We start from the raw sequence: 72,089 nt of genomic DNA on the forward strand, positions 1-72,089 counted from the left end.
CAGCTGGGGATTGCCGAGGAGCCTGTCCCATAGTCACACATTTTGCTTCCACGGCATATATACACACTGTAGATCGTTAATGTCAACTTATTAATTTGAATCTGCTGATGTATTGGTGTGGTATTTACCTTACCTTAACATATTGCTGAATTCTAATTAGATTAGAATTAGTAGAAAAATAAGGCAGTGCACTGCCCAAAGTAACAGAAGGAGGCTCACGGTTTTAAGCAACAAAAAATAGATTTATTACATGAATAGTGGACAAAAGGGTCCCCCCTAGGCCACAGCAGGGGTCCACCAACTAGTTTCAGGCAAACATGCCCTTTATCAAGATTAGAATTAGCCCGACTTCTACAAGTAATTTGCTTCTTTCCCTGTGCACATTCTGACTTTATCAGTGAGGGAAATACTAAAGTCCCTTTCAGATATAGGGTTGGCAACCTGGACACACTGCAGCATGCTCTGAAATTAGCCAGCTTTTTACATTGTGCTAGTTGATACCTTTGTTATTTGGACTAACAATGGATATTATAAGGCAATCTTCCAAGAGTTCTACTCTCTTCCTCAGGTCAAGCACTACTAATTTACAAAAGATTCACATTTACTTTGCACTAACACAACTGGATTAACACAGATATTTATTACATTGTTCTACCAACAGGCAAAATATGTTGCTTTCCCTAATCAAATTAAAATTTGGTATAGGTAGTTAGCTAAGTTAGTTTGTTTGGCCTTGTATGTACTAATCAATGAGGTTTGTAGGGTATGTGTGGGCGTGTGGGTGTGTGGGCGTGTGGGCGTGCATGAGTGTTGCCACCTGCTCAGATCCAAGACCCTAAAATATTGCACTTCCTCTCATCTCATTTTCCTTGTTGTGCTTCACCACCTCAATCAGCCTTTCTCCTAACTTAGGGGTAGATCCTCATAAGGTCACTCATTTTGTAACGTTCCATTAATGTCAATGTAACATATCCATATCTGCAACGCGTGCCCCAAGGGTCCTGGGATTTTCTGCAAAAGCAATGGATCCTTACATTTTAACGAACCTTAGGCTTACTCATATGCAAATCATATGGTAAATGAACAGTTTACCTAACAATGAAGATCCTCAGACCTCCGTTAATTTTAGCACATGATAATAACACTACAATATTTAGCAGCATCCAAAAGCTGTCCTTAATCACACCCAGACTCTGATTATCATTGAGTTATTTTTTGGAATAACTAAAAAGCAATGTAATGAGTACAAGACTTACCCTTTCATTACAAAAAGTTATATGTGTCATACAAAGATATATATATATATATATATATATATATTTATTTATTTATTTATTTATAAAATATTTTACCAGGAAGTAATACGTTGAGAGTTACCTCTCGTTTTCAAGTATGTCCTGGGCACAGAGTAAAACAAAATAATACATGGTTACAAATACAGTTACATAAATGAACAAGGTATACATTATATACAAGACATTGCATGCACAGTTAAAGAAAATATATATTATGAGCGTATGAAACAGTTACAGACCAGATTAAAGTGTGAGACAGCCTTAGATTTGAAAGAACTTAAGCTGGTGGTGGATATGAGAGTCTCTGGTAGGTTGTTCCAGTTTTGGGGTGCACGGAAGGAGAAGGAGGAACGTCCGGATACTTTGTTGAGTCTTGGGACCATGAATAGTCTTTTGGAGTCTGATCTCAGGTGATAGGTACTGCATGTGGTAGGGGTGAGGAGCTTGTTCAGGTAGCTGGGTAGCTTGCCCAGAAAGTATTTGAGGGTGAGACAGGAAAGGTGAACTTTGCGCCTAGACTCTAGTGATGACCAATCTAGTTCTTTGAGCATTTCGCAGTGATGTGTGTTGTAGTTGCATTGGAGAACAAAACGACAAATTGAATTGTGGAGGGTGTCAAGTTTGCTAAGGTGGGTTTGAGGAGCCGAGCCATATATTATGTCTCCATAGTCAATAATTGGCATTAGCATCTGCTGTGCAATACACTTTCTGGCCAGGAGACTTAGGGAGGATTTGTTCCTGTAAAGTACCCCTAGTTTGGCATAGGTCTTGGTTGTCAGGGTATCAATGTGCATCCCGAATGTTAAGTGGGAGTCAAACCATAAGCCCAGGTATTTAAAACTAGTGACAGGTGTTTGGGTGGTGTTAGCGTTGGTTCTAATCAGGAGCTCAGTCGCTGGAAGCTTTACAAATTTAGTCTTGGTCCCAAATACCATTGTTACAGTCTTGTCAGTGTTTAAAAACAGTTTGTTTTGGGAAATCCAGTTTTCGAGTCTCAAAAAGTCAGACTGAAGAATGTGTTGAAGGTCAGAGAGGCTATGGCTGTGTGCATACAGGATTGTGTCATCTGCATACATGTGTATTGAGGCTTCCTTACAAGCTGTGGGAAGATCATTAATGAACACTGAGAAGAGTAGGGGCCCCAGAACAGAGCCTTGCGGTACACCACAGGTGATATCCAGGGGGTTGGAGTTAGAGCCTGAGATGGACACATGTTGGGATCTTCCTGACATATATATATCACAACACACACAAAAAGAATGTTGCTCACACTACATATATATGTGGAAAAACCAGACCCAATAAGTAATATTGACTATCTTGGAATAAAAAATAAACCAAGTAAGCCTAGAGTAAATGGGAAACTGTAGGTGCTAGGGGATAACAATAATATAGAACACACAAAAGACTAAAACAATCCCCAAAAACAGCACTCTAAATATACCACAAAATAACTGATAACATAATACCAAAAGACCAGGAAACTAAAATCAAAGTAGAAAATGAATAGATTTTAATAGCAAGCAAAAAGAACTTCTACCACTCCGGGAAGAAGGCCCCCTTGGCTGAAACGCGTTGAGTGTCCACTCTAGGCAGCTATTCATTATTTTGCTGGCGTGACTCTTGGTGCTTATCCTGTGGACTGTATGACTTATTTCCACACATCCTGGAGTTTAACTCCGTGGGACTGACTCCATCATCACTATATGGCAGTTGAGTATCATTTTCTCTGCTATCTGGAGTCATTATCTCCTATGGAACCCTTACTCTAGGTTGTTTCATATGTGCAAACAGCACTGGCTTTTTGTGATTCTACAGCCATGTGTCTTACTTGCTTTTGTGCAGCCACCACAGGCATTGTGTGCATCTTTTTTAGATTTTGATATTTTGTATTGCTGTTCAGGGTTTGAGTCTTTGTTTCATTTTGTCTCCCCTGTGCCTCCCCCTTGGTTTAAGTTATTATTTTTCTTATGTACATCATTTTTCTATATAGGTTTATTTATGCCATACCTTTCTTTATGCCCTTAGCTTAGTTATCTTCCTTTTTAGCTTAGGTCTTTATCAGGGTTTTTTTTTTAAATATTCAGCTTTCTTTGTGTCGCTTTATATAGTTATCAGGCTCATGATGCAGACACATTTTTTGCTTTTGATTTATTTTTCAGCATTATTGGTTTTTGTAAATTTTAGTCAGTCACAGTCTTTTTGTATTTTTTGCTGCCCTTAGTGTGTATATGTTTTTAAATGTTAGTGTTCTTTTTGCTCGCTATTAAAATCTATTCATTTTGTATTTTGACTTTAGTTTCCTGGTCTTTTGGTATTATGTTATCAGTTATTTTGTGGTATATTTAGAGTGCTGTTTTCGGGGATTGTTTTAGTCTTTTGTGTGTTCTACATATATATATATATAATGGATCATAAAAATGTCTGATAAACATCATAAACTATATTGTGTTTTTAGTGATTAAAGTGATATCCAGTAATGCCCCTTCACTTATTGTTTCCTCAATATTTTAAATCCGGTTTAACATATAAACGTACTTCACCACCTCTTCTGTTTCACCAATCCCTCTGAAAAAGGGACTAACTCTCTAAATTAACTGCCTAGTCATGAGTTTCATCACATCATGTTTCAGTAATGCCTATGATATCCTACTGCTCCCTTGTAGCTCCCCCATTTTATCTGTCCGGCTTCTTGTATTAGTAAGCACTCATTTAAGTTTTTTTTCCTGTGTGTACTTTTGTTATTTTATCTGCTCATACCTTTCTACTCCAACTAGATTTATTTTTTTAGACATTTTCTGGTAATTTCTGTATTAATATGGGTGCCTCCCTGTTTGCCAAACTCCCACTTGTCTCCTCTCTAACTCTATGGCCCCTAGCTATTTCCCCATTCCTATCTATTATGTCTAGTTCATTAACTTTTTCTTGTCCCTTCCCTCTCCTTGACCTTCCCTCTCCTTCCTAATTTAAAATCTACTCCAAGCTTTTTAACATTATCCGCCCTGGATCAGAAGACCCCACTTCGTTGAGGTGCAGTCCATCCCTACCACAAAGGTATTGTAGCACCTCTTAGAAAAGGACTCCTAGTGCTCTAAAAACTACAAACACTCTTTCCTACACCACTTTTTATGCTACACATTAACCTCCCTAAGCTCCAGTGATTGACATCCATTATTTATTTTAATTTCACATTAATATAAATTATTTTTTAATTAATAATGTGGAGGTATGTATGGATATACTGTACATTGTTGTATACCCATTCTTTATACAGTCATTATTACATAATATACCATATACCATATTTCCTTAATTCTAAGATGCCATTGATTGTGAGACGCACCATTGACTTAATAACAATTTTCAGTACCAAACACCACAACGTTAAATGTACAACATAATTTTTTTTTACTTACTTTCAATGCTGCATCACAGTGAAGTCTTTTTTAATGACATTTTAAGTAACAATTAGGCATACGTTCTATGCATATGCGCAGGCAATAACTAAAATGAAGGCACCTTCAGCCTGTCATAGGGAAACAGCAACCTCCTGCTCAACACTACAGGTGGTGTGCTAGGGTTGGCAGCATCCTGTTCTAGGAACGTCATTCCGTAACATACAGTATGAGATCCCGTGATTCTCAGTTGACTCACATTAGCGGTAATATTGGTAGAGGAACCATACCAGTTTATCAATGACATCGATTGTAAGACGCATCCCGATTGCAGAAATGGAAAAAGGTGAGAAAAAAAAGTGCGTCTTAGAATCGAGCAAATACGGCAATTAAGTGAAAAAAGTTAATATGTTAAAAATGATACTTTTCTCAATATTATAAAAAGATTTGCATTAGCTTTTGGTAGTGCACATTCAAATATCTGTCAGTAGCAATGCCTTAATAACGTGCCTTAAAGTTTGACCAATGCACATGTGCAGTGTATTGGAAAACAAGACAGCACTACGATCATCAGTGTTCCTACTGGTAACGTAACGATGGTGGTTTTGCAGCAGATCCTTGTTAAATGAATGAAAAATAACACCTGTTACCTAATAAGGTAAGGTAACATTATTTGACCATTTTTAGCGACCTTCTGAACATCTACCCTACTTTCCACTTCTCCAACCATATCTTATCAATGACTTATTTCCCTTTAAACCTACTTTTTTTTAGCCTGGCTATTCTGTAGGTCATTTGGACCCACAGTCGTGCCACCTTTGCGCTTATGGTGCCTGAGCTTCATTTTCTGATGGAGTTATATTTGATTTTAGGTAAAAAGTTTGGTCGAAGAATCTATTAAAATCTTGTCAAATCAAATGCTAAAAAATCTTGAGAAATTGCCTTTTGACGGGACAGGATACAAAAATATACTGTGGCTTTAAAGGGCTAGGCTTAACTACTGTATATCATTTGTATTTTTATTCATAATCAGACACTGCATTTTTGGACGACATAGAACCAGAGGGGTTCTTGTCCTCCACTTCTTATAATATTTCAACTAATTAATTTCAATACCTCCATGTGTTTGTGTATCTAAAACTTCTGTATGTTTATTTAATTTTTAAATGTTGTTTAAGTGATGTTTTCTGTTGTATTTATTAAGGTTTGATATTGAGATCTAGGAAGAGGTCAAATTAATTGCTAGCAAATGCATATATTATATGTTATATGATGAGCATGTCATTATGCCTTCTTTTTGCCAGAGAAGCATTGCAATGTAATTCAAACTTTTGCCTTAAATTGACAGGCAAAAAAACTAACTAAAATAGAAGGACCGGATAATACTAGGGCTAACATTTTAAACATGTTACCGTATGTATAAGGCTGCGGTCCCAGTCGCAGTGTAGCACACGTGCCTGGCGGGGGGGTCAGCGCGTGCACAGTGTCACGAGAGAACAGACAATATATCTAATAACCGGGCCAGATTTAACAAGGTTAGGATATAGTAAACTGAATGAGTTTATTTCCTATGAGCAGAACAGACAATACATCAAGCAAATAACATTACAGAAATATTTACACTTACTGGGGCTGGGTAAGGAGCTATTCAGCTGAATAGCAGCTCTTTAAGTTGTTACAAGCACGACAAGCAAAGGAATAAGGGGTGAAAGCAACTATATAGACGCAGACCCCCATTCCTAACATGGCAGTTCAGTTATTGGTGAACAATTACCTTGTCCCAATCACAGGTTGACAGGTAACGCGAGAAGCAGGGTTTACCCAGACCCTCATTAATACACCCCTCCCCTGTTCTTACCTGGTCAACCCATTTATAAAAAAATATGACATGAGGACTGGGTGCCATCCTGGCTAGCAAAAATGCTTATTGGGCAGGGGACTTTCATGTAGGGTGTTACTTTTAACAGGTCACAGTGGTTAGTGTCCATCTGTGAGAGCTGGCTACATATGCAATGAGGCGAGTCACCTCCATTGAGGTCCAGATCTTTTCTCACCTCTCTGGCTAACCTCCACAGGGGACCGAGGAGTAAAGTACCTCACAATGCCTTTCAAGTATCCTCCTTTGATTGTACAATTACACATCAAAGCTATCATCTGGCAAGCTTTTTGTCCTATGTCCAAAGTTATAGTAAAAACAGTGATAACTCATAACTATATTTCCCATATGTAGCCAGGTCCCCCGAGGCTGTTGCTGCCCCCCCCCCCCTCGGGACACTCACCGCGGCGGTAGAGAGGATAGAGCCGCTAGTGGGAAGGTGCAGGGCGTGTGCGCGCATAGCGCGACTCTGGTAGAGGCGGCTGGTTGTCGGGGACGCGATCAAACCCATGCATTAAAGAGAGCTGGACTATCTCCACAGAGGCCAAGCAAGCAGTGACTGCGGTCTGCGGGCAGAAGACAGATCCTTGCCACGGTACAGACGGTGTGGAGCTGCGGTGATATTATCCACGCCTGGATTTCACCCCACGCGTAGGAGGATATCCCGGCGATCCAACCTTAGAGGTATAGCAGCACCCGTGGCTGGAGCCAGGGCAGGTACCGTGAATAAAGTGCACCGACAAGGCCTATCATCAGACATAGTGACTGCGCAGTAACACACGTACATGTATATGACTTGGTAGTGTGATACAGTGGGATTACTGGACTTGTGGGTGGGGCAATGGTATGCATCCAGAGTGATGCCCTAATATTAATATATTGTTTTGATGTTATGCAAAGAGGTGTTATTGGAGTCACAGTTCATGCTCAGTAAATAATGTTTATACATACTGTGTGCTGAGTATATATATATGTGTCCTGCGAGGAACAATTCCTGCTCTGCTAGGAACCATCGCAGGTGGAGGCGCTGCACCGAGTACAGGGTTACTCTTAATATAATTGCCCCAGGTTCCCCGTGGCGGAAGCTCAGCCCTCCTGTGAGCCAAGCAGGTAAAGCACCACACCTGGTAACAGTAGGTTCTCCGCACTCACACTATATCTGCGATTGGGTGGGGGAATACCCGTTACACATATATTAAATCAGATTAACAATAGGTAGGCGACACGTGTTCTTGGCAGGGTACACCATATCCAAATTTCCCCTTTCTAGCATATATAAAGCCAAAGTTATATTTTTTTACACTTTACCCATTGTCAGGGATACAATACAATTCTCCCCCTCCCTCCATGTTAATACATAACATAGCAATTAATTCTGCTGAAGCAGGGAAATGCAGATCCACATATACACAATATGGTTAACCCTTTCCCTGCCGACATGATTTATACACATACAGGAATATAACACAGACTGCTGGGGAAATATATCTAAGACCTGGAGCCATTCTGCTGAAGCAGGGGGATGCAGATCAACATATACACAGATCCCATTAACCCCTCATACCCCGATCATGACACACAGCACTTCACCGCGATCTGCAGTCCTGGGAGAGAGGGAGAGATTGCTATGGGAGGGGGCGTGGTGGGGGTTTTGCAGGGGTGTGGTCACGCGCTGGTTCGCCCCCATTGGCTGAACTGCCATCGGGGGTGTAGCCACGCCTCCGTCGCAAACTATAAGCTCAATTTCTCTGTTTCACTGCTGGGGAAATTTGCGCGACAAGGTAATAACTGGGACCGTACTGACTGGGGGGCGGTGCTTGAACGCACAGCGCACGCCGAGAAGGTACTGGGACCGCGGCCTGAATGTAAAACATTAGTTGTAATTTTTTTGTTCACTCAATCCCCCCCTTCACACTCACTCTCCCCCTCCCTCTCACTCAATCACCCCTAAACACACTCAATCACCCACACACACACACAATCACCCCCATACAATCAATCACCCCCCCAACACACACAATCACCCCCCGACAATTACACAAAAACCACACACCCTCTGAGAATTTTACCTTGGGGGCAGATCTCTGCCGCATCGGAAGCTAAAGCTGCAGTGCAGTATGGCCGCGATTATAGTAGTGGCGCGTGTGACCACGTGACGTCATGTGTAAAACATGCACTAGACTAGGAAACATGCACTAGGCGATCGGAAAGCGTGGCGGAGGCGTGGTCATGACTCACGTAAGTGGTTCACCCTCATTGGTGGAACCTCTCACGTGACGCAGCCATGACGCGACCGCCACACTGCAAAAACTATTTGAGTTGTCTCCTCTGTAATCTGTTGCTCCATAGCACTTGGTCATGTGCACAGTCACGCGCACATTGTGCGCCTCAATTGGTCTCCATTAGTTTGTCTCGGCGGCGCACCGCCACTATAATTGCGGCCTTAAGCTTGGCTGGCCACGCATGGGGACGTTATATTCCGCGCCTACCATGTGACAGGCAGGGAGAGGAGGAATTGGCCAAGATGGGTGCGCCCTCTAGGCGAAAAGGTAAAACCTGCTTAGCATTAATATGATCTAAATCACATACTTTTCACACTAAATAAAAACACTCTCCATGTTTCACACAAATGCAGAAAGCATCGTTATTTTCCTGAAAACAAAATAAACTCAGATTCCATTTGTATTACAATCTAGCTCTCTGTCTCCTTAGAGACTAACCAGAGACAATAACTTGTAACTTAATCCCGTTATATTTCAAATGTTGCATACATGAGATAAGCATTATAATATAGAAACATTGACTTATTTCTCTCATGAGAAAAAAAGGCACCATTATTTTTTTTAAGACTTGGAATGACTTGAGCATTTCAGTTTTATTGACAGGAAATGCTATGTTAACAAAATATTCATCCATAAAATTTCAGCAATGGTATATTTCTTTAAGAAAGTTGCTCATTAGTGAAATTGAAATGTGACAGAACGCACTGTAGCTGTTGTGCAGACGCAGTTTCTTGGGTGAGTGCAAATACATGAAATACATTTTGTGGGATTGTGGTTGGAGATGACAAAATTGAAAAAAAAAATTGCAATGATTACCTGATTGACAGTATAATGCTGTCATGATTGGTAACCAAAACATATACCATATTACAGTGCAGTCTAGTTATGTTTATATGGCAGAGTAACAGTGAAACGCTTCAACTGCTTAAAGGAGTTGCAGATGTTGTATTAAGGGAGCTGTGCCAAACAATGGCACAAACACTACTTCTCAAAAAGGAATCCCGGAGGCAAAGTAGAATGTTCTACAGTGCTTGTTCTGTTCTGTTTTATAACAACACACTTGGTGAACATCTGAAGTGTTAAGTTTTTAAATGTTTTGGCCTTTGGTTGGGAAAAGGGGTTTCAACCGAAACGCACCAAACTATTTGCGCCATATTAGTACTGCTATTATTAAATAAATATATGTCGTGAAGCAACGCAGAACAAACAAAACATGTAATAAATCTGTTTATATAGATCAATCATATGTGTATGTGTAGGCTGAGGTGATTAAGATTTGCATAACTAATAACTGTCATTCCCAAGTTCTTAAAGGTGTATTCACCTTTCGTTCACACTGGAGATAAAAGATGTTGTGTTGTGTGACCCACATTTCTACTCTTTTTGTTGATTTTATTGCATAATTATGTTTCGTTTATTAAAGTATGATCCCAATTCAAAGCTTTATGGAGATCCTCAGTTCCATTTCTTGACCTTGTCCCTTTAAATTTGTATTGACAGAAAGAACCAACAGAGAAATATGGCTATTTAAAACAATATACTGGCTATGAAACTGGGAACTAATGATGCAAAGAAATATACAAGCACTAAAAATCTAATTGATGTCGATATATCAAAGGGATACTTATACAGATAATGCATTCTGGCATATTGTTAGTTATGTATTAACGTCTCCAAGCTACACAACTGGAGCAAAAATGGCACTAGATTTAATTGTAAAAAAGATGAATAAAATGGCACTACACTGGTCTCAGTGAAAAACACTAATGGGCTTATTCTAGTAGCACCGAAGTTGTCATTGCCAAACCGCACGATTTGCCATGTTCATAACAAGCGGAATTAAACGGGAGAACAAACGGTATCTCTATTGCAAATCACTTCTTCTAAACCGCTTCTAAAAAAAAGAAAAGAAGTGACAATCTTGCTTTAGAAGCGGAATGACCAGAGGTGGTACTAACTCCATTCCCAGTCTGATTTATGGGTTTTGCTCTCTCAGCAAAACCCATATTTCGGGCTCTGGGTATAACTCTGGATATAACTAATCTCTCCGCCCTTTAGGTCGTGTGAAAAAAAAATGTTTTTAGAAACAGTTTGCATAATGGAGCCGTTGTGGGCAATAAATGTGTTTGAGGCTTTTTTGATAAACCGATCGGATTGTCAGAGCAAGAGTGAAACCGCTTCTAAAAAAAGCTGTTTATACACGGTTTGGACATGCGAGAAGTGCTTACAGAATAGCAAAGCATGCCAATCCGCTACTGAAAGGAATTTTAGAAGCAGATTATCACACTTTGGAGCTACTAGAATAGGCCCCTAAATCTAGTGGTGTGCCACTTTATTCATCTTTTTCGCATGAGATCCTCACCAGTTGTGGAAGACAGTGCCCCCGGGGAAGCTGCACAGTGTAATTGTGAGTGCTCTCATTTAACTTTGATTTCCTAGATTTATTGAAGAAATACTGTATGTATAGTAGGAGTTGGCATATAGTAGAGATGGAGTGTGAAAAGTCAGAACATTGCATTCCAAACAAAATACAAAACCAAAAGGTTTTAGGAATTTTTTAGTGCTTAAACCAGAACACCAGTGAAGTGGAAATGTTAGTTTTTTTCAGTTATAATAGTTTAGTTTCCTAATTGCTTTAATCAGTGTATATTTATTTGAAGCAGTTTGTGATTTTTTATATAACTATTTTAGCATTTTCCTGCTTATTTTAATTATTTTTTACCCTAAAAAATGGCATACCAAACAAACACGAGTTTTGGTAAAATTAGAACTTTAATCAAAACAGGAACGTTTTCAAAACCAAAACCCCGTCCAAAACTAAAACATAATTCTTTTTCCGAACCAAAATCAATACCAAACCATAAGTGAAAGTGCCCACTTCTGCTTTATAGCTTTCAGTTGGATTTTTTTTCTGTGATACATTACGAACTTTATTTTGCAATCCATTTTGCCCCAGTTTCTCAGTTGGTAGACTCTGACACACAAGCCCATATTTACTATGCAATTCTTCTCATGCCAGAATATACCTTAGGTATGGTTGAACATCCTTCATTTATTTTAATTGTGCATTAATATAAATGGCATATTAATTAATATTGTTGAGGTATGCATGGATGTACATTATTGTACACCCATACTTTATACAGTCATTATTACATCATATACCATATAATTAAGTTCATAAGTGTAAAAATGATACATTTCTGATATTATAACAAGATTTGCATTAGCTTTTGGTAACACACATGAAAATTTCTGATAATAACGCTACCTTAATAACACGCCTTCATGTTTGACCAATCTGCATGTGCAGTGTACAGTATTGGAAAAACATGCAACGTAACGATGGTGGTTTTGCTAACAGACTTTATTTATGATAAGTTTAGCTTTACAGATTCCTGTTAAAGAATGTAAAATAATGTCTGTTACCTAATTAGCTAAAATAATGTTATTTGCCCTAATTTAGCACGCTTCTGAAGATCTGTATGTAAAATGTATTTTTTTTATGAAGACACTCAAAGCGAATATTTGTATATGTTGAGTACTTCATGACATTTCTGGCAGGCGATTGTCCCATATTAGCCTGTATCACTCCTGGATATTTTTTAATTTATATTAAACTGTGATGGTTCCAACACGAAGTGATACTGTAGATCTATAAAGCTCTGTTAAGTCAGGGCAAATAACCTCATGTTAACTAAACAGTTAGCAGACCTTAGATTTCCTGACTTTAACAGAGATCCACAAAGCTAATTTCATGCAAAATCAACGTTAATTTGGCCGCTCATTTGCATATGGCTGATCCCGCTTTAGCTAGCTACAGTACCGCTGGGTCATATACTAAGGAAGATGTCAGGTATCTATTGCAATGCAATACATACCTGCTATTTGCCTTCCTGCTAAAAAATATAATGAACCCTTTGGAAGCCATATATATATTATCTACTATATATATGAAGAAAAACAATAGTATCACATGGCAAACCACACAAATGGGCCATGCTTCGGACCCCACAGGTCCTATCTTATATATAATTTTTGACCCTTTTTTTAACTTTTTTTGTTGTTGTTTATTCCTGGGTATATATTGCTACTTTCAGTTGTTTTGTTTCTTGACAAAGGCCCTGTTTGGGCTCAAACATTGATCGGACTACAATAAATCTTCCATTTCTAGTACATGTTTCTGTAGACTTTGCATTACACAGTTTTCTATATTCGCATAGTGGATTACTATACACCCCAATATCAAAAAATGAGTTGTCTGGAGGGTCAATCTTCTATGAACTGTATATGTATGTGTGTGTGATATATATATATATGTAGCCCTGGTCTCCAGCAGCTCCTTGAGACCCCCCTCTCTTGGTGCAGCACGGTCGCGGGTGCCGCCGGAGCCAGTGACGGACCTGACGGCTGCTTCCAAGGATGGGGGCCGGAGCATGGAGTAGTGCTCTGCCTCCGCGAGCGGGCCGGTTGCCGGGGACGCAATCGGGCCGTCGCTAGGGCCACGATCGCGTCTCTAAGGTCCCGGTGGCTCGGAAAGCAGAGCGCCGCAATTACAGGTGCGTTGCGCATGCGCAAGGGCACCGGAGCGCTGGGAAGACCCCAGATATATCGCGCATGCGCAGGAAGGGCACTAGAGTCAGTTAGAGTCGCGCGAGTGCCGGAGCAGAGTAGGGAAACAGTGAGGCAGCCCCAGATAGACTGCGCAGGTGCAGGACAAGGCACAGAAAGGCTACAGCTTCGCGGGCTATTAGGGAAGGCTCCAGGCAGGGACTATGAGTCCCAGGAGCTTCTGCGCGCCCCACGTGACACCAGGGAGCCAATAGGGCTTAGGATCTCCCGGCAGGGAGAAAGATACATTTTCGCGGGTTTGAGCCATGTTAGTCAGTTGGAGCCAGGGAGCTGTGAGGGAAGGAAGGGTGCGGGGAGTGAGTGCAGCTCCTGCACCCAGATAGGTACCCACACCCCAGGTAGGCCCCAACTCCCCACCAGGTTAGTGGGTAACTGAATAGGGACGGCCCAAGATAGGGACGCTGCCCTTAGTGTTAGTGTGCTGTCTGGTCAGGGTCACGGCTGTCAGTGCTGTGAGGTCTGACAGGCAGACACAGTGTTGCGCAGCACGTTGGCTGTCAGCATCCAGTGGGTCACAGCTTGTTGCTGCAGGTGCTGGGAGCAGTTAAGTAATAGTCAGGGCTTGGAAGAGTTAGGGGAGTAGGGCAGGTTATTAACCCCTGTAGGCCCCTAGGAGTTTCCCCATAAGTCATCAAGGTTGCTGTGCTATAGAGATGGCCTATAGTACAGTATTGTCCATATAGTTATAGGAGTCAGTTAGGGACTCAGTGGGCGCTGCCTCTGTGCATTGAGTTGGGCGCAGTTCATCGTTGCGGCTCCAGCAGTCCTCCGGGTGGGATCGTCCTGGAGGTGGTTCCGGTGTTCTTCGGTCGCCGGATCCTTTGCGAAGCCAGTTGGAGATCCGAGCACGGGAGTGCTCGGGCAGGTACTATTAAGTCAACAGGTGCCTTAGTTTAATAGTGACTGCACAGTCACCCACGATCTCTCCAAGAGTACGGGACATTGGGTGGGGATTCTCAGGACACTGGGTGGGATCATCTAGTGTTGGGGAAGCGTCCTGCGCGACGCAGTAAGTGTCTCCTCTAGAGAGGGACACAGGTTATTATGGTATTGCCATGATATGTTGTCTTGCATGTTAGTAAAGTCACTAGTTATTATAAATCACTGTGTATTGGTTATTTGTATGTGTCCTGCGAGGAACCACTCCCCCTATGGTGGCAGACATCGCAGGTGGAGGCGCTGTATTGAGTAAGTGGTTACCCATCGTATTATAATTGTCCCAGGTTCCCCGTGGCGGAAGCTCAGCCCTCCTGTGAGCCTAACAGGTAACGCACCACACACCTGGTAACACTATATGTTTCTCCACACCCACAGTATAATCTGCGATTGGGGGGGGGAAAACCCGTTACATATATATATATATATATATATATATTTATATATCACTAAATTGAAGACGTTATCACGGTAAATGTTCAGAAACTGCCATAGATCTCCGAAACTAATTGTTTACTGCAATGTAGAAAGATGCAGTCGGCACTCACGGGTCTTCATAAAGTATTGTATGTTTAATATGCAAGTATTTAACTTTTTGGTCCACTGATATGCATCACCTTTTGCTTTTTATCAGCTATTTGAGATTTAAAATAAAGGAAATTGGACACAGTAAAAATATTTGCACCTAAGTTGAAAACTAGTTGAGGGATAGATAACAGAGAGTTTTCATAAATGGAACATTTTCAGGTTGGGCTAAAGTTTTAAGAGTACAACTAGGATCGATATTGGGACCGCTGCTTTTTAACTTGTTTATTAATGACCTTTAGTTTGGCATAGAGAGAATAGTCTCCATCTTTGCTGATGACACTAAATTGTGTACGGTAGTAAAATCAGAGCAGAGGGTAACTTTTTTCCAGAAGGACTTGGATAGACTGGAAACTTGGGCTAAGGACCCATTGCGTGCGTTTTGCGCGCGATGGGGTACCTGGTGGCGCTCGATACCTGAGTCAGCATGACCTGGTGGACTCCAGGCAAGTCGCAATGGGGAGCATGGTGGCAGCCCGGCGAGGGCGCGGCCATGACATCACGTGGCGTTCCGTCACCACAAGAAAAGACAAAATCCCTGTCTTTACAAAATGTGATCGCACATTGCGCATTGGGCTGGGGCGCATAGGCAGCTGCTGGGGCTGGCCCCATAGAGGGCGTACCTTGTGTGTGCCATACACGCCGTTGCAGCCGCGGCCACTGGGGACATAGCCATCGGCAGGTAAATGTCAGATGAGGTTTAATACAGATAAATGTAAGGTTATGCATTTGGGTAACAAGAATAAACATGCGACTTACATCTTAAATGGGGCAAAAGTAGGTGAATCCTTAATGGAGAAGGATAGTGCTTGTAGACAGCAGGCTTAGCAATAGTGCCCAATGCCAGGCACAAGCTGAAAAGGCAAATAAATTTATCTTGCATGAAACAGGGTATGGATAGAAGGAAAGTAAGCATAATTACGCCATTGTATGTATAAAATTAATTAGCACCATCCATGTACTGTACGTAGCGCTTCACAGCAGTAATACACGTGACATAATAATTAAAGACATAATGGGAATAAGCGCTATATATATATATAAATAACATTTGGAAAAAGGAGTCCCTGGCCTGAAGAGCTTACATTTGAAGTGGTAATTATGGAGAAAGTGCAAACACAGTAGGAAGGTGTTCTGGTACAGTAAGTGCATCTGCAAGGGGTCATGGTCGATGCACGAGATGTATAGTATCAGTCACAGAGCTACCCATATGCTTCATTAAATAGGTGTATTTTAAAGACCCAATCCAAGCCGCTTTTTTGTTTCCTTTCATTTGATAACACAGGATTGATGCAAGAGGTCTCCGGAGCTGAACCCCTTTCATTTCAGCTCCAGGGACCCCGTGCTTTCAGAGATACTTACCTCCAAATGGAGTGCTGGTATCTCTGCAGTTTAAAGCCCCAGGTCACATGAGCCAATAGAAGGCCGCACCACGTGATGTCACAACTTCCTATTGACCTGCAGGGTCCGGGAGATTTGATGTGACCCATAAAGTGGAGGTAAGTATCTCTGGAAGCAGGGTGTCCCTGGATCTGAAATTAATGAGGTTCAACCCCAGAGACCCCCTGCTTCAATCCTGTATAAATAAATGTAAAAAAATAAAAATGTGTTGATTTCCTCTTTATGATGGGTATTAAAGGAGGATAGAGAGGGTGCTAGTCGTATATTGAGGGGAAGGGCATTCCCGAGGCAGTGTGGCAGTGAGTGAGAAAGGCTTAAGGTGGAAGAGGGCTTTAGATACAAAAGGGGTAAACAGAAGACATCCTTGAGCCGAATGCAAGTCGAGACGATGTATAGCGAGAAATTAGGGTTTAGATGTAAGGAAGGGCAGGAGAATGTATAGCCTTAAGTGAGGAGGATAATTTGGTGAGTAATATGGCAGCAGTGACACTGAGACAGATTTATAAGGGAGTAAAGTGATTCTAGCAGCAACATTTTGAATATATTGTGAGGGAGGGCAGGTACACTGTAGGCCAGACATTTAAAGGTTACAATTGTTGAGAGAATATAGGCCTGCTCTAGAGTTGTAGCAGTATAAAGCATTATTAAGTCCACACCATAGAATACAGTTTTTGGCACCACTCCATAAAAAAACATTATGGAACTCGAAAAAGTTCAAAGAAGAGTCACCAAATTAATAAAGGGGATGGAAAATTTGACTTATGAGATGAGGCAAGCTAAATTAAAATTGTTTATATTAGAAAGAGGCGAATGAGGGGATATGATAACTATATACAAATATATTCAGGGACAGTATAAGGAGCTTTCAAAAGAACTATTCATCCAAAGGCAATACAAATGAGACAGGGTTATCCCTTAAGGTTGAAGAAAAGGAGATTTCACCAGCAACAAAGGAAAGGATTCTTTATAGTAAGGGCAGTTAAAATCTGGAGTTTATTACCCATGGAGACTGTGATGGCAGATACAATCTACTGTACATCTTCAAATAAAGTTGGACATCTTTTTATAAAGGAACGGTATAAAGGGATGTACCAAATAAGTAGAAATGGGAAGGGTGTTGATATATGAAGAAATCAGCATGCCATTATTTGGAGTCAGGAAGGAATTTATTTTTCCCCATATGAGAAATCATTGGATGATGTTTCACTGGTGGATTTGTTGTCAAAATATTGTAAATACAATTATAGAATAAGTATCTTTCGTCTGAATTTAGCATAGCTTGAACTTGATGGACACGTATTTTGTCAACCTTATCTATTATGAAATAAAGAATTAGAAGTCAGATATTGCTTTCCCACTATTGGATATTTTTGTATATCTTTTGTTTGTTTTTTTATCATTATTTATGATTTAGTGAGTAATTTTTAGTCAGCACATTTTTTGCATATGGTTCTTGGTGTGTCTTTTATATAGTATTCACCAATTATGTAGTGCTGTACACAGGAGACATTGGAATACTGGGGATTATAACATAACTCTGGGATGAGTGCACCAAATCTAAATGATCAACATTAGGAATAAGGAAACCCTTAAAATACATTAAGCAATAACAGTATATGTGTTGTAAGTTATGTTGTAATATTACCCAATATGAAAACATTTACAATACTTCTTGCGCTACAACAAGAGGCTGAATTTTATAGAGGGGGACACTACAGGACGTTTTTAATCCTTATCCCTTTAATAGGGTAATTTAGGGAAGTACCACTGTCCATTAGGGTCACGTGGGAACGGGCCTCGAAGAGGCTTCTTAACCCAAAGTGTTAACATTGCCCCACTTTTTCATATCAGTTGCTTCTTGTATTTACATTGTTTTTTAGTGTCTCCTCCCTCTTTGGTAGCCATGTGTTCTTTTCCTTTCTATGCATTTAGTTTGGGTTTGCATATTATTATATACACTTTGCACTTTCTCTCGTGCTCTCTGGGTTTTTTTTTAGGTGGTGGATTAGTATTGTACATCTGCTAATGTGTTTTTGATAGCTTGGTTGCTGATTGTGCTTGTTATACTGTAGCTTGGTTGCTATGTATCATTATCTGATCATGCCTATTGAGCTTGGTTATGATATAACATTCTCAGATTGGCACTTAATGTATTTAACTGGATGTGCTGTACTTTGCCCTTTATTTATTGCATATCTTATGATCTCTGATGCATTATTAATGAAATAATCTTTTTTGTGTGTTTCCCATAGTGTTATTCTGTTTGTGGGCTTACATTGGTACCCCTGTGAGACTGTATTTTATTTAGAGTGCTGAAGACAATTTGGTGGTTTTTATTTACTTATTCCTTTGCAATGTAATTGGGCATATATGTTATTTTATTAGTGATGTGCTGCGGTTATTTTAACATGTATACTTATACTGTATTTAACATGTTTTTTCTGATCAGTTTACTTGCTTCTTTGTGTTAACAGTTGTTTCATTAATTGCCCATAGATCTAGTATTGTAAAACACTGCTCCAAACAGGATGCTACCTTATTTAGACTTTTACTTGATACCAGATTTCAATTTAAATCCTAAAGATACCACAGTTCACTCATTTGTTTCCATCACATAAAATACCACCCCAGTTATTTAAACTAGAAGTAAATTCCCAACGGGCAGATATTCAAATGTTTGACTAATTTGTAATAATCTTCAATCAATTGTAAAACGCCATAAAGTAATTTTTCAAGTATAGATTTAAGTGTATACGTTGGGAGAGAAATTTCAGCTATTACTGTTCCCTTTTACGGACTACAATTATAGTTGCCTGGATATCTTAAGAAACAAATATTACAGTTCTGAAATGACACAAAAAAATCTAAAGGTATAATATTTTAGAAGCATCAAATCAACTGCAAGTGAAATGAGAAGTATGAATTTGTAGTCAAATCTCAAAATAGCAAAGTCAAAAATATACTTAATGCCCTGTATCTTTTAATACTTAAAAACGCTAGTTATATTTTTTCTAGTGCTGTATACAGTATATTTGATTTTCAATCAGGAAAGGAAATTACCCATTTCAATGCATCGGCAGGATGATACCAGTTAGTGAGACAGCTGTCTATGGTAGAACAATGCCCTGTCTGTCCTCCTATCTCTGGAATGATTACTCTGAAAGGTTTGCACTTGAAATGCTGCCTTTATGAAAATCATCTTCAAGCATTTTAATCCATAGAATGTTTGAACAGAGCTCAATAAATTTACATGGATTAGTCCCATTTCCTCTTGTACTTTTTTTTCCTTACAATTTTAATTCATATTGTAACAATCAAATCGAAAAAATATGAAACACCAAAAGCAAACACAAGTCAATTAGAATGCCCAATTGCTACATCCAGTTGAGAACTGTGTTTAAATAGGTGCATTGAAATGGAGATCTAGGTTATACATTACAATATGGCCCCAATTCAACAAAGAGCAGTTAACCGAACAGTGCAATTTTCTAGTATCTAAATCCAGGGCTCTTTTCCAGTGTCAATGTATGATATGGTTGGAAAAATCCATTTCTTTTTATTATGATAAATAGTACAGCTTTTTAATGAGTAAATGTTACAAATAAAGTCTAACACCCCATCTAAGTAATTGTTTTAGCACCACCCCTAGTAGCATTATAAACACTATATGGCGCTTCTTGCTGCTCTATAAGAAGAGCTACTGGAACTCAGTCCCCATGTTACAACCCCCACCAAAAAAAAGCTCCAACATGATGTGAAAACGTATATATACAGTATATACTGTACATATAGCTGTACAGTGTTCTCTAAATCTTTAAAAACTGTGTCTGTTTTATGATAAAGTTTTAATACTATAATAATAATAATAATAATAATAATAATAATAATAATAATAAGGAACTGTGAACCCTTCCTTTTACCTCTGTATGAGGAGAAACAACCACAGTGAGCTCGGTCCATTCAGCAAAATGCTAGAACCTCACAAATTAAAAAGGTGGGGAGAGGTGAGCTCTGGGAGGAGGGGCTACTTACCTCCAAACAACTGTTGCCAGTCAGGAATTAAATTAACACACACATTCCCAGCACACTCTAACTCCAACACCCACCACATTATATAAATATATTTATGTCAAAAAGAGTGCTACTGAGCATGGCCAATGTATACAAACAAAATACAGGGATGCCCAATGCTACATCCAATTGACAAAACATATAAAGTAATAAGTATAAAGTTTTAATATTTCAATAATAATAATAATTTACTTGGTTATTTAGTTAAACCCTTTGGTCAAAACGTCATAAGCCTGCATACCACGTCAAGGTATAACCAAATGAATGCAGGTCCTAACAATAAACTGTGAACACTTCCTTTTAACTCTGTATGTGGTTGTATGTTTTGTCAATTGGATGTAGCATTGGGCACCCCTGTATTTTGTTTGTATACATTGGCCATGCTCATATATATATATATATATATATATATATATATATATATATATATATATATATATATATATATATATATATATATATAATATTTACCAGACGTGGATCCGGAAAACAGAAACAGCACACAGCCAGGTAAGTAGTAAAACTGTATTCAACTCAACAATACATGGCACTGCCTCCAACGTTTGGGTCAATACAACGTGACCTTCCTCAGGGAAGTGCAATAAATGAGTGCCAGTGACCCAACATATATACCCATACCAATTATAAAATACATGCAACTCACCCGTGTGGGACCCGACAAAGCCTGCGAAACCGCATGTGTGAGTAGTCTGTGACACGCAAACGAGCCGATAGGAATGTACTGCTCAGTACTCGTCCTAAGGATACTCAACCCAAAAGGTTTAATGTGGTCAGCATTTTAATTCTTAAACCCTTCCTCCAATTTGGATGTGAATACCCACAAATTAAAGCTGATAGACTGCACTTTAAGCCCATGTTCATTATTTAACTGTAACTTGAATTTATTTTGGTACACAGCCGAAATAACAAAACTTTCGTGTCCAATTGTTTCCAGACCTAACTGTATCTGACCTATTTTGTCGTCAATCGCCAGAACTCACCAGTTGTTACGTACACTTTGTTGGATCACCCTTGATGCCGTGCTATATGTGCTGACCACATTAAACCTTTTGGGTTGAGTATCCTTAGGACGAGTACTGAGCAGTAAATTCCTATTGGCTCGTTTGCGTGTCACAGACTACTCACACATGCGGTTTTGCGGGCTTTGTCAGGTCCCACACGGTGAGTTCCATGTATTTTATAATTGGTATGGGTATATATGTTGGGTCACTGGCACTCATTCATTGCACATCCCTGAGAAAGGTCATGTTGCGTTGACCGAAACGTTGGATGCAGTGCCATGTATTATTGAGTTGAATACAGTTTTTCTACTTACCTGGCTGTGTGCTATTTTTGTTTTTCGGATCCACGTCTGGTAAATATTTTGTCTTTATGTGCATATGGTACAAGCATCAGTTATTTAAAGTTTTCAGTGTGCCTACTGCCCCTCTACATATACATATATACATATATACATATATACATATACATATATACATATATATGTATATGTAGAGGGGCAGTAGGCACACTGAAAACTTTAAATAACTGATGCTTGTCCCATATGCACATAAAGACAAAATATTTACCAGACGTGGATTTACCAGACGTGTATATATACTGAGTTAAGTTATGGTGAGTAAAATAAGTGACAAAAACCCTCCACAGCACAGCAAATATGCAAATGTAAATACATCTGTATGCTCATCTGCATGTCTTAGGCAGGTCTGCAACCCCGCCTTTCACCATTATAACCCAACACACAGCACTTCCACTGCAGCAAGGGATTCTGGGAAATGACATACAAATGAGCACACAGTGCCACTTTTTGCTTCAAAACCATTTTTAACATGGTTCCCTATAGGCTTAAGCTTGCTGCATGGTCACAGCTTTGAGCACAGCCAAGATTAAGGTGCATAGCCAGAAAACCCACCCACCCTATAGGGAACCATGTTAAAAATGTTTTTTGAAGCAAAAAGTGGCACTGTGTGCTCATTTGCATGTCATTTCCCAGAATCCCTTGCTGCAGTGGAAGTGCTGTGTGCTGGGTGATAATGGTGAAAGGCGGGGTTGCAGACCTGCCTAAGACATGCAGATGAGCATACAGATTTATTTACATTTATATATATATATAATGTGGTGTGTGTTGGTGTTAGAGCTAGCTGGGATTGTGTGCGTTAATTTAGTTCCTGACTGGCAACAGTTGTTTGGACGTAAGTGGCCCCTCCTCCCAGAGCTCACCCCTCCCCACCTTTTTAACTTGTGAGGATCTATCATTTTGCTGAATGGACAGGACTCAGTGTGGTTGTTTCCCCTCATACAGAGGTAAAATGAAGGGTTCACAGTTTAGTGTTAGGACCTGCATTAATTTGGTTATACCTTGACGTTGGCATGCAGGTTTATGGCGTTTTGGCCAAAGGGTTTAACTAAATAACCAAGTAAATTATTATTATTGAATTATTAAAATTTTATAATTATTATTTTATGTGTTTTGTCAATTGGATGTAGCATTGGGCATCCCTGTATTTTGTTTTATGATATTTGGATATTTGTATTCAGAATATCTGGGACAACTCAAGCCATAAAATGATAGTAAATTGCATTTGACAAAGACATGCATAAGATAATATGATAATTACTCTGCTTTTGCATCTATGACTACTTTGGTCCCCTAATAAATAGCTCCAAAATTTGAGTTTTGTTGATGTTACCATGGCTATAGCAGAGAAAAAGGATAAGCATGATTAATGGAGGAAAATGTACAAACGTGCTCGAGTTTTACTTGGCATGTGACTGCTTTATTCCATTAGAGACAAAAAGAAAATATATAAATGAAAGTTAATTAGTTATTGTGAAAATATTTCTTAAATGCCACCCATGCAACAAGGATACATTAAACAGCCTGCAAAATCAATGCATGTAATGCATCGTCCTCTCATAAGATGTGTGACAAATGCTGCTTGCATTTAATTGTCTGCTCCATTACAACCTGGAATGACTCTGAAGTGTAACGTGAAATTTTGGCAGCCATGCTAATGGCTAATAAAAAAAGATGAAAGAATGACCAGTGGGCTGCTATACTTCCTAGAATGCGGCATATCAGAATAAAGTACCTTAAAACCCTAGATTTATCTCTATAAGGGATCTTTTTTCTTGACAATGACTGTTTTTAGTATGAGAAATGACAGGAATATATACCTCTTCGTGCATTTAGCACCGAACCCCACCAAAAATGATGTCTATTTTTATACAAACATTACGATATAGAAAGCTGACAGAAGAAAAAGATACGTCTACTGGAAGAAACAGAACAGAAAAGGGAATTTGAATAGCAAGGTTTTTTTTTGTTTTTGGCTGACAAGTTGCAAGACTGCCTAAGCAGATATTTGAGGTTTAAACTTCCTTAAAACACTCATCCTTTCCTCGTTATATAATTAATAATAATAATAATAACATGTTCTTGTATAACGTTGCTCGTTTTATGTAGCGCTTTACAGAGACATTTTGCAGGCACAGGTCCCTGCCCCATGGAGCTTACAATCTATGTTTTTTTTGTGCCTGGGGCACAGGGAGATAAAGTGACTTGCCTAAGGTCACAACGAGCCAACATCGGGAATTGAACCAGTGCCAGTCAGTGTCGTTACTCACTAAGCCGCTCCTTCTCTATTGTTTAATACTAGTATACATTAAATGTAATTGATCTAATCTGTAATTTCCTATCCATTTCCTCAATTGACTTTGCAAATTGGTATGGATACCCCTCATCATCTTATTTGTTAAGTGGGTTTGTATTGGAAGATCCAGTTCTACTCCAAGTAATGAAATTGTTCATTTAGCAGAGCCATTTTATTTTCGTGAACAACTGTTTATTTTATCATATTATACTTTTTAAAATTGAAATATATTTTAATATACTGAACAAAAAGTGTATCACATAAATTGCATATCATATTTTATAATTTGCTTTTCTCATTAAGTATCTGGTCATTCATTACTTCTTTACAGGTACTACAAATGTATACTTCAATTTTATGTAATTTAACATGTTGGTTTTTGCTTATGCCCTTTGTTCACCATTTCCCCCCCTCTTTCCTTCCCCCCCCCTTTCCCTCCTCCCCCCCCCCATACCCTCTCCTCCCCCCTTCCTTCCCTTCTCCCCCTCCCCCCAACCTCTCCTGTCTCTGGTTCTTTGGACCCTATAATAGCGATTCAGTGTTCCATTTCCTGATGCATTTTATTTTTGCATCAGGATTTAGTTATAGTTGACCAATTTAAGATGGTTTAACCTTTCTGATTCTGGGATCGGAATTGCTTTTATTGGATGTCAATCTTGACATGGCTTCTGGATTATGTTGTAACTATTTTTCTTCCTCCATGTCACACACTGCACCTTTAGACAGTTCAGGTAATATAGATACCAGCTTATACTGTAATATCCCACATTCTATATACCATAAGCATGAGGGATCTAAAAGTATCATATCGATTACTTTATGTATTCATATGGACTGTTCTATTTCTTTGGTTAAGCAAATTAATTGAGCTATTTAGGTGCAGGTGAATGACGTTAGGCAATCAGGTCTGCTTTCGCTGGCTTTTTTATTTAAATGTCCAGGTTCAGACATCACCTCCCCACTCCAAGACGAAGCGCTGCTCCATAGCGTGAAACGCGTTGAGGGGGATGCTGTGGTGTAACCTGGGTTCTCTGTGTATGCTGTCGGAATAAAGTTTTTTCAATTGTACACTGGAAGTTGCCTGGATTTCTGCCTTTGCAGTAGCGCTGGATTCTCCTTCACTTCAGCATATCATATTCGTTAACTTGTTTATATAACCAAATCGAAAGTTAATGTCTGATGTATGTTCGATTCCTTCTCACAGGAAAATAACTGAGGATGAGATTGCAGGGCACTACGCCCAGAATAAAATTCTGTATTTAGCAGTAAATATTATTCATAGTCTTCTGAATGTTGTGCGCCTATGTACTATATGCATCAAAAATTGACAGTGCTAGACATGCAGATGTTAATGTTATGCGTAAAAAAATAATTTTTCTGTGCAACAAAAAAAGGAGATTGTTCTTCAAAATTGACCACCACTTTCAACTTGGCCTTAACCCTATAAAAGTCTGTTTATAGTGTTAGCGCAAAATGAAGTGGCAATGTATCAACCAAAAATGTATTTGGCGCAGCTCCGATATTTCATTAAGTTGGTTAACAACATGTATTATTTTCACAGTATGATAATTCTAACTAATATTACAGTAATAATTAATTTTTACTAATACTATATGTAAATAAAAAATACTTATAATTTTGTTTTAATTTAAATTGAATCAATCAGGTATTTAACATTGTGCAATGCGTAAAAGTAGCCCACTTATCGAGGCTTTTGAGAAGTTATTTGCCAAAAAATGCTACAGTTATTCAGAAAGCCTCTAAGTGTGCGGAGAAAGAATTTAATCGCCATTTTTGGCTCTCGCCCAAACACATCACGAGGTGCGCAGTGAAAAGCCCCTTATCACAGGTTTTGGAAAATCGTGCAATTCTAGTAGCCTCGATTGTGTAATCGAGGCTCTAGAATGGTGATTTTAACCCAAATTCATCTCGCCAGAAAAAGTTGGCGTGAAGCTGGTCAGAAGGCTGCGAGAGAGGGACAAAGCAAAAAAATGCCTTTTTCCTGCATCGGATTGATGCCAGGGGTCTCCGGAGCTGATACACATTAATACAAGCACCGGAGACCTTCAGTATCAATCCGTTGCAGGAAAAATGCATTTACAGACAACTTCATCATCTTAGCGGCTAACCTCTAAGGCAATGAAGGGGTTAACTGCCAGTGCCATATTTATTGTGGGTAGCAGGGGTGGGTGAAGGTGGTATTTGGCCCTTGGTGGGTGTTTACGCCTTACTCTAACTTAATCTAACACCAAAACAGCAAAAGAATAAAAATTATGTTATACCAAAATACTATTATTAAATTAAAGAAACACTAATCAAGAAATAAAACTGCTAGTCAATCCAAAAATGAACTAAAAACAAGCCATCCAAATACCAAACAATTTAGTGAAAACAATAAACAGAAATAGGAAAAATGATAATAAAATTATAAACAAATTATAAACAAGCATTTGCCAAAAAATGCATTGCCTGTCACTGTATTTATCTGTACCCTAAAGGGGCACATATTAATACATTGGCAATTAATGGGCAATGAAAACATAAAAATAAATAAATACAATAAAAAAACCTGAAAAAAGATAATTACATACATTAAATATTTATCTTACCTTTAGAAGTGTTCACACTCCGAAACAGGAAGCTCTCGACCTGCGAGGTCATCCACCGCAATCCGCCTTCATCCTCTTCGAAGAGCAGCATCAGGTAAAAAAATCAACTTTCTTCCATCTTCTTCATCTTCTTCTGTAATTGTTTTCTTCTTTTCTTCCATTGTCTGTACTTGTAATCCATTCCCCATGGTAAATCCAGCAACAGAAGTTTCCTTGTTGTCTTCTTGAGCCAAAATGAGACGGAAAAGCCTATCAATGGGTAGAGGTTGTGGGTATATGTGCCGGGTGGGTGTTTAGGCCATCCGGGTGGGTAGTGGTTGAGGGTGGGTTAACCCCTTAATTACTATAGCGGTTATTAATTGCTACGTTGATTAAGGGGTTAGGGGCCATTAGATATGTATTTTTTCTTGTACTCTTGCTGAGGACAAGGACCTGGAGTATGGTGATGAGGACACCCTTAATGTTTGATTTAGAATGGGCAAATGAGGTATTATTCAATCTGGATAATAGTAATTTTGCCCATAACTGTACTGTATATGTCGGGGGGGGGGTTGTTAGGGGATAGAGGAGGTTTTTTGTAGGGTTGATGTGTTTATTTTTCTTTATTGGGGGTAGAGGGATTTGGTGAAGAGGGTAGTAGTCCCAAGGATGGATGTTTAGGCCTACCAGCGGGAGGGGGGGTAGCAGGGCTGGTTAACCCCTTTATTACCATAGCGGCTCCCTCTGCTATGGTAGTGAAGGGATTAACTCCTCCCACAACTTTTTTGGCAGGCCTAACCACCCACCCTGGGGCTATTGCCCTTTTCATCCACCCCGTTTCCCCCAATTAACAGGCTATTGCAGTTGAACCCCTTCATTGCCTTAGCAGCTAGCCGCTAAGGTAATGAAGCTGTTTAAATAAAAATGTTATTACTAGTGTGCGTGAGCAGGGGGTCTCCGGAGCAGAACCGCATTGATTTGAGGTCCGGGGACCCCCTGCTTCCCAAGATACAGGACCCTTCATGGGTTGCCGGTATTTCCTATGCATTTAAATGTCTCGCGTCACCTGACCAGGACATTTAAATGCATAGGAGATATGGGCACCCCATAACGGGGCCTGTATCTCGGGAAGCAAGGGGTCCCCGGACCTGAAATCAATGCGGTTCTGCTCCAGAGACCCCCTGCTCACATACACTTTTATTAGTATTACAATTGTTATTAAAACCCTGCAATTGCTGGCGAGATATGCGCAGGCCAGATCGCAGTACATCGCTGCAGGTAGACGAATGAGGCCTTGTGAGAGAGGCGAACATCACATCGCTGGCTCCTCACCAGTTTTGTCATTTTGTTATTGCAGGTCTTCAGCATCTTTCCGTATACCGTGATAACTACACTGACAAACTGGCTGCATAACAGGCCCAGCGAGACATTTTATGAAGGCTACTAGCATAGGCCATATGTGTCATATTATATGTATGAAGCTTTAATACACATGATGCACATTTTGTGAATGTTTTTTATTACTTTGTACCACAAACATTTTGAGTCACAAAACAAAATTCAATCATTATCTTGGCCCCAAAGTTGATCAAATAATATAATATAAATCCCTTGGAAAGCAATGGGGGGCCATTCATTGCTATAGTTTTGTTCCAGTTATGAAGTTGATACACCCACACATATATCTGATAATTATCCAAATATCTATTATAATGCCTTAATTCACTTATTGGGCAGAAATTACAAGTACATAAAAATATGCATATATTTGTCATGTTAAAATGTTATGCTGTACTGAAAAATTCCCAATTATGTTATTTCTATTTAGCATATGTGAAGGCTGAACAAAAATCGTGAGTTTTGTGCTTTTTCTATTTAGTTAGCAGAAAACTACAACATAATTAATATGTTTGGATTTTAGCATGATTTATGTGCTTCTTACTAATATACTGTATATCAAAAGTATATTCTCGTTTACTTACTTGGCTGCATGTGTTATGTTTGTTTACATACTAATATATCCAATGGCTATGATTTGCTGCCATTATCTTTGCAGTCGCAGCAAATACATTTACAAAAATTGCAGAAAGATCAAAATTTATGATGGTAAGATCTCAGCATTTGGAATTACAGAAATATAACTACACATTTAAAAATATCTTTGTAGCAAACATATTATAAAACAGACGACAGAGAAACCCAATGCTACATCCAACATGACAAAAATACACAGTAAAATACTTATATATTCTCTTGAAAAAGGGTAATTTAGTTTAACCCTTGGGTCAAAGCGTTGTAAGCTTGCGAGCCACGACAAGGCAGACCCTGTTTGCAAGTCCTAACACTACCAGATAAAATACTAATATACCTCTATTAGGATTAAAATTCTCATTTACCTCTATTAGGAGGGAGAAAGACCACATTGGATCTATATCCAGTAGAATGAAAGGACCCACTAATTGGGGAAGTGGGAAGGGGCGGGCTTAAAATTTGGGAAGGAGGTGCCACTAACCTCCAACAGCTGAGACAGCTGAGAATTGGTTAACAAAACACACAAAATCCCAGCATGCTCTTTTTGGGAACCCCTGAGCCCCACAAAATATATGTGTATATGTGTCAAAAAGGAGAGCTATTGAGCATGGCAAATGTATACAGACGACAGAGAAGCCCAATGCTACATCCAACATGACAGAAATACACAGTAAAATACTTATATATTCCCAAAAAGAGCTTGCTGGGGTTTTGTGTGTTTTGTTAGCAAACATATTAAACAGCTCCCAAAGTCAGGAAAATGTGTGCATTTTCGTACCCACCAGTATTCAGTGGAAAAAAGGAAGCTTTACTTTTCTTGATAAATATTGTATTCCATATTCTATTAAAATTAAGCTTCAGAACAGTTCCTTGAAGCCCAACATATTTACACACTCATTTTGACAGATATATATGTTTTAAGGCAAATAGAATTGTACAAATAAGAAGTTACATTTCAACCCTAAATTGGGATAACTGCAAAATGTATCCTGTCAACTGAATAAACATAAAATACATAGAAAAATCCAAAAAGCGCTAAAAATGTACAAAAATTACCAATATTATAAAAAATTACCGATAATAAAAATTACCAATAGTAGTGATTGTTCAAGTTAAAAAAAAGTCTAATCGTCCAAATCAGGGAGTGTGCTTCTTCAAGAGTACTCCCAAACTCTCATGTATTAGAAGAAAAACTGTAGAAATGAGAAGCGCACAAACAAACACCCCTCTATGGTGCAGATTATTTTTTTTATAAGGAAAAAACTTGGGAATGATTCTTACACATTCTTAGGTGCTGCATTCAGCACTTGGACTCAGCGTTTTGTTAGTTATTAGGCGTCTGTTTTCTCTGTAGTGCTTCTCCTGGCAGTTCCTTTATCTCCCCTCACTCCTTTGCTGCTGGTAAGCCGGGTCGCGTTTGCGTGGTCCTGGTTTAAAATACTGAATAAACATGGTTGTTATATAAAAGATTGGATTATGCTGTAAGATTAAAAGAAGATTTTTGGGGGCGTGCTCTTACCGTATGTTTATTAAGCTATTTAAATTGAATAAGCATTAGCTTTAGGGTGTAGTTTGTGGACCAAAAATAGGAGCTACTGCATGTTACCTACACAAACAGTGGTGAGAAAAAGTTTGTGAACCACTTAGGATTTTCACATATTTCTCATATTTCAAACCTAAAAGGTTATTAGATAAAATCTAAGTCCTAATAATAGAAGAAGATAACCTGATCAAATAAGTGACACACAAACATGATACTTTTTCAGTACAATTTGGTTAATTTAAAAAAATGTCATCTCCATCCCACGGATCGCGACTCGTTTTTGTAATGCTCCGTTACAAACTTCTATTTCTACACATTCACCTGTGCAGGAGCACACACATCGGGGAGTTCCACAGACAGTGCACTGCGAGGAGAGCGCATCAGACTCATTGACCATGAGTGCCGTATAAATCTTTGCATATGGGTCGTGCAGGGGCCAGTGGGGTTGCCGTTTAACTTAAGGGGCTGTTGTGGGAGGGGTTGGGGCCTGTTACTCGCTTCATCAGCAGGGTTCCAACTCCCTCTCCCATAAACCGGAGAAACTTGTGTCGCCTTACAACATGCACATTACTATTTTTCATACTCCTCTGGACTACGGGATTTGAATACAGCCACTTAATTTTTTTTATATATATAGATATACTCCTATACCAGGCTATTGCTGCACCAGCCACAGGACTCATCCTATTCACATACTTTTTTTTGCAAAGTATGCGTATTTTCGAATGGATGAAAATTCACATGCCTATAGTGGGGTCCATTATGCAAAATCTTGCAATCGAACTGAATAAAACACAGCAAATATTATCAACATTCGTCAAACAGTAGGGTTTTTTTTTTTTCAAGTGAAAACAAACAAAATTAAATCTTGGTCAGATTTCGATACTTTCCCACATATTTTTTATGGGAGACAGCAAAGACGAATATTTGCACGTTTGCAAAAGTTTATAAAAATGAATCAAAGTCCTTGCGCCTCGAACTTGGACACGTTCACCCATCTTCACTAATAACAGTTAAAAAACAAAACATGCTGCAAACCCTCGAAAAAGTTTAAACACGTTTCTCTTGGGAGTTTATTTTCACTGCTGTTTTTTATAGCAGACAAATTCCGTGCAGAACATCAACGTTTCGGGCTGAGACACATGATCTTTGTCAAACCAAGTGACATAAGTGTGACATACGAGTATGTCGTATATAAGTATGTTACCTACTGACTTCTTTATTTGTGGTATACTTTAAAGCACTTATGTCATTTGGCATGAGGAAGGGCTGGTGTCAATCCGAAACGTTGCTGTTCTGCATGGAATTCTTCTGTAGCAGACTGCTTTGAAACAAACTCCAAATCTGAGTCATCAAAGCTCGATGAAGTATGTAGCGCCCAGATTAATTGCCATTGAAGTGAATAGCAGTTACCGCCAGATCTGCCGCGATATCCCACCCTGCGCTTTGATGACTCCGTGACCTTTAGCTTTTTTTGCATTTAGACAGCATTTTTGGCAGTTCACATCTGATTTTATTAATTGATGCATAAAAAAAAAACAACAACAAATGTTGGTAAAAAAACATTGGAATGCGTGTGCTAATAAAATGCATTCAAAGTGATGGAAAAAGAGATCAAATTTAAAATTTCTCTTTAAGCATTGATTTTTGCGCCATAACAATAAGTGATGGTGAAAAAACCCTCATTTACATTTTGTTTTTAACTGTAATTTTGTCTTGGAACTGGCTATAAAGTTAGCAATTGATAGGCTCTGACATGGCTTGACCATATCTTGTAAAATGGACTATGTAAAGCTCTGCAGCTTAAGTTCTGTGTTATTTTACTGTTTGTTTTGGAAGACTTCAAGGATAACATCATCATTCTGAACTTTGTTAGTTATCCCATGAGTATTCAATTAAGCACAGTACAATTCTATGTGGTTTGTGTTGTGCTGCTTCTTTTTGTTTGTGTAATATCATAAAAGATGGATTAGTCATATCCTTGATCTCGATTTCTTTAGTGCATTGCAAGGGATACAGCCTCGCCATGGGGCTGAGGTTAGCAGAAATCTCAAAATATCATGGAAAATGCATACTGAGGCACAGACTGTACTACTGTGCCTATATATATATATATATATATATATATATATATATATCTATCAAACACAAACAGTATGTGAGTCAAAGCAGAGATAACTTGGCTGCATTTTTGTTTCTATTTCTGCCACAAATGTTTCAAATAAATATTTAAAGATGTGAAAGCACATATGTATTCTTAATTAGTTTTATAATAATAATAATAATAATAATAATAAAATAATAACTTTATTTCTTACAGCGCTTTTTTCCCAATGGGACTTAAAGTGCTTCCCAATTACAGTATAGTGCACAGTACACAGCACCTAGGGTTATTACATACACAGCCCCTTCCCAGGTGAGCTTAAAATCTGTTTTTGGTGCCTGAGGCACAGGGAGATACAGCGATTTGCCCAAAGTCAAAAGGAGCTGATGCCAGGAATTGGACCAGGCTCTCCTGCTTCAAACTTGGTATCATGGTTCTCAGAGTCAGTGCCTTTACTCACTGAGCCGCTCCTTTATCCCTTTACGATATACGTTATATTGTCTTACTTTGCTTCTTTTAATAAGGTGGTGCAATAACAGATTGTTCTAAACAATTTCTGCCCATAAGTTCTGATTGTGCAATGTTTACAGAACAGGTTACTGGAAGTCAGCCTCATTTCTTTGCGTATATTGTACATGTTAAAGACTCCTGTACTTAGCTCACAAACCCCTGAAAATAACTCACCAAGTTAAATGGCCTCTTTAACAAATATAATCTTCCTTAAAGTGAAACGAGTACTTGAAAACTCATGTTTCTTAACATAACTTTTTTTTTTTGTATATTTGAAAACTGTTTTTATTTTCAGAACATCCTGACAGTTCTGGGACAATGGTCTTATTTTCATCCATGGTTCATTTGTGTACACTCACAAGGTGTTAACATCATCATTGTCATGTTTCCCCTTTTTCCTCTTATACAACCAAAGATGAAAAGAGGACGCATTAGAGAAGGGGATTGTGACTGTTTAAGAGATGTGCAGGTCCTTTTTAACATACAGTGAGGGGGTTAAAAAAGAAGCAAAATACCACTAGTGTTTCAGGATGCAATGTAAATCTCATACAGTATGTAGCCATGTCCCCTCTGGCTCCCCGGTCCTCCATTTCCCCCCCTTACCTCCGCTGCTATTGGAGGCTGTTGTGAGTGGCAACGGGCTTGCCGGCGGCTCCCTCTGCAGGGCGCCGCCATGTTATTTATGCACGCACTTGCGCACAGGGCTAGCACATGCGCAGATGCGCGGGAGGACTCGCGGTGGCCATTTTGTGATTGGCCGCACATGCGAAGTAAGTCGCGCATGCGCAGAGAAGTGCAGGTGCTGCGGCCATTACAGGAAAGGCTCCGCGCAAGGACTACAAGTCCCATGAGCCTCAGGGGAGTGTCACATGCTGCGGCTTAGCCAATAGGGCGGCTGCATTTGCAGTTAAGGAAGTTTGTAGCGCGAGGGACATTTAAAAAAAGGACCGTTTAGTTAGTAATCAGTTGAGGGGAGGGACAGGGTGGACCGTGAGGAAAGGCAGTTGTAGGAGATAGATAGTCCCCTTACTTTTTCATAGGAGTATGTCTGTCACAGCTTCAGCGTCTGCAGTTCACATGTTGCTAGGTAACCAGTGAGGCTGTGAGATGTATGGCAGTTAAGATTAAGACAGTTGAGAGGGACAGTTTAGGCAGTTATCAGTTGAGGGGAGGACAGGCAAGGAGTGAGTTATAAATTGGTGAGCTAGGAGTTAGGATTAAGTTTGTAATTTAGAAGTTATTAATATAGAAGTTAGTAACTTAGACGTTAGTGAGTTAGGAGTTAGTAAAGTTAGTGACAGTTGCAACAGTGAGGACCAGGGACTGCTAAAGGATTACTTCCTGGGAACCCAGCTCCTGGGAGGCACATACAAAACCAAGAGAATAGAAGTAAGCCCTTCCTGAGTGATATCCAGGCTGAATCAGTATTTTGGGATGCAGTGTGCTAGAAGCTAGTGTAGCCAGGTTCCCCCCTGTCATGGCTGACCCCCTCCTCCCTTTCGGCAGACGCTGTGTGCGAGGGAGTGAGGGGGGGCCGCGCGCGCGAAGGAGCGATCCCTGGTAGCTAGGGACGCGAGCGGCGAGCAGGCCGGTTGCCGGGGACGCGATCGGGCCGTCGCTAAGGCCGCGATCGCGTTGCTACCGGCCCGGCGGCTCAGGAAGCAGGGCGCCGCCATGTTAGGGCTGTTGCGCATGCGCAGTGCCCCAACCCAGCGCGGGAGGACCAGATAGTTCGCGCATGCGCGAGATGAGCATGCCAGCCCCCAGGGTGCATAGGGGCAGAGACACCTGACGCCAGGGAACCAATAGGGCTGAGGGATTTGCCTGGGGAGAGATTGCTACATTTCACGGGGTTTTGCAGCCACGCAGGCAGTCAGGATCCGGACCAGATAGGGGTAAGAAGTGGATGCAGGGGTCAGTGACCCTCTGCATTAGGCCAGCAGCCCCCAAGGTCCCAGTTAGGTCCTGAGTCATCTAGTAGCTTGTGGAGCTTAGGGACAGGCCCTAGATAGGGACTGCCCCATTTATTGGTTGAATAGACAGGGACACAGTGTGGAAGCCGTGCGGCTCTGTGAGGTGGGTTCTGGGCTCAGGACACCACCAAAGACCCTGCGACAAGGAGTGACATTGTTCGCGCTGGACATTCAACCCACGCGGTGTGGAGGACCACGTCGGATCGTGCGGATTTATATCGCGGTACCCGTGGCTGGAGCCCGGGCAGGTAACCTGCAACTCACGTGCACCAACCAGGCCTATCCCCCAACATAGTGGCTGCGCAGTCACACATACACATGTACAGTGATATTTGACTTCGGGAGCACGAGACATTTGGGTGGGGGTTACTGGACACAGGGTGGGGTCACATTGTGGGTGGTTAGCGTCCGCCGTGACGCCTAGAGGTGGTAGCGTCCGCCGTGACGCCTAAAGGTGGTAGCGTCCGCCGTGACGCCTAAGTGTGGTTAGTGTCCGCCGTGACACCCAGAGTGGTTAGCGCCAGCCGTGGCGCATGATGAGGTTATGTTGTTATGCTGTTATGATGTTATGATGTTACGTGATATGTGTGTTTCCATGCAGTAAAGCCAGTCCTTTTTTATATTCGGTAGTGTTGTGTGGTTGTTTCCTGTGAGGGCCTCCTCCCACTCCGTTGGGATCCCTCCCAGGTGGAGGCGTTGCACCTAGAGATATATGATATGTATGTACCCCAGGTTCCCCAAGCGGAGGCTTAGGCTCCTGAGAGCCACACAGGTTGAACAGCAAGTAGTAGCGGCGGTATTCATAGGGAGCATCCGTTACATTTGGAGGCGCTGCTGAGATTCAGACCTGGGGTGCCCGAACTCAGTAACAATGTCGTTAGGTTACACGTTACCTTCCCGCCAAGAGGTGTACACGTGGGCGGTAAAAAGGCAAGTCCCGCCCTCACAAACCCTTGCTGTAGGACAAGTTCCCGCCAATGCCTCATCCTATGAACTATGTTTAATCCTAATGCAGTACCCAGGCTTAGAAGATGCCAGAATCTTGGGTCGCCGCTCCGACCCCGACGGGTCATGGTGCACCGTATTAATCACTGGGGGATGTGAATTGTCGCCACAGCAAGGCCCATCCAACTTGCGTTTCCACGGGGCCCTCAGCTCAGGGTGTCCTGTTATATATCCTGAAATGCCGATAAAACCCGAACCCTGTAGCCCCAGAACAGACCTGCTAGAGACTAGTATGCGCATGTCCCTGTCCCCACCAGAAAGTGTATGCGGGGATGAGGCCAGTGTATTATCCTGTGCTAATTGTCGCTCAAGCAGACGGAGCTCCAGCCCCAGTAGAATGGGAGAAATCCAATTACTAGCCCAGGCCATCCAACAACTGGGTAGGCCCAAGCACGAATCCCCTTCCCCTCAGCCATATCGCAAGTTAAAGCTCTTTTCAGGGGTAAACCCTACTCCCACTGGTGAAGAGGCTTTTGATGTTTGGAAGGAATATGCTTCACAGGTACTGGAAGAGTGGACCTGTCCTGATAAGGTGAAAAGACAATGAATCATGGAGTGCCTGCGCCCACCTGCGTCCACTACCATCAAGATGTATAAAGATCAGCATACTGAGGTTACCGCACATCAGATGATGGAGTCCCTTACCCGGGCATATGGTAAGGAAGATGATGTGAGCGAGTTATGGACTAAGTATTACAATCTCCGCCAGAAAGAGGGGGAAGACCTATCCGAGTTCATACAACGGATCCAATTGCTCTTGTGGGAGCTACGTTCCCGCCAAGTCATCAAGGCCTCAGAAGTAAATGAGTATAGGCGCACTCAATTCCTGCGGGGAGCCATACCCACGCACCATATCGTGGTAATGATCAGATGCACGCTACAGAAGGGGGACCCCCCTACTCTAGAAGACCTACTGGATGAGGTGAAGGGTCATGAGGCCTATACTAGGTTGCATACGCCCAAGAAGGCCAAAGACCCTCGCAAGGATGAGACCAAGGAAGCAACAGTGCCCAAAGCAAAGGGAAGCAAGAGCGGTAAGGATACGGCCACCCCGGAGGTGCCTAGGTCCGCTCCCAGGTCACTTGACGGTCCGGGTCCCCGCCCAGACTTCCGTTGCTTCAACTGTGGCGAGCAGGGCCATGTTGCAAGGAACTGTTCGAACCCCACTAAGGCCCAGACCTACACAGTGACCGTGCAGAAGGCAATCTCGTCCCTATCAACCGTACCCGAGGATGTTGCCGAGGAGTCGGGGAGGCCTTCCACGGAGGAGACGCCCCCGGCCGATGCTTACTGCCAAGTAGGGCCCACCGCTGTAATAAGAGTCGTCGTGGAGGGAATATACTCTTCAGCACTTCTGGACACTGGATCACAAGTGACCATCATCTACCGTCCATTCTACGACCAGCACCTCAGCCATCTTCCCTTGCAGTCAGCCGAAAAGATGAAGTTATGGGGACTGAGTAAAGATGATTATCCCATAGACGGAATAGTGGCAGTCAAGCTGGATATCTTGCAGTTGAACACTAACAAGTCGCATCCCATGCTGGTGGAAGCTTTGGTCTGTCCGGAGGCTCGAGAACATCCCAGTGCCCCCATCATACTAGGCACGAATGCAGATATTGTGAGGTCGGTGATTCGCTCATTCCTACAAGAAGCCGGCGAGCTACCGTTGTCATCCCTGAATATAGCCCCTGGCCTGCGGGAAGAATGCTATAGGGTGGCGTATGAGGAAGAGTATGGTGAAATCTTTAATCAAGAGCGAGGGTTATTGCAGATTCCACCAGGGGGAGTGAGGCACGTGACAGCGCTGATCAAGTACCCCAGTCGGCACGAACACGACCGATACTTCTCGCTGGAGACCCTCCCCGAGTCTGAGAATCAGTGGGGATACCGCATGATACCTGAAGTACGGGATTGGCCATCTACTGTCCCCAGGAAGATTACCGTGTCTATCCAGAACATGTCTCTCCATACCGTGCCGCTGGAAGTAGGACAAAGGTTGGGTAGAATTTATCCTGTGGATCCTGTAGACGACCCAGTGACCGTTCACACTGCCCGTGTGGGAGAAGAGGCCGAGGCACTACAATTCGACTTCGGAGAGTCTCCCCTGGAGGAAGCATGGAAAGAGAAGCTACGTGCTCAGTTGAGAGAGAGACGAGATGTGTTCTCTACTAGTGAGATGGACGTGGGATGCAGCAGAAGCGCTCAGCACACGATTCGTCTGAATGATGACACGCCATTTAGGGAAAGGTCGCGCCGCTTAGCTCCCAGAGATGTGGAGGATGTGCGGGGTGTCCTGAATGAGATGGAAACGGCCGGCATAGTGACCGGATCTCGGAGTCCCTATGCCTCACCGATTGTGGTGGTACGAAAGAAGAATGGGTCTGTTCGATTGTGCGTGGACTACAGAACATTGAACAGACGTACTGTGCCTGACCAATACACGCTACCCCGAATAGAGGAGATCCTCAGCGCACTGTCCGGAAGCCAGTGGTTTAGCGTGTTGGACCTTCGATCTGGGTATTACCAGGTTCCGATGAGCCCCACTGATCAAGAGAAGACGGCGTTCGTCTGTCCTCTGGGATTTTATCAGTTCACTCGGATGCCCCAAGGTATCTGTGGCGCTCCAGCCACTTTCCAACGGCTTATGGAAAAGACGATTGGAGATATGTGTCCGCGTGAGTGTTTGGTCTACCTAGACGACATAATTGTGTTCGGAGCCACCCTTGAAGAACACGAGACTAGGCTGATGAAAGTGTTGGATCGCTTAGGGAAAGAAGGCCTGAAGCTCTCCTTGGATAAGTGCCGCTTCTGTCGAACATCGGTCACTTATGTGGGTCATATCGTGTCCGCAGACGGAGTGGCCACCGACCCGGCCAAGGTGGAGGCGGTGGTGAATTGGCCAAGACCCGAGAATGTGATGGAGCTGAGGTCATTTCTCGGGTTCTGTGGATATTATAGACGATTCGTGGACGGATACTCCAAGAAGGCAGCTGTGCTGAACGATCTGCTGAAGGTCTATCCAGAGGAACCCAAGCAGAAGAGGACCCCCCCAAGGACCCCCTTCGGGGATTGGTGGACGCCCGCTTGTGAAGAAGCATTTAAGAGGCTGAAGAATAGTTTAACAGAGGCTCCCGTTCTAGCATATGCTGACCCGGAGAAGCCTTACATTCTGCACGTGGATGCCAGCCTCAACGGATTGGGAGCTGTGCTACACCAGAAGTACCCCACTGGGCTTCGTCCTGTGGCATATGCAAGTAGAAGTTTGACTCCCAGTGAAAAGAATTATCCAGTTCACAAATTGGAGTTCCTCGCCCTCAAATGGGCCATATCGGACAAGCTACATGATTACCTATATGGGGTCACCTTCGCTGACCTATGTACAAACCACGGCCAAGTTAGATGCGACCGGTCACAGATGGTTGGCCACCCTTGCCAATTACCAGTTTTCTATGAAATATAAGCCTGGACCCCTCAATATAGGAGCCGATGCTCTATCTAGGAGATCGGGACTGGGCGAGACCGCCGACGATGGCCCGTGGGAAGAAATTCCAGGACCAGGAATGAGAGCTATGTGTTCCACTGCTGCTATTGTAAACGACCGAGTGGCATTCTCCGAGCTACGAGTAGTGGATTCTTTAGGGTGTCGACCTCAAGCCCTTCCAGAAGCTTACTGCCACCCCGATGGCATGGGTCTAACACAAGACGTTATCTTCACGGTGAAGGAACTGGTACTAGCGCAGACACATGATCCTGCGGCTAAGGCTGTCCGAGAGGCCCTACACAAAAATGACTCTTCACTGGTGAAACGGGCTCCTCGCGAGGATGGAGTCTTCTCATGAGAGAATGGGATAAGTTTGAGATGAATAACGGCCTACTCTATAGGGTTGTTCAATTCCACAATCATCCTGACCGTCGACAACTATTTCTACCTCGGCGTATGCAAGGCCTCGTTTTAAGATCACTACATGATGATCATGGACATTTGGGAGTGGATAAGACCTTGGGTTTAGTGCGAGACCGGTTCTTCTGGCCTAGAATGCGGGAGTCAATTGAACAACACTGCAGAAAATGTCTACAGTGCATTCATAGGAAGACCCTTCCCACCCGTGCTGCTCCAATGGGCCATCTCAAAAGTGCTGGGCCTATGGATTTAGTTTGTATGGACTTTTTATGCATAGAGCCAGATTCAAAGGGTATAGGAAATGTGCTAGTAGTGACAGATCACTACACTCGATACGCTCAAGCCTTCCCCACGAAGGACCAGAAGGCTACCACAGTGGCTAAAGTGCTGTGGGAGAAGTATTTTGTGCATTATGGTCTGCCCAGCAGGATGCACTCTGACCAGGGACGGGATTTTGAGAGCAAGCTGATCAAAAAGTTACTAACACTGTTGAACATTCAAAAGTCCAGGACTACTCCCTACCACCCAGAGGGAGATGCGCTCCCTGAAAGATTTAATCGGACATTGCTGGACATGCTAGGCACTCTGAAAAATTCCCAAAAAGGAGAATGGAGTAAACATGTTGAGGCCTTGGTGCATGCCTACAATTGCACTAGGCACGAGTCCACCGGATACACCCCATACTTCATGATGTTCGGGAGAGAAGCCAGACTGCCAATCGACATCCGCCTACGGGTATCTACCGACGGGATACCCAACATGGCTCATTATCGATATGTGCAGAGACTCCAGGACAGTCTGCACCATGCCTATCAGTTAGCTGAAAGAACCACCGCTCGACTGAATGCCAATAATAAAAGACGGTACGACCACAAAGTACGCTATAGAGCGCTCCAACCGGGAGACGCAGTTCTCCTACGCAACTTAGGGATTCCAGGCAAGCACAAGTTAGCTGATCGCTGGAGAGAGGGGCCTTTTCAAGTAGAGTCCCAAATGCCGGGCCTCCCTGTTTATCGCATACGTGACGTGAATGGCAGAGTAAAAGTCTGGCACCGAAACCACTTGTTACCTATCTCCCAACTGGGAGAGAGTGAACCCGAAACAGAAACAGTAATGAACGACAGTGAGCCTGAAGAGTCTATTGAGAATCCAGGGCCCACAGATGAGACAATTCAGGATCCTTTGGAGGGAACATCCAACAGAGACTGGTGGGCACCTCCCGAAGGAGCAACAAGTAAGGGGCCGGTTGACAAAGTACCTTCATCAGAATTTTCACCAAGTAATCAATCATTAGATCCTACCACTCCGAGTTTTGTGCCTCAAAGAGACAATGTTCAGTTGCAAAGAGACTTTCCCCAAACTGGTTCACCCTCTGCCAGAGAGTCTAGGCCTCAAGCCTACGATGGTCTGTCTCAAGAGGAAGAAATGGAGACTGAGACTCGCAGGAGTCAGCGAGTGAGACGCCCTCCCACTAGAGTGGCTTATGATTTATTAGGGGCACCTCACTATGAGTCTCAGCAGCAAGCTAAAGCCAAGCTAGCCTCAGTTATAAATATGTTTGTTGAACTGTACAATCTCGTTTAGAGTAATCGTTAAGTTGTACTTTAACACTGCATTTTTATTATATAATTTTTGTACATGTTGGAAGGTTATGTGGTTCAAGCGAGGACGTTGGAGTTCTCACCAGGGGGAGGATGTAGCCAGGTTCCCCCCTGTCATGGCTGACCCCCTCCTCCCTTTCGGCAGACGCTGTGTGCGAGGGAGTGAGGGGGGGCCGCGCGCACAAAGGAGCGATCCCTGGTAGCTAGGGACGCGAGCGGCGAGCAGGCCGGTTGCCGGGGACGCGATCGGGCCGTCGCTAAGGCCGCGATCGCGTTGCTACCGGCCCGGCGGCTCGGGAAGCAGGGCGCCGCCATGTTAGGGCTGTTGCGCATGCGCAGTGCCCCAACCCAGCGCGGGAGGACCAGATAGTTCGCGCATGCGCGAGATGAGCATGCCAGCCCCCAGGGTGCATAGGGGCAGAGACACCTGACGCCAGGGAACCAATAGGGCTGAGGGATTTGCCTGGGGAGAGATTGCTACATTTCGCGGGGTTTTGCAGCCACGCAGGCAGTCAGGATCCGGACCAGATAGGGGTAAGAGGTGGATGCAGGGGTCAGTGACCCTCTGCATTAGGCCAGCAGCCCCCAAGGTCCCAGTTAGGTCCTGAGTCATCTAGTAGCTTGTGGAGCTTAGGGACAGGCCCTAGATAGGGACTGCCCCATTTATTGGTTGAATAGACAGGGACACAGTGTGGAAGCCGTGCGGCTCTGTGAGGTGGGTTCTGGGCTCAGGACACCACCAAAGACCCTGCGACAAGGAGTGACATTGTTCGCGCTGGACATTCAACCCACGCGGTGTGGAGGACCACGTCGGATCGTGCGGATTTATATCGCGGTACCCGTGGCTGGAGCCCGGGCAGGTAACCTGCAACTCACGTGCACCAACCAGGCCTATCCCCCAACATAGTGGCTGCGCAGTCACACATACACATGTACAGTGATATTTGACTTCGGGAGCACGAGACATTTGGGTGGGGGTTACTGGACACAGGGTGGGGTCACATTGTGGGTGGTTAGCGTCCGCCGTGACGCCTAGAGGTGGTAGCGTCCGCCGTGACGCCTAAAGGTGGTAGCGTCCGCCGTGACGCCTAAGTGTGGTTAGTGTCCGCCGTGACACCCAGAGTGGTTAGCGCCAGCCGTGGCGCATGATGAGGTTATGTTGTTATGCTGTTATGATGTTATGATGTTACGTGATATGTGTGTTTCCATGCAGTAAAGCCAGTCCTGTTTTATATTCGGTAGTGTTGTGTGGTTGTTTCCTGTGAGGGCCTCCTCCCACTCCGTTGGGATCCCTCCCAGGTGGAGGCGTTGCACCTAGAGATATATGATATGTATGTACCCCAGGTTCCCCAAGCGGAGGCTTAGGCTCCTGAGAGCCACACAGGTTGCACAGCAAGTAGTAGCGGTGGTATTCATAGGGAGCATCCGTTACACTAGGAAGAGATTTATGGTGCACTAGATGCCAAGACTGATCCAGAAGTACTTACCTGAATGGGAAGGGGTACTGAGGGAACTTGTCCTGAAGAGATCATTATACAGGTGTAACCCTGTTTCCCCCACCCAATCTCACATAGGGTTTATCTTGGGAAAATCTGCTCTGGTTTCTCATAATGATGTGGGGCAAACCTACTGGTAACAGGGGGCCCTGGGTGTTCCGGTGTTATGGGGAAAGGTCAGGACAGGCTTCTGGTGTCTTGCCTGAATCATACTCACGGTGACAGCGCCTCCATCTCTTGCAGCTCCCAGATGTATGGGGAGAAGTGTCTGCAGAAGAATCTCTTTACCTTCTTCCGAATAGACTTCACGCTCAGGACAGAAGTATAGTAAAACACAGGTCTCTTTATTCACTCTGTATTCAGCACAGCAGTCAGTTCTCAGCTTTAATGGGCTTCCACCCTCAGGATGTCCCTGGACCTCAATCCCAGCCACTGGCCCTAAGGGAGGGCCTCAAACTGCCAGAGCCCTGACAGCTTGGTTAGGGTAAACCTGTCTCTCTCAATGGTAGAGACAACTGACTAAATACAGGATACAGGAAGTACAGTGCCTTAAGTACAGATCCAGTAGGAACCACTCCTGTGCCTCTGATTGGACACAAGGCCTGATTGCACTACCTTCTCTGACTCACTGCACTTCAAGGTGTGGGGAAAACCCATGATTATTCCTGGCAAACCTACCTTAATAGCAGGGTAGGGAGGAGGGCAGACCTATAGCCCAAAACCAATCAAGGCTACACAGGGAACCTGTCTAATGAGTTATTGTGCTCGATAAGATAATAATTGATCCTGTGGAAGCCTGGAGCTTGTGTGTGCCTGTCAATAAAATACCTGTGAGTTGCAAAAGATCCTGCGCCCTATTTCTTATCTTGTCCTCCAACCCACCAACTACCCTCCATTACAGCCAAGGTTTTAATCTGCCAACGGGAACCCTGAGATCACAGGTAACTGACCAAGGAGCTGACACTCTAATCCCATCGGGAGCGAAGCAGGAATTTGTTCACACATGTACACCCTACCCCTGTTGCCGGGGGGGGATAGGGGGGTTACACATATAAAACTGATTTATTTTTATTTTTTTAAGCGTTTTTAGTCCTCCTTTTTTATATATAAAAAAACAAAAAAAGAAATCCACAATACTTTAATAATTAAACTGTATTACAACCACTGGATCACTTTGGTGTTAACAAGAGCTGCACCTTCCAACTTCTTATTGATCAATGGGCTTGCAGTAAATTGCTGTTACACCAATCAACACTGAAGCGCTTGGTAATATGTGCATTGAACCCCTTTAGCAAAATGTTTCTTTTTCCATTTTAGAAAACTTCTGTTACATTTCTGTTTTTTTTTTCCCCCAAGAACATTTCCACACATACATACAGCATGCAGTCACTCAAAATTCCAACGTTTCTGAAAAAGGGTAAAATATTACCATGTGAGAAAAATATGTATGTATTAAATTTATGGGTACAAACACAAATAATTTGTAATCAGTTATAATGTAGACCGATTTTATAGGAGCTGAAAGTCATAAGGGATTCATCAGCATTTCTCAAAGCAATGTGAATGTGGGAAAAATGAGGTCTATTCATCAATGAGCTGCAAAACTCGAGCAAAACATTGCACCACATTTATCACATGAAACCCATTTACAGCAACGGTGCTTTTTTCCTCAAGCCCTTTGCCCTGGTTTGGCAGCTGGGAGACTTTGGTAAATATTACAAACGGCTTTGATTTACTAAAGGTGGATAACTGAAAAAATTGGCATTACCGGTTCACTAAAGCCATATCGCCCCTGCGGCAAAGCAGGATTTCCTTACAGAAAATCAGCTATACAGTATACCACTGTTATGTTTAATACTGTGTATGCAAAATAAACATACAAATTAGCACTGCCTGCCAAATTACTTACCGGATATTCACTAAACTCTACCTGGCGATATACAGTCGAGATACCACAACAAATATCAACAATTTTTATCACCTACCACAGGCTGGGATTCAGCCTATCTTGCCTAAGTGTATTAAACCACTATATACATACACAAGACAGGACTAGCTAATCTAGAACAGGTGATAACAAATATAATATTATGGCATACCCGGAACGTCATGGGAAAATGCTTGTTTTCCCGTGGCTGATTTTTTAAAACGCAACAGAACAGTCAGGTCAATGGAAACAGAGGTAAGGCCCTGTCTCCTTTGATTTGAGTCAGCCAGGGGGACGTGGAGATACGATCACAGCTGAAGAAAATCACATGATCGCAAAGACTGATGGACCTACGGCACAGGAAATGTTTAGTATGTAAAACATAGAGGGGCCCATGCACTAAGCGGCGGAAAAAAAACTCAACATTTGCAAAACTGGCGAGTAGCCGGCGATGTGATGATTGCCTCTCTGAAAAGGCCTTACCCGGCAATTTATTTCTGCTGCAGAGAGAGCTGCTCAGAGAGATCTGCCTCTCCCTGCGCAAATCTCGCCCAAAATTTATGTTTTTTAATATATATTTTATTACTAGTTTAGATGAGCAGGGGGTCTCTGGAGCAGAACCGTGTTTATTTGAGGTCCGGGGACACCTTGCTTCCCAAGATACAGGCTCCTTTATGGGGTGCCAGTAACTCCTATGCATTTTATTCCCACGGTCACGTGACGCAGGACATTTAAATACAAAGGAGATACCGGCACCCCATAACGGGGCCTATATCTCGGGAAGCAGGGGGTCCCTGAAGCAGAAATCAAAGTGGTTCAGCTGTGGAGACCCCCTGCTAACACACTATTAATGTTATGCTGTTGCTGCCCGCAGACCAGACCAGTCCCCTGAGCTGAAGGGGGAAGTGGTAATACACGCAGCCACAGCAAAGGGAGCGTGTCCGGAGTGTGGTATAAAGTGTTGTCAGGCCAGGTGTAGTAAGGTAGACAATACTTGCCGGTACCGGTTGTAGAGATAGAGTGAATGATGCCTTGCCGAAGTCAGGGAGTGGAGAGTGGAGATAGGTCGTAGTCTAAGCCGTGTTCAAGGGGTTACCAGAGTGAGCGTTGTCCAAGGAGTGCCGAGATCGAGAGCCAGAGGGGGTAGTCGTACGAGCTGCGTCAGAACCTGTGAAAACACTGAGAGAATCCAGAAATACTTCCATACAGAGACTATGTCGAGCAAAGACTGAGAGCAGAGAGGAGCTAGATAAAGCAGGAAGGTCCAATCAGGAATGGAGGCGGGACAGGAAGAGCTATAGGGAGACACTGCAGATTGGTGCAGGCATAACAGGCCAGGTGAGTCTTGTTAGTAACCTGAGTATGCCCGTGCAGTGTGCGGGGGTGGAGCCTGAGGTCCGGGGGACGGGAATAATAGTGTGCAGACTGAGCGTGCTCCGTAAATCGTGTACGCGTGTGAACCGAGCCAGTGGATGGTGCAGGTGTGCGTGCAGGTGTGCGTGCAGGTGTGCGTGCAGGAGGGCGTGGGCGCGCTCGGCGCTGAGCAGAGGAATCGCCGAGGGGAGTGATCCCGCGACGGCGGCAGGGGCGAGGAGCCGTGGAGGCCGGTAAGGCAGGATTGTTTTGTGTGTCCAGGGGCTCCCTGCGGGGAGGGAGTGCTCTGTGTGGGGAGCGAGGAGAACGCCGATTCCTGACAATTAATAAGATTTACATTAAAACAGCTTCATTACCTTACTGGATAGCCGCTAAGGAAATTAAAGGGTTATGGCACAATAGCAGGTTTATTATCGAAAAAAAATTATGGAAGCGTAGTCAAAGGGGTACTGGTAAGATAACACCTTTATATTAAATTATGTCAATATAATCACAAACAAGGTTTATTGTTGGGAATTGCCCCCCAATAAACATTGCAATATGTACTACACACCAGTACACAACCCAACCACCCCATGTGCCCCAAATAACCCCTATATCCCCTAACACATAAAAGCAATTTTTTTTTTTTGCACAGGAATTATACCAGAGTCCTCAGTGGTCCCAACGGGTGTCCTCGCTGGCCTGCAGAACCAATCCTGAACCAAAAAACAAAAATATATGCATTCATTCAAATAAATACATCCCCCCTCCCCAATACATACAGTCTCTATCCAGATATCTATCCAGATATGGATAATAGCTCATTTGCCCATTATAAAATCAAACATTAGCCAGCCAGCCAGCATAAATAAAGTAAATAAACCTGTCTACTTACCCCTACCATCATGAAGGGCATCCTCGTCAGCATACTCCAGGTCCATGTTCTCCAATGACAGCAAGAAAACATGAAAAAATACAATCTAATGGCCCCTAACCCCTTAATCCCCTTTGTGATTTATATCCGCTATAGTAATAAAGGGGTTAACCCACCCTCCCCTGCTACCCACCCGGGAGGTCTAAACACTCACCCCGGGACCACTATACCCACCCTGTGCCCATTGATTTACATAGTGGTACATCATACCCATATAATATGAGCATGATAAGCCACCCTAATAAAAAAGCATGAAGAACAAAAATACACAATAATAAAAGATATACAAAAGCACCTAAATACCTCAATTCAAAAAAGTAAAGCACTAGCCAACCAATTAAATAATAAAAGCACTAGCCAACCAACTAAATACATAAATAAAAGCACTAGCCAACCAATCAATTTCACAAATAAAAGCACTAACCAACCAATCAATTTAATAAATAAAAGCACTAACCAACAAAACAATTAATTCATTTTAAACATTAGCCAACAAAACAATTCATTAATTTAAACCACTAGCCAACATATCAATAAAAACCAGTAGCCAATAAAAGAAATAATTAATTTAAAACGCTAAACAATCTGAAAATGAAATAAACACACGGCATCCAAATTACAAACAATTTAAACCAAACAATAAACAGAAAACTAAAAAGCAACTGTCAATAGAAAAAAGCATTTACCAAAAAATGAATTGACTATCACTGTATTTATCTGTACCCTAAAGGGACACAGATTAATACATTATCAGTTAATGGGCAATGAAAAAACATACGAATAAAAAAAATACAATCAATAAACATGTAAAAATAAAATTACATACATTCAATATTTTTCATACCTTTAGAAGCGTTGACCCTTGGAATCCCTGCGTATAAGGAAGCTCTTGTACCGCGACATCATCAAAGTCAATACAACGCCATCCACCTTGTTGATCTGGAACAGGTAACACAAATCTTCTCTCTTTTATCTTCTATCACCATCTTCTTTTTTCTTCTGTCATTATTTATTTCATCTCTTTAATCTTCTATCTTCTTTCTTCATCTGTCAATCTAACCCCATGGTAAGTCCCAACAGATGTTGTCTCTTCGTCTTCTTCCTGTTAAATAAGGTGTCCAGGCCTTATATACAGTATGGCCTAAAACGTCCCATTTTCAGGTCAGATGGTACAGCTCCAATCCGATTGGATGCTATATCATGTGCCCGTCTCCTTTTTTTTGGTTAAGGATGTGACGTCATCTCCAAGGAAGGTATGTCACGTCCTTCAAACCACATGGCTATATCACATGTTATTAGAGCCAATGGGATTGAAGACAATCCCATTGGTTGCAGTACCATGTGATAGGTTACATTAGTTCAAAAGGATGAGACATCACCTAAGTCTCCTCTCACCGCTTCTCGGCAGCTTCTCACCACCTTCCTGACAACTTTTCCTGGCGGGACGATTTTGAGAGCAAAACTCAATTCTAGAACCGTGATTAACATCGATAAGCTAATCGGGGGCTACTAGAATTGCACAAGTTTGAAAACCTGCCGATAAGTGGCTTATCACCACTCGTTTGGCAATTTTTCTTTCCCTGGAATTTTTTTTTCAAAAAAGGCTTTTATGAGCGACTTATCCAGGCTTACTGAATAGCAGTAGGCATATTTGGCAAAAAGGCCTCGATAAGAAGCTTATCAGCACTTAGTGCATAGGCCCCATTATGTATAAACATCTTAGAAGCCCTAGTGGCCAGATAGTCATGACAGTTAAATGCTGATTTCAATGAGTTACTTACTTGCATCGTAATTGTTATTTACCACAAAGTTACCAAATCCCATTTTTTAACAACGCCATTTTTTTATGTAGCTGGGTTTACAGGGTTTATGCAAAAGTGATGCAATTCTGGGGGCAAAACAAGTTAACCAGATGTATCAAATTTAAATAAAATCCTGATTTTATTCTTTGATACATATGGTGCAGTTATGTTGCCTCATAATTGCTCCACTTTTGCTTTGATACATAAACCCTCTGCATGGCCATACAGAACGAGGCATTATTAACAGACGATAAGTTATGATCTTACAACAACAGAAGTTATTAAAAAAAAAAAAAAAAGATTAGGTATGGCATTACAAAAACAAAAATGCATTCAAAATGTCCATGTGTGTTGCGCCAGAAATCACCACTAACATCGAGATAAAAGGAGAATCAGAAGGGAGAGGTTAGCAGGGGAGATGTATCTGACAGCTTGATTGACATTGGCATTCATCTATGGACAACTGTAATGAGTACTGTTTTCATTGTTTAGAACTACACTTTAGCTCTGGGATTTTTTGGCTGACATCATAATGTTGTTGCAAGAGTTCAAAAAGAAATGCAATAGTTTGTCTAATGTGTTTTGGAATGCATTAGAGGAGCTGAGAACATTTTTTTTTCCTTTTAATTTAATGACAGCAAATATCCCTGAGACGTTACACTTATGCTAGTATGAAACTAATTTCTCTATTTTTTTGGTCATTGCCTGAAGTTATAGGCCAAATGTTTTCTTTTATATAGTAATCTAGTAGATATCTTGCATATCTTGGAGCCAATTTAAATGAGCATGAGAGTTCTGGAAAATTCTTGATGACGTAAAGTTTTGCACTTAAACTCATTTTATGCATATGACAAATGAATACAGAAATAAAAGTGTGTGTGGGCCGAGCACGCACATTTTAAGTGAAACTTCTTTGTGTTTTATCACTATTTTGTCCCAGAAATTGTATTTGTGATGGCGATGTTTTTCATTAAAAATTAAAACACAATCTCAGTGCCAAAACGCAAAGAAGTTTGACTTAGAATATGCGTGCGCGGCACACACACCCTGTTTACCTATTTGTAGTTTTATATGTAATGTAATTGTGAATTCCTTATGTGCGTGTGTGTCTCTGTATGTGTCTCCGTGGGTGTATGTGTCTTTGTGCGTCTTTGTGTGTGTGTGTGTACGTCTGTGTTTGTGTCTGTGTGTGTGTGTGTGTGCCTTTGTCTCTGTGTGTGTCTGTGTCTCTGTGTGTGTCTGTGTGTGTGTCTGTGTGTGTCTCTATGTGTGTGTGTCTGTGTGTGTTTATGTGTGTGTGCGTCTGTGTGTATGTGTGTGCGTGCATCTCTGTGTGTGCATCTGTGTTTGCGCGCATCTGTGTGTGTGTGCATCTCTGTGTGTGCATCTGTGTTGGTGTGTGCATCTCTGTGTGTGTATCTCTGTGTGTGTTTGCATCTGTGTGTGTGCATCTCTGTGTGTGTGCGTCTGTGTGTGTGTCTCTGTGTTGGTGTGTGTGTGTGCATCTCTGTGTGTGTTTGCATCTGTGTGTTTGTGCATCTCTGTGTGTGTGCGTCTATGTGTGCCTCTCTGTGTGCATGTGCATCTCTGTGTGTGTCTCTGTGTGTGTGTGCATCTCTGTTTGTGTGCATCTCTGTTTGTGTGCATCTCTGTGTGCGTCTATGTGTGTGTGTCTCTTTGTTGGTGTGTGTGCATCTCTGTGTGAGTGGGCATCTGTGTGTGTGTGCATCTATGTGTGTATCTCTGTGTGTGTGTGCGTCTATGTGTGTATCTCTGTGTGTGTGTGCGTCTATGTGTGTATCTCTGTGTGTGTGTGCGTCTCTGTGTGTGTGCGTCTCTGTGTGTGTGCGTCTCTGTGTGTGTGCATCTCTGTGTATGTGCGTCTCTGTGTGTGTGCGTCTTTGTGTTTGTGTCTGTGTGTGTGTGTGTGTGTGTCTCTGCATGTGTGTGTGTCTCTCTGTGTCAGTGTGTATGCATCACTGTGTGTGTGTGTGCGTCTCTCTGTGTTTGTGTGTGTCTGTGTGTGTGTGTGTCTCTGTTTCCTGTGTGTGTCTCTGTTTCCTGTGTGTGTCTGTGTCTTGGTGTGTGTGTCTATGTGTCTGTCTTTGTCTCGGTGTGTGTCTCTGTGTGTGAGTCTGTGTGTATTGTCCCTATACCTGTGGTGTGTGCGCGCAGAGCCGGCGGCTACTGTGCAGGCACCTAACCGTGGCACCTACTGCACAGGCCAGATGTGGCGCATATTGCGCAGATGCGCCCAGACGTGGCACCTACTTCACCGGCGTGGCTGGATGCAGTGTATACTGCGCAGACACGACCCATGGCGCAGGTGCGCTCAGATGAAGTGCATGTGCGGCCAGATGTGGCACGTACTGCACAGGCACGCCCTATGGCATCTACTGCAAGGTTTTCCCCACGAACACGGTGCCTACTGCGCAGGTGTGCCCAGACGTGGCACCTACTGTGGAGGTGCACCTGGACACGGCGCTTATTGCGCAGGCGCACCGTAATGTCGGGAATGACTCCTGATCAGTATGGGATTAATTAAGGGGTAGATCTCTAGGGGCAGATCCACAAAGCTCCATTGGCTATTTATCATTACGTTACCCACAATTATCGTAGAGATACCCCTAACACCTCCACTAAGGAGATTAACGTTATGACGACCTCAAGTTAACCATTAAAATATTGTAAATAGAAGATGTTGAGGTTAGGACCCCAAAAGTAACTAGTGCTACAGAGCATATACCCATTGATACACAGAAAATATATTGTGATAATTCACTGCAAACCGGAACACATAATGTCCTTGATGCATGCTTAGAGCTTAGGCATTAACCCCTAGATGAACCACGGTTAAGCAAGGGTAAAGAGAGTTGTGTGGGGGATATCCTAGGACCCCCCCAAACCTCTGATGTACACCAAGAGCAAAATAAACCAATGGTAGTGGGGCAGCTCACTTTAAAGCATGATAGTACTCACATATGTCCATGTGTATATCCGGGTCTGTGTGCTCCAGCTGAATGGAAGCAGAACGAAATCACCTTGTGCCGAGAGGGAAGATGAGTCAACGGGCACTACGATGCAGAAAAAATTGATGAGGCTGGACTGTGCTACAAAAAAATCCTTTATTGAGACATGGATAAAAATTGAGTGGAGGGAAGAGAACCCCTGCACCTCTAACGCGTTTCACCCGCGATCTGGCTTTTTCAAAGAGTGACAATACCTGAGCGCTAGACACTGAAATACCGGAAATCAACCGGACGTGACGTCACTCAGCCAATGAGATGTCCGTAAACCACGGATGGCATTGTGGGAACAAGACACTCATGACTGAAGTGCGCACGTGCGATGTATACAGGCATCACTGTCATGCGCAATAGAAACTAAAGTTAAAAACAAAAAACATGTGAAGTTATGCGAGCCGTTTTAACATACATTGAGTTGCTATTAATTAATCTAAAGGCACTAGGCCAAAGATATCATACATGTATATACAATAAATAATCACTGATTCATTTGCTTAGGTGGCTGTATATCGCAAACATATGATTACAATAACAAGTTGATAATAACGACTATTAAAAACAAGTAAAGGCAGGGGTTATTCATAACTATTTCCAATACGTAAGTATATATAATGTTGAATTCAATCTATAGTGTGCATATCACAAAAGTGCAATGAAGACATATTTAAATTCTAATTAGGAATTATATTAGTGACAATAGTAATATTCTTCTATGATTCCATATATAACAATGAATTCCAAACTGTTCTAATATGTAATTACAATCTGATTATCCTAAATGGATAAGTATAGAAATACAGAATAGTGAAAAATGAGGAGCAATAATAAAAAATGATAAATAAGAAAATAATAAAAAAATAATAAAAAAATATATAAAAATTGTTGTAAATTGAAAAATAAAAAGTATGTAAAATGTAAAGGGAGGGTGGGTGTGGGTGGGAAGAGGGAGGGGGAAGGGAAGGGGGAAGGAAGGAGGGGAAAGGAGGAGGAGGGGGGGTGTGGAAACGGAAAAATGTATTTATTATGAAATAATGTAAAATGTGTATATAGAAAAAAAAATTATGTATATATAGCTATGATCATGAAACCGGTACGTATTCGTATAACGTGAATGATGTAATCTGAATTAAGTCACCAAGGTACAAGGGTCATTGGCTATAATCCCATAACATTATGAATAACATGATCTTATACCTTGAAAGAGTAAAAAGTATATCATGAAGCAAGTTGTAGCTTTGAGTTTATGACCAGTGTTATTAACATGCATATGTGTATGTATGCATCCCTTGATCTTAGTCAGGGATGCACAATGACTAATCAAGACTGTGTCGTGGCAGAGCTACATATCCGAACAGCACGTAAGGGAACACATGTGTACGCACATATGCAAATGCACAAATATAAACGTACAAACACATAAAGATATTAAGATTCCCAATGGCAAGAAAACAAAAGGGTTTAGAGAAAATGTTTGATCTCCCAGTCGACCTTGATGCCTTGTGGTGTCATGGTATCGAGTGTGAAGATCCAGAACATTTCCTTCTGATTTAGGGTGTTCTGACGATCTCCACGTCTGACTGGGAGTGGAATGTGTTCTATCCCACTAAAAGTAAGAAGATCAAGTTTCCCTTAACCATTAAAACATTGTACACATATACTTTGGAGGGATTTAGGCTTACTCACATGAGATGCCAATGAGCCATAAGCCTAACATTGCACATCCACAAAACTACATTAATGCGGAGGGAAATAACGTAACAATAAACAGGTCCCATCAAAAGTAGCAGTTATTCACAGCCAGACCATGATTATCATAACAGTATTTCTGGGTATTACCTATAACATGGTATGTTCCATAGTACCTGTTTCTCCCCATATATTGTATCTGATATGTAAGTCCTGTTAAGTTCCAGGCATTAGCAGGTTAATATATGGGCCAGTGACCCCCTTCTGCTTCCCTTGAAAGTAAAGGAAGGTAGGTACCCCCTTGTAGGTGGGTACAGTCCATGGTGTCTCCACTTCCAGAGTTTTCTAGGGGAGTAGCTAAAAGTTAGGGTCCTTGTCCTTTGCTTCTCAAGGAGAGAGGACGGATCTGTCAGACTACCCCATTGCGGGGAAGGCATGCACACTCTAGGTCGGCTGGCCTAGAGACCACTATGATCAGAGCCCTACTAATGGGCATGCACCCTCCAGAATTACTTGGACTTTTAGAGATCATGATATGCTGCAATGAAGAGCTGCTGCAGCAAGTTCTACAATAAAACTGTTCAAAGATACCTCTGCCTCTGGTGCCAGTTCCTGGGCTGGAGGGGTATGACAGTGCCGTGATGGGGGATGACACCCACACCCCATGAGTTCCATCACCACTGGAGGCTCTGAGACCAACCCAGAATAAGAACCCAGAGATCTGTCCAAGCCTGTCCTGATCTGTCCAACTAGCAGACCACTCAGTGCTCCTGCAGCCTACAGGTATAGCACCACACACACCTGGTAATACACATATTCCCCAGCCTGGGTCCCCAAGTAAGATTGTGGAGGGGGGGAACCATGTTACATTTGTAGGTGCTGCTGAGATGACAGGACAGGCTTTTAAGAGCAGCAAGCAGCACACAGATAGCAGAAGAGAAATGGGCCAGGCCCCTGAGGCTACACCAGGGACCTTGGGCACCTAGCCGAGTTAAGGAAGGGGGGAGTCTCTCTCAGAAGCAGCACCAGGGAGGAGATCAGCCTAGACCCATACCTCAGTAGAGACTGTGTTGGGGCATATCCTGAGGGCATGATACCAGGGAGCGTGGATACCCTTTACCAGCAAGGTACAGATCTATATAGTTGGGGCGTACCCTGAGGGCATGTTTCCATGGAGCGTGATTTCCCTTCTCCAAGCAGTTAAAAGTATCATGGGAACAGGCCCCTTTCAGTTGGTGCTGGGGGACCCTATGTACCTGTGATTGTGGCACAGTGTGTTAGCCTGCAGTTTAATGCATGTTCCAGGGGCAGAGCTCTAGCCTGAAGTTTATAGCCTGTTCCAGATTCTCAAAATGGCGTCCACCGCACAGTGGATATATGTGTGTGTACTGAGGTCCAAGATGGCGCTCCCGCCAAGAAAATGGGACGTGGTCTGCAGCGCAAAATTTGCAGAAATTTGCAGTATCAGTTGCAAGCTTTCGACGCCAAGCGGAGGGTGCCGCCCATTAAGCTGATTGGCCTAGGACAAAGTAAAGTCATGTCCCACATCTGAGATTCACCCAGGGGAGGAGCTATAAAGGAACAGCCAATCAGAGCTGTTGTGCAGGATGGGAGGAGTCTACAGAACAGACCCCAGAGCTCATTCTTCTGTGAGCAAAGCAAGAGAGAGGAGCTGTTACCCACTAGTGAGGCTTCACTACACTATGGCTGTCTCTACTGATGTTGCTGATTTGGAGGTATCCAACTATTCCCTTCCAGGCGGCTGCTTGGTAGTGAGGGTTGGAGGAAGATAGAAAACAAAATACAAACCGGCGCCAAAAAAATGTCCACAGACAGTCTATTGAAAGTCCAATTGGAGTAAGATGAAAAGGATAGCTTCAATACTTGCTTTTCCAGAAAAGTAGATTTTCCACAGCCAGATGGTACATCATATGTGAAATATAAACAGAAAACATATCAAAGTGCAAACTGCTACAAAATTACTATAAAACACAAACACTAAAACAAACAACAAATAACAATAAACAAATACAAGCAAAGCTGACTAAAAAATAGCTAATTTAATACAACAATGAATATACAATTACAAATAAGAACACTGACAAGCAACTGGTCCAGTTGGTGTAAAACCAAAATCCTACTCACAAAAATTTGGGAGTAAAATCGCAGTGTGCTGCAGTCTTTGGGGATATCATCTTGTCCTTCGGTGGCATCGCGCAAATCCAAACACCACCCTGACGCTGTCGCACTTCCTGGATCGATCACTCATCATTTGTGCGCGTCTTGGAGGAGCAACCTCTTCCTACTTCTACGTGACACTGCGCGTGACCACGGGGCCTGTGTGAGTTTGTGGAAGCTCATACACTAAGACCCTATGCGTGCCCCTGATGAAGTGCGCATGCTTACTCCAATTGGACTTTCAATAGACTATCTTTGGACATTTTTTTGGTGCCAGTTTGTATTTTGTTTTCTGTCACAAACTGACTTTGTTTTGGGTCAGTAATCCCTGGCAGCCTTGCCTTAGCATTGTAAGGTATTGTTTGAGTGTTTCACAATTGTTTCACATCACTTTTATTATATACCAGTATTCATTTGATCATTATAATTTAGCTTCTAACTCTAATCACACCATCCTTTTTTCCCTTCGGTTGGAGGAAGATACCATCTAAGATGTCTGTGTGCACACTGTCGCCTGCCTGGTGGGCCTTTCGGCCTGGAAGCACTGTGCCAACACTGTGGCACCTATTATCTGTGGCCTGCTAGCCCAGTGACGGCAGAGCTGTGTATCTCCCCAGCGAGTACCGTTACCCCGACCGGTGCGGCCTTGTTCCAGTTTCCAGCCATCATGGATGCTGCGGACTTGTGCGCCCTTATGAATGTAGCTGGAGGCTCCAGTGGTCCAGTGCCACCTTATACTACAGACACTACCTCAGCTACGTATATCTTGCTGTGGGCCCGTGTGTCCTACAGTAGACTTTGCGGCCTACAACGCTGGTACAGTCGGTCCCAAACTTGGGACCAGTACCTACCGATGATAGGGGTGAGTGGACTGCCCCAGGGGTGTCGTGAGTGGGTGCACGGGTGACCATGGAGCATGGTGCCTCCTTTAGTATGGACGCCCGTGGGCGATTGGCTCGCCCTGTCACCGCGTCCTGGTGGAGTTGTCCACCCTAGATGATGATTTCTACTCTGCGGGACCTGCGGAGGAAAGACCATCACTTACCTGCCCAGATGAGTTCCGGTCCAGAGGCATATGTCCCCGAGGCTGCCAAGGTTCCGGAGCGTCCAACCAGATCTACCTGCCCAGATGACGTCGGAGGTGTCCGTCTACCACCTGTGGAAGAAACGCTGGAAGTCTCCTATTTTGCTGTGGGTGAGCCGGCCAATTCTTACCTTGCAGCAGATCCAGATGCGGCCTACTCGCTGGAGGCGCTGGTTGCGGCCTCATCCGGTGTGCAGCTCGGTGACGAGTTTCCAGTCTCACCGGGAAGTGATGTCACCAATGACGCCGGGTGGTGGTTGCACCAGTGGTCTCGCAAGACTGTTGCTCCACCGTGATGTCACCAAGATGGCGTCTGCGGAGCCGGTTGTACCACCGCTGAGCTCAGAAGCGGTGCGTGTGGGACTGGTTCCCCCAGATGTCGCCAGCCTGACGGTGAAAGAAGTATGTAAAAGAAGAAAAGAAGTGCGTCCCTGCTCCGATGCCACCCCCTGCTGGACTAGGAAGGGGATACTGAGCAGCAGCAAAGTCAATACCCCCTGGTGGAATGGGAAGGGGAGGGAAGCCCCTTTCTGTATTAAAGGAGGTGGTTGATCCCCAGTCCCTGGCCGTAGTACTAAGTACCTCACCTGTCAATGCCCTGGTCCTGGACATTCAGGACTTTGCCAAGGTTCACTCTGCCCCTGCCATTGCCCCTTCATCCACGTGCAGTTCACAGAGGGTAAAATGTATTGATCCCATTGTGTTTTGTGTTAACAAAATTTCCTGAGGATGTAGATACTTGGAAATGGCTAAGTAAACGTTCTGAATCAGAAGGGGATGTACCTGTTGCTAGGTGTGTAAAGAGGCCAGGAAGTAGAGGCTCCTTTCAATCATTTAGGAGGTCCTCAGGGTCACCATCAGAGGTGTCCCTAGTGTCTTCACCAGCGGGATCATCTAATGTATTGTCCCCTGTACCGGCCAGATCTGATACTACTGGATCTGAATCTGTATCACCCAAACCATGTCCCTGGTGGTACCCCCTGTTCCAGGGTTATGCCCCTGAACTTAAATACACCTGGTTCATTTTGCTCAGTTGTCCCATCGTAGATCATTGATGGGAGGAAGGAGTTTTCACCACTGAGGAGAAGGCAGAAACTCTCTTTAAGAGAGAGAGTGAGATAAAGATGTAAGTTCACATCCCCAAAGGTTCTCCTAGTCTTAACAGAAAGGCTAATCCAAAAGGCTCGGGGTTCTGGGTGTTACCTGGCAAGGGAAGGGGTAGGAAGATAGTAAAATTAAACAGAGCTGACCGGGCTATAAGAGCTAGATTACAGCAGTCTCACAGATACTATTTCCCGTACGTTCCTGAACCAATTATTCAGGAAATAGAAGACAACCGGCGGGAGTGGTTGCGATTAGCTGTAACAGAATATTTACAGTGTAAAACATGTTATAAAGAGTTCATAACTGAGGCCTAATGTACCTAATATGTTCTATCATGGGAGAGTGGATGATAGGTACTTGTATTTTTATGGACAGGGTGGAGGTACACCAGGAAGCTGTTGTACCCACGATATACTCCATCTGGGTAGAAGATTATGATGGGTGCCCTGTTAAAAAGCTGGACCCTCGGTATTACAACTAGAGAGTTTTCTGGTAGTATTGTTAAATGGTTAAACATCACTGATATCAGTGGATGGCATGTATTGATTATGCATGTAATTCTTGTCAATCTGCAGGTTCCAGGATGACAGACGTGCAGTAAATTCGGACCAAAGCGAGGTCATTGGGATTTTCACCCCGGAGAAAATATAACATATTACGTTCCATAGTACCTGTTTCTCCCCACATAGTGTATCTGCTATGTAAGTCCTGATTAGTTCCAGGCATTAGCAGGTTAATCTATGGCCAGTGACCCCCCTTCTGCTTCCCTTGAAAGTGAAGGAAGGTAGGTGGTGACGCATGGCCTGTGTACAGGCCCCTTGTAGGTGGGTACAGTCCATGAGCCAGCCCCTTTCCTGAGTTTTCTAGGGGAGTAGCTAAAAGTTAGGGTCCTTGTCCTTTGCTCCTCAAGGAGAGAGGACGGAGCTGTCAGCCTTCTCCATTGCAGGGAAAGCATGCTCACTCTAGGCCGGCAGGCCTAGAGACCACAAAGATCAAAGCACCCTCCAGAATTCCTGGGACTTTTGGAGATCATGATATGCTGCAATGAAGAGCTGCTGCAGCAAGTACTACAATAAAACCCTTTTGAAGATACCTCTGCCTTTGGTGTCAGTTCCTGGGCAGGAGGGGTATGAGAGTGCCGTGATGGGGGCTGACTCCCACACCCGTGAGTTCCATCACCGCTGGAGGCGCCTAGACCAACCCAGAAGAAGAACCCAGAGATCTGTCCAAGCCTGTCCTGTTCCTGTCTCATTACCAACTAGAAGACCACTCAGTGCACCTGCAGCCTACAGGTATAACACCCCACACACCTGGTAATATGCCTTTTCCCCAGCCTGGGTCCCTAAGTGAGATTGGGGGGGGGGAACTGTGTTACATACCTATAATGACTAAAGTGGCAACCTAATAATTTGTTTGGGTATAGCCCATAACCCTTTCCATTGAAATAGTTAGAAGTGTCATACAAAGAGATAAAGTGTAATTAAGTCCATATTATAAACTGCAGAATGTTTTTTTAGTGATGAAAGTGAATGTAGGATATGTTTGTGAGATTTACTATGATATGGTATATATTGTTTATTGTTTACTGACTAAAGTGTGTGTGTACAATAAGATTACAACTTTGTGTAACAATAATTACCAAAAGACCGAAAATAGTTGTCGGGGTCTCTTAGACATCCTGCTCTTAGCCATAGTTCCTTTCCTTGCCCACCGGGTGTGCTGCTGCTTTCTGTCTGCTCTGGGGTTTGTCTGTCCATCTGTCTACTTTTGTTGCTCCTTTTCTCTGTCCTTATAGTTCCTGCTTCCTGTTTGGGTTTTGCCTTTGCTTTGTGTCAGACTCCATGCCATTGCCCATGTTTCTGCTGCAGCTTGTTCCTGTATCTGCTCCTGTACCAGTCCTGTTCTGTATTGTAGTCCTGTTCATATTAAAGACCCCGTTATTTAACTAGATTGCCCAAGTCTGTTTCCTGCTAGCAAGTCCGAGACCTGTTCCTGCTCCCCTGCCCAGTTCCTGCCCCACGTCCTGCTCCTGCCTTCCTGTTACCGAACCTCTGCGTGTTGCCCATGACATTCCTGCTTGCTGCCTGCCACCGACCCCTGCTTGCCCACGACCATCCTGCTTGCTGCCTGCCACCGACCCCTGCTTGCCCATGACAATCCTGCTTGTTGCCTGCCTCCGACCTCAGCCCAACAATCTTTGCCTGCTCCCGCTGTTCCAGCCACCGAGGTCCTACCCGCTCCTGGATTCTCCCTTGTGACAATAGTGATCTTAACATATATTCACACACAGTTAAATCACTGTCAGGAAATAAACAGGTGGTGAAAAGGAACATGGATATTTGGTGACAAAATATCACAAAACTAAACAAAACTCATCTCTTCCTCATCTTGGCAGTGGAACGGACACTAGGTCCCCTTCTATGTGTTCTTTCACGCCTTAATGGAGCTGTGCCACTGGGACTCTAGTTAAATGTGTCTCTCTCCCCATTTTTGTGGTGTGCTCAAATTGAATGACCTCAGATAAACCCTACTAATAAATAGCTTCAGAATTACATCATCAACTATCCAGTCTGCCCATATCTAGATATTATCAGTGTGCTGATGAATCTACAAATATCTTATATTTTCTTGGCAAAGAAAATGACTTACATTCATATTCAGTATGTTGCACAACAATAACATTTTATTCAACCGATTTGCAAAAACAAATCACGAGCTGCACTGTCTCTCTTGTAACCATTAGTTGGGACTCACATTTCTGCAACAATCTGTCTCTTTTTAACCCAGGATCAACCAAAATTCCAGATGACCCTATTCATGATGAAAGTCCTCACAGACAGAACACTACACAATGCCTCCCACTGTTACCTCCGAGATTATTCCCAGAAAGTGTCTCTGGAACTGCCTAATCTGCATCAGAATTCAACAACTATTTACACTTTTCAAGCTTAACCATAAAACATATTTAAAGAAGCCTACACATCATCCTCCTGCCATGATATCCCAAGCCTTTTCCTTCCTGCATCTGCTATAATGCCTATCATCCAGCACCAAGTAAACAGTCCTACATCAACTCTTTCCCCCACTTTACTCCTCCCACACCATTTAAGTTTTTGTTTTTGATTACTGATTATTCTTATTTCTCTCTTCTGATTCACCCACTCTCCTCATAAGGAACCTTAACTGTCACATTGATGACCATACTTTTTCCTAGGCATCTCACATCTTCCGTCTAATTTCCTTTTTTGGTCTCCACCAGTGGACTTCTTTCAGCATGCAAAAGGCCACACACTTCCTTGACCTCACCTTTATTGAAAACTGATCTTTGCCTCGTCTCATTTTCCCTCTCTCACATTCAATCCCTAGTTCTTGCTGTACTCTCGACCTGCATTTCATTTATCTTCATTCTTTAGAATTCAGCATAAAATGGAAAATTTCTACACTACCTACAGTAACTTTTGCAAATGCCATCTTATTTTAGTTCAGCAACAAAGTTTGCTTTGAACCAAACGTTTGCAACTAGTTTAACCCTAAAAATTCAATCATTTGTATTATTTTGCTTTTGAAATTCAATCAAACTTTAAAAAAAATAAGTTGCAGGGCTTCTTTTTTTTTGTCAATTAAATAATGTGAAATAGTGAATACCCTATTTCCTCGATTCTAAGACGCCATTGATTCTAAGGCGCACCCTTTATTTAATTTTAAAAAAATTGGGGTAAACCCCCCACAATATTAAATGTGCAGAATTTTTTTTTAGCTAGCAGACAATAGCATACATTTATCTACGAGAGAGAGAGAGAGAGAGAGAGAGAGAGAGAGAGAGAGAGAGAGAGAGAGAGAGAGAGAGAGAGAGAGGTGTATTGGATGAGCAGAGAGAAAATGGATGGATGGGTGGGGTAGAAGAGAATGGAGGGAAGGGGGGAGGGAGAGAATGGAGGAAAGGGGGGAAGGGGGGAAGTATGGGAGGAAGGAGGCAAGGGGAGGGAGAGAATGGAAGGACAGGGAAGGAGAGAATGGATGGAACGGGGGAAAGGAGAGACTAGAGGGAAGTGGGGAAGGAGAGAATGGAGGGAAGGGGGAGGGAGAGAATGGAGGGAAGAGGGGAGGGAGAGAATGGAGGGAAGAGAGGAGGGGGATAATGAAGGGAAGATGGGAGGGAGAGAATGGAGGGAAGAGGGGAGGGAGAGAATGGAGGGAAGGGGTGAGGGTGAGAATGGAGGGAAGGGGGAGGGAGAGATTGGAGGGACACACAGACACAAACACACACAGATCTCTCTGCACCTCCTGCAGTTCACACAGAGATTCGACAAGGGGGAGTGGAGGGGGTGGGTCACTCAGACAGACACACAGACAGACGCAAAGACAGACACACACACAGAGACACACACGTACATACACACACACTTCCACCGACCATGCCGGACAGCTGATAGTCACATGCAGAGGCAGGGAGAAATATGAGATGCAGTCGGCGGCACTTCTGCATCTGCACCACCCAGCTGATGGTCGCCCGGGGAGAGGGGGTGATAGGAGAGGCGGCCGGCACTTCTAGCGCTGCACCGTCCAGCTGATAGTCGCACAGGGGTGGGCAATGGGAGAAGCAGCCCAGCTGCACCACCGGACAGCTGACCATCCCGCTGGGGGGGCAATGGGAGACGCAGCCAGCACTTCAACCAGCCGCCAATGATACCAACTTTTGGTACGTGCCCCCTAGAAGTTTTGTATTTTGTTTTTTTAAAACATCAATTCAAAGACGCATCCAATTTCACACATGTGGAAATGGAAAAAAAGGTGCGTCTTAGAATCGAGGAAATACGGTATTGAACATTTTGGCCTGTTTTGGGGGGGTTTTGTGAACTTTTGGAAAGTTTGCTTGAAACTGCAGTAAAGCACATCTCTACCAAACACGTGTAGCAGGGTACCCTCCCTTGCCTCTTCCCTGGCAGCAGTCCCGTCGTTCGGAAGGGTGTGTGTGAGTTGCATCGGCCATGTTGTGGTTGTCGCAGCCAGCCACATACATATGAACTGTGTGTAAGGCAGCGGCCATCTTGGGGTTGGCGCTGTAGGTCCAGGTCCAGCTCCGTCGTCGCATACTGGATGCTTTAAGTGTCTACGAAAGACCTTGAAACACAATACAGCAATACAAGGAAAGAATGGAGGCCAAGTTGGATCTTATTTTGGAGAGAATGGAGAGGATGGAGAGGGGCATGAATGGTCGCATGGACAACATTGATAGTGACATCGCAGGGCTCTATTTTTTAGTTGCTGTCCCTGCCTCTGTATGTCCGACGCAGGAGCTGGAAGAACCTGGAATAACCGCTTCAACCCCCTGCACCCTCTCCATCACCGGAATTTACATGGACGCCGCCAAGATAATTCACACCACCGGAGTCCCCCCGTCCACGTGAGCCAATGACATCCCCGTAAGAGCACCGGTACGACAGGAGGAAAGCATTCTCCCAGACACTCTACCCTTACCTACTGATAGAAGCACACCTGTCCCACCACCCGCTACACCCATGGGTGTACAGCTGCAAATGTGAATCCCTCCTGACATCTACACTCACCCACTGAAATAAGTGCACCTGCTGCATCACCCACAGCACCCAGGAGAGTATAGCTGCAAATGCAACTCGATCCGACCACGATCCCAGACATGACGCTAAAGGAACTAACGCAGAGCATACGGGAGAAATACCAGAAACGGAGGAAAAGTGAACATACTAGCCTTTCTCATTATGAAACACCACGTCGGTTATGAGCTGTATCTTGAATGGTTCAAAGAGGTTAAGTATGATGGCAATAGGGGCAAGAAAGCGCTTCCTGTTAATTTACGCAGAACTATTATGAACGAAATCCAACGTCATTTCATTATGACCCTGCTTAATATCCCGGGCCATTAAAGACAACATAAATGATTTTGAGGCATAAAAGGCGTTTCCCTGGAACCCCCACGGCTACGGGGACGAATACGTTTAATACATTTCAAAATAAAAATACACTGGGAATGTTTATCATATAATAAAAAATAAGTTTTGTTTTATAAAGTGGTCTCTATTTTCATTGTTTAATACTTTTTTTATGTTTTGGATGTCAGGAACCGGGTGATGCTAATGTGCAGGAAACACCCCCATTGGTGCAGGACAGAAATCCTGCAATAGTGCCTGGTAATGAACTGTACTCCATGCCAAGCTTTCTCCCCCATAACCCATGTAGCCCTCTTTCCCCTTAATAAAGAGTCTACCGGTACTGCCGTTACCTGTTGACTCACAGAAGGCCAGAGCCTCTGCCACTGGGAGCATGGGGTAATCAGATGTCCACATCGGTGCAGCGCCTCCACCTGAAAGGAATCCTGATGCAGCAGGATAAGCCCCTCCCAGAACAATACCAGTAATGCACACAAACGTCTGTATATATAATAACAACCTTTACTATGAACCATAAACTGTACCCTGTACCACACAGTATAACAACCCCAACTCTTTACCACCAATGAGTGTCCCCAAAGTACATTAGGTGCTAGACACCAATACCCTGAAGTTCTTTTTTCCCCAGTGTCAGGGCCCACCCAAGAGTGTAAGGAGTAAAGCTACCCCGTGAGTTGTTGGTGCACTTTGTGAGGTACCTGCCGAGTACTCCAGTACTCAGTGCGGCCGACTTAGCTATGTGGATCCGCTGATCCAGCGACGTCACCATCTGCGATGGTGTCCGCCTCTGTGGTGGTTGGTCTCTGGTAGGAGAGACACACCTTTAAGAGTCTCTATATACAGGTGCTCTGGTCCCAGACCACAGGCCACAATCACCGTGCGGCTTCTTCCTCTGTGTCCCTGACACTACTCAGTAAATGGGGAAGCATCCCAATCTAGGGCCTTCCCTTAAGCAGCCACAAGTTCACTTGAGTGGGGCCTATCTGGGACCTAAGGGGTACTCTGGCCTAGTCTGAGTGCCACAAAAACTCAGATCCTACCTTCCCTTTCTCTGTCCTGGCTCCGACTCCTACCGTGGATGATGCGTGCAAAATGTCTCTTCTTGCCTGCAGGGGGAAAGCTGCAGCCCTATTGGCTCTAGTGTGTCACGTGTAGTCCTCTCCCAGAGCATGCTGGGGCATGTAGTTCCCCCACGGAGCATGTCTGTAATGGCCGTCGCTATTTCCATAGTCCTGCGCATGCGCAGGGTCTTCCAATATGGCCGCCGTAACTCCCGGAACCTCTCTATGCATGCGCAGCTGTACTGCGCATGCGTGCACACTATCAAGATGGCGACGCCCTGCTAAGGTAGCCGCTGCGGATCTCTGGCGACCCGGTCACCTTTGCACTACCTCCCTACCTACGGTGGTCTAACCGCCACCTATGGCGGCACCCGCACCACCTGCGGAGGTAAGGGGGGACAAAAGGGGGGCCGAGGGGGATGCCCAGAGGGAATATCTGGCCACAACCACAAACAGTGGGAATTGCATAATGTATTCGGTGTAATGTAAAGTGATAATGTAGAAATTTAGTCATAATATAAGTAGTGTACTACATACCATGCTTTCTCCCCCCCCCAAGCCCCCCAAAATCCTGATTTCAAAATGTGCAGTAGTCATTGTTTAAATTAGTTTCAATTTCTGCTATGACACAGGTGCAGAAATGCCGTGACACGCAAGATTTTTCTCTCATAGCCCCCCCAAAATTAGGTTTTTATTGAGTAAGGTACGATTATTAATATTGAATGTTGTCTCTATCTTTTACAGATCAAGACGTCAAAGAACAATAAAAGAAGATTATTAATCTGAAAGAAGAGACAACGTTGGTTTTTTTTGTATTGTTTTTTATTTGTTTCTTGCGTGAAAATAAACATTTCATTCTTTATAAAACATTTTTACTCTTTTCCAGTAAATTAAATACACTTAAAGTACTAAAGTAATTTTAATATATTAAAAAAATATATATATATTTTTTTTAATATATTAAAATGTCTTTAGTACTTTATGTACAGTATGATGGTCACTTCATAAAATTCTTGTATATATATCAAGGCTTGGAAAAGGTTACCCTGGAAGATTCCAATGACTCATTCAATAGACTTCCTGAGCTGCTTGTTCTCAGTTTGGAGCGGTATTCTTCTAGGAGGGTTAAATATATATATATGCGTATAGGCGTCAAGAGGAGTGCTTCTGAGCATGGCAATATATATTTAAAACCAGAGACAGAACATGAAACACAGACAGAGCTCAGTGCTACATCCATTAACACAGATACACGGTACAGTGCCTATATATATATATACATATATAAATATATAGAGGGAGAGGAGAAGAGAGAGGGAGAGAGAGAGAGAGAGAGAGAGAGAAAGAGAGAGAGAGAGAGAGAGAGAGAGAGAGAGAGAGAGAGAGAGAGAGAGAGAGAGAGAGAGAGAGAGAGAATTTAACATTTGTGAAGAATTTAACATTTAAATTGTCTTCCTTTACAAGTGTAACCATGCATAAAGCAAAGATGCATTGACTTTAATTTCTTTACAACCCTTCCCTTTGAAGCCCCAGAAATGGACAGTGTATGTCAGTCAGGGGTTATCTCTACCTTTATCCCACCCAGTCCTTCTCAGAGAGCTCGTAAAAGTAAGATAAATGCACGCTTTGCCTAGGTTCAAGGAGTGGCTTAGTAAGTCAGACAGTGACTCTGATAACAATGGCACTGTGTTTGAAACAGGGAAACATGGTTCCTGAAATCCTAGTACCCGCGAGAACTTGGGTAAGTCCCTTTATCTCCCTGTGCCTCAGGCACTAAAAACAGATTGTAAGCTTTATGGGACAGGGGTTGTATCTGTTAAAATCCTATGTGCTGCATACTGCTCAATAAACTGTAATTGTGTCCAATTGGGAGAAAAGCGCTATATGAGCTGCCCCCTTTCTCTGGAATTCCCTACCACTACATCAGACTCTCCCCCAGCTTTCGTATATTTAAAAACTCCCTGAATTACCTTTTTAAGGAAGCGTACTTGCTATACCTCTAACATCTAACTCCCTTCCCCCTCCAACCCCATTAGAACCAGCTGTGTCAGACTGGGCCTTATTCTATACTGAGCCACACCTTATCCTACAATGAGCAGCCACCTTACCTTCTTGTTTCAACCTTTGTCCCTCAATCCCCTTCGATCCGGACTGTCAAACCATGGCCTAAGGGCCGCATCCAGCCCACAAGTTGTTGCCATGCAGCCCGTACCTGCGAGCTGAAGGGGTGAGCTGCGACATGAGTACTGTGTATAGTAACATGGGGCAGGGGCCCGGTGAGCGCTGGAAGTTGCTGCCGGATCGACTGCTCCCCTGCTGGTGTGCGTGCGGCGCATGTGCCTGCTCTCCACCTGCTCCTCCACTAGTGTCAAGAACGCTCCTGCTCTGCTCCACCTGCTCCTCTGCTGGTGCACACACGAAGAATGCCAAGAAGTACCCTCAGGGTAAGATTTGGGGAGGGTGCCTATTTTGGAGGAGTAGGGTATTATGTGGGGGATGGGGCTGTTGAGGGCAGGTGGGGGCTATTGTGAGGTGGAGGTGGTGCTATTGTGGGGGAAGGGGAATTATGTGCTATTGAGGGGGGTATTATGGGGCCGGGGACTATTTTGTGTGTGTGTAGTAGGGGAGGGGTGGGGAAGAAATGTGTGTGTGTGTGTGTGTGTGTGTGTGTGTGTGTGTGTGTGTGTGTGTGTGTGTGTGTGTGTGTGTGTGTGTGTGTGTGTGTGTGTGTGTGTGTGTGTGTGTGTATTATGGGGGAAGGGAGGACTGGGTGTTTTTATGGTTGGGGAGAGAGCAAGAATGATGAAGGGATTAGGCTGAGAGAGAAGGGATTGGGGAGAGAGAGAGAAGGGATTGGGGGAGAGAGAAGGGATTGGGGGAGAGAGAAGGGATTGAGAGAGAAAGAGAGAGAAGGGATTGAGAGTGAACGAGAAATAGAAGTGAGAGAGAGAAGGGATAGGGGGAAAGAGAAGGGATGGTGGGGATAGAGAAGGGATGGGGGATAGAGAAGGGATGGGGGAGAGAGAAGGGTGGTGGGGGGAGAGAGACGTGTGTGGGAGAGAGAGAAGAGATGGGAGAGAGAAAGGATGGGGCAGAGGGAAGGCATGGGGAGAGGGAATGGATGTGGGAGAGGGAAGGGATGGGGAGAGAGAGAAGGGATGGGGGAGAGAGAAGAGTTGGGGAGAGAAAGAAGGATTTGGGGGGAGAGAAAGAAGGATTTGGGGGGAGAGAGAAGGATTTGGGGGGAGAGAGAAGTGTTTGGAGAGGTGAAAGAAAGGTTTGGGGGGAGAGTGAATGGTTGGGGAGAGAGAAGGGTGGGGGAGGAAGAAGGGTGAAGGGTGGAAAGAAAATGGATGGTGGGGATAAGTAAGGGATGGGAGGAGAAGGGTGGGGGAAAGATTTGGATGGGGGGAAAGAGAGAGAGATAGAAGGGGGGAGAGAGAAGGGTTGGGGAAGAGAAATAAGGGTGGGGAGAGATAGAGAAGAGTGGGGGACAGAGAGAGAAGAGATGGGGCAGAGAGAAGGGTTGGGAGAGAGCAGGTGGGAGGAAATAGAGAAGGGTGGGGGATAGAGGGAGAAGGGATATGGAGAGAGAACTGATGGGGGAGAGAGAAGGGTTGGGGAGAGAGAGGCGTTTGGGGGAGATAGAGAATGGTAGGGAGAGAGAATATTGGGGGGAGATAGAGAAGGGCGGGGAGAGATAATGGTGGGGAAAAGAGAGAAGGGTTTGGGGGAGAGATAGAAGGACTGGGGGGGGATTGTTTGACAGGAGAACAGAGAGAAGGGTTTTGGATGGGAGAAAGAGAAGGGTTTGGGAGAGAGAGAGAGAGAAGGGATTGGAGAGAGAGAGAGAGAAGAAATGCGGAGATTGAAAATTAATGGGGAGAGGCGAAAGGTTTGGGGGGGAGAGAAGGGTTTGCGCAGAGAAGGAATGGGAGCGGGAGAAAATGGATGGGGGAGATATAGATAGAGGTTTGATGGGGAGATAGAGGAGAGGGAGGAGGACAGAGAAGTAATGGGGGAAGAGAGAAGGGTTGGGGACAGAGACGGGTTTGGGGAGAGCGAGAAGGGTTTGGGGAGAGAGAAAATGGTTGAGAGGAGAGAGAAGGGTTTGGGGGAGGGAGACAAAGGTTTGGGGGAGAGAGAGAAGGGTTTGGGGGAGACAGAAAGGTTTGTGGGGAGAGAGAAGGGATTGGGAGAGAATGGATGGGAGAGGGAGAGAATGGATGGCGAGAGGTAGATAGAGGTGGGATGGGGAGAGAGAGAGATGAGGGGATACAGTGAAGATTCTGTATTTTTAATAAGGAAAATGCAAGAAAAAGTATGCGTAAGTTATAGTGACTGTTTATTTAAAAAATGCTGGTGCTGCCCAAGTCTTGCAGTTGAATAGGCCCCCACGCAATTCTGAGTTTGACAGGCCTGATCTAGATTGTAAACTCTCACGAGCAGAGCCCTCATTACCTGTCTGTATCTGTTTGTGCATGTTTGTCCTCACCTGTACAGTATGTAACTGTTTATATTGTTGTAATATACGCAACTCTGTACCCCATTGTACCGCACTGTGGAATATGTTGGTGCTTCACAAATAAACGATAATAATTATTAGAATTAGAATAATATATGAAATGAAGCTGTTGTTATTATTATTATTAATAATAATAAACTATTGACAAACACACGATAACTATGTACAAAAAAAAAGGCTTTATACAGAGGAAAGCAATCTCTCTCCTCTCCCCATAAACTCAGTTCACCCTACCTGCAAACAAAAACTATTTTAAAATACTCATTAGTGCTTAAATTTGCTAAAAAAAAAAAAAAAAGAAGGCATTGAGCGCCCAGATATAACCCTTTAAACATGTTACTGACATTGCTACACTATTCTGTCTAGAACAGTGGTTAACACCTGTGGATTGTTTTGATGCAAAGAGAAAGATAAAGTGTGCCAGTATAAGGTACAGATTTAGTTACATCTCATTATGACAGTGTTCTCAAACAAGGTGCCTTGACCCTCTGCCAAAGGTGCCACAGCCCCGGGTATGGATACGGCCCCAGTCATTAGTTTTAGACACGATCTGTGGTTTTCCTCTGTGCGTCCAGAGAAGAGCAGGAGATCGAGACAGGGTGGGCGTGGTGGGTACACGGCTATGATGTCATGCGACTGGTTCGCCCTCATTGGCTAAACCGTCGCCGTGATGTAGCCAACGCTCGGCTGCCGCGCAAAAAAACCCACATTTCTTGTATTTTGGCAAATGTGGTTGCGCATCGCGATTTCTGCAGGCAGTGACTGGGGCCAGTCCCATAGAGGGCCATATCTTGTTCACACACATCGTAGCACGTGCAGCCATGAGCTGTGGGAATGCTGCCTTGGGCCTGTTCAGACACAACAACCCCATTCCACAGGTAGGACGCTGGGGGTGGCGAAGGAAATGGTGAGTGGTTGAGGTGGAAAGAGGGAGTTTCCAGTGGAGACTAGCCCTGGGCCTCGGGAAAACTGTTTGTTGCCCTGATCCAACCCCATAAACCCGAAAGTGTACAGGAGGAAGCTGAGTTGCACAGTGAGTAAAGACACAGGCTCTGGTAAGAAGGACACTCAATTTAAAGTAGGGGAGCCTAATTCAATCCCTGGTATAAGCTTCCTGTATTGGGTAACATTGGGTAAGTTACTTTATCTCCTTGTGCCTCAGGCACCAAAAACATATGATTGTAAATTCATCTGGGCAGCTTTTGTAAAAATCATATGTACCAGTACTGTTACTGTGCACTATACTGTAATTGTGAAGTGCTTGCGTCCCATTGAGAAAAGTGCTATATGAAATAAAGTTATTATTGACATGTTTGTTTATTTATTTATTTTTTTAAGCTTTACAGTGAGCTACCGAGTAGAACAGTCCACAGAACTCCACAGAACAGATGTGTGATTGTCTTACCAGTTGAATAATACATTATGCTGTTTCTGGAAAAACTCACCAAAAATTGAACAATTCCGAGTGTATACTACGGTGACCTGCACATTCACTTTGGTGTTTGCTAATTTGTGGTGGGGTCGGGGTGCGGGGGGGAGAACTGCAATAAAAAGATATTGCCCAAAGAAACAACAAAGTTTTGCTACAATTTCGCATCTCTACTCGATGTAAGACTTCAACTACTGAAAAAAGAACCGAGACAAAAATCTAAAGTAAAATTCACCCTTTTTATATAGTCCATTAGGGATCACCATATCTCAGACATGTGACATGGTTGGAAAGGATCCAACCCAGATTGTATTTTACAGGCCACGGCCTCTTTCAACCAGGACTTGTACAAGAAAAACAAATACAGAGTTGAGAAATAAATGTAATTTTTTTTTTAATTGGAATCAATAAAATGGAAGAGTTTGTTCTGTATTGTATTATACTTGATTTGCTGAGGTTACGAATGGTTAATTTGCTGAGTTCTTTGTTTCATTTATTTTACCAAAATACAGATATGTTTCACAAAACTAAAAGTAGCACATTAGTATTTGTGGGGCTTACAGCATAATAAATAACCCCCCTTCTCACAGAGAAGACTTTAGCATGTTATTGCTTATAGAATACTTACAAAAATAGACATGCCTCACTAACTTTCTGTGAGTCTCATGAATTTGGAGTCAGCTTCTTGGATTTTGACATCTCTGTATAATGGCAAAATGACACAGCAGGCCCTAATATAATAAATGCAGTCTTAATTCCACACCAGAATATGCAGGCAGGGAATCTGTGTATTATTAGATTCTGTACTTCATGTGAAAACAAATAAGATAATAAAAAGGTGATGATTTAGAGAAAATGAATGGTGGCAGCTGTATTGTAATATGTTCTATTATATTCTTCTAAAGTGCTCAGATACACTATACTAAATTATATTGTTCATTTAGATTGAATGTACATTGTCTGAGGATTAACAGTTTCATTACTTGCCTTTTTATTAACATTTATGGACAAAAAGTGTGGAGGGTATGCACTCAATAAATTTCTAATGGTAATCTCTCAAGGACTGTAAAAATAAATACTGAAAGTTTACAGGTCACCAGTAGGCTAAAGGGGATCTGCTGTGATTGAGAGAACTTAAACAATTTACA

Source organism: Ascaphus truei, chromosome 4 (genome assembly GCF_040206685.1).
Source record: "Ascaphus truei isolate aAscTru1 chromosome 4, aAscTru1.hap1, whole genome shotgun sequence".
Classification (NCBI taxonomy): Eukaryota; Metazoa; Chordata; class Amphibia; order Anura; family Ascaphidae; genus Ascaphus; species Ascaphus truei.